We start from the raw sequence: 72,089 nt of genomic DNA on the forward strand, positions 1-72,089 counted from the left end.
TTGTTTAAATGATCATATGATGCCTCCTTGCTGCTTTGTCGTCTACAGCCTTTCTCAAACTTCTTTGACCTGAGGCCCATTCAAGGCATACTTTGGGGTCATAGGGCCCCCCTACATGAACCCACCCCCTCCTCCCACCCCCTATTAAATTATCATAATGATATCACAATTATTATTATTTTTATACTATATTGCTATATGCACTTCAAAACAGTCAATGTTTAAAGTGCTAAGATTGTTCACAAAAGTTTGTGAAAACGTGCACATCAGAGTACTGCTTTACTAATGTAAAATATAATTAGGCCTACAATAGTTTTATTGTTTTTGCATTGTTGCATGATGCTTGCATGAGAAATACTTCTCAAAACAACAGCAGTTATATGGGTGCCGTTGTTTTGGGATGTTTCCCTCATGCAAGCATCATACACTGATAGAATATTTATATGTTATTTAATTACATTTAATTTGAATGCCTGAATGTAAGGATTCAGGAGACACAATACCAGCTTGTGTGAATGGTAAATGGCGGATCAGATCATGCGTAAATCACTGATCTGGAGATCTTTAATATCTTTAACTAAGACTAATTAATAGCTTTTGGCTGACTTTAATACTTAATGCCAGGGCTTTGAACCGCTTTGAACCGATTTTTTTTCCCAATCGGTTCGTTCCGAACAGAAACGGAATTATAACTTTTCCGGTTATGAGTTCCACCAATAAATTGACGTTCCTGAACCGGTTAGAACAAAAAAATACTGTTCCCGGAACGGTTCATTTCGTTCCTGTCAGCTGTTTAATGCTATAGAATTATGTCACATCTTTCTCATCCAGCTTAAACCAAATGTAATAATATTACAACCATTATTAAATAATAAGAATTATATTATTAATAATAATAATAATAATAATAATAAAATAGGCCTACAATTATTTCAAATGTGTAGTTCGTTCCTTGAACCGGTTCAAAGCCCTGCTTAATGCCAAACAGTGTTTTATATAGTTTGTGCTCTGTTTTGTATGGAAGTTGCATAAATCCACGTCGTTCTATTAAATGTCGTTTCATTATTAGCCTTCCAATAGGTTGAAGCTTAGCTTTGCTACCAACGTGCACACGCATGCATTGAATAAACGCTCATACCACGACTTAATTCTATGCCTCTATGTTTGATGACACCAAATTAACAAGTATTTCCTACTAATTGCAGAAATGTTTGTTTTCTTTTTCTGTCCGAGGCTCCTTGACCAATTGCGTAGCAAATTATCAGACGATGGCCCGGGAATAATTTCACTCTGCAGACCATTGTCCACATTGTGGACCGCGACCCATAGTTTGACAAATGGTGACCTGCATGCTGCCATATTAAGGCCTTTTTACGGTGTGTTTTAGCCGGGTTTTCACGTGGAAGGCTCTGTAGAAATCTGGCTCCCTATTCAACGAAGTTAAACTGAAAGAGCGTGCCGTTCAGACACCAGAATGAACGAGTTCACAGTAACGTTCATCAGGCAGTAGTAGCCTACGTTCAATTCACGTTCGCTCAAAATACATATGAACGAGTGACTTTCGTTCAATGAACGCGTTCAGGCACAACACTGGGGAGGGGGGTAGCTGAAAGTTGACATCTGCCCTGACTGAATACTGATGAATAATGAAGCCGAGGCCCACTTGCGGCGCTGCAGTGAGTTCGTGGGCTACCGTTGCATTGTGGGGAATGGAATGGACTATTGATGCGCAAAACAGCACCCGGCGGCTGTGGCCTGCGGGCCAGTTCTAATACTAATCAAATATCATTCCGGGGGCCGTAGATCATTCATTCGCGGGCCGGATCCGGCCCGTGGGCCTTGACTTTGACATGTCTGGTTTAGTTCGTCTGTGTGCCACCTACAAACTATACAAACGCTACAGATCGCCTAACACTCTGTAAGCGCCATGAGACATGTGTAATGTTTTGGTGCTCTAGAAGTGAAATTAAAGTGAAATTGAAAAGTACACTATTTACATGCCGCTCGGGACGATGCTCAGCAAGACACAAGGCCAAGCCGGAGGGCAGATGGGTAGCCCGGGTGGGTCCGCAAGACGTGAACCATACCTGTCAACATTCCCGTTTTTCCTGGGTTCTCCCGTATTTCAAGGTCATCTCCTGGCACCCTCCCATTTTGTTATTTCTCCCGGAAAACTCCCGTAATTTGCATGGCCCTCAAACTTCATTTTAAAATCATTGATCCATGCATTTTTTCTATTAGTCTGACATTTCCCAGGTTGCCAGATTGTGTATGAAATACATTCTACACATACACGATCACTTAGTTTCAATTTCAACCGTTTTGTCAGGCAACCCAAATAAGGAAGCGGGTGCCGACTGCGCAGCCTGAGTCTCGTCGTAAGCAAGCGGGCTGGTTGAATGGCCTACTCCAGAACTAGCTGTTGTGAAATTGTTGGGAATTTAATTTATTAACACATCACATAAACTGTTATTGAGTGTTGTTGATACACTGAACTTGTGTCCTCGGAACCAAGTCTGACAGCAAGCAGCTTTGGAGTTTTGGAAGTAGGCTGCAGGCAGGCAGCTGATGGATACATAAGGTAATGGTAAGGTGAAAGCAACAACCGAAATGCAGTGTTGAAACACGTGTATGAAACGTATTAAATATACAAACACTGATCCAGTATAAACACTGACACCCCCCCCCGAAAAAAAAAAAAATCCTGTTTTTGGAAAGCTATATGTTGACAGGTACTGTATGCCCTGAACACAGAACAGGGCCCCGCCTGGCGCAAGGGCCAGTACTGTGACAATGGGCCACCCAGGTTGGCCCGCAAGACGCAAAGCCAACCAAGGGAAAGGGGGGCTCCCAACTTTACTGCGGAGCCACGCCTAGCACACGCTCGGCAAAGGAGGGGCTGGCTGCCACATTCAGACGGTAGAATCTGGAGAATGTGGAGCGAGAAGACCAAGTGGCCATCGCGCAGATGGTGGAGAGAGAGGCTCCCCGCCACAAGGCCCAGGAAGCAGCCATGCCACGTGTCGAGTGCGCCCGAACCCTGGAGGGAGCAGGTGCGCCTGAAAGAGTGTAGGCCTCCTGGATGGCGTCCACAACCCAATAGGACAGCCGGGATTTCGACAGAGGCCGCCCCAAGCACCCAGGATCAAAGCAAACGAAGAGCTGGTCTGACCTCCGTAGAGTCTGAGTACGCCTCATGTACTCAGACAGAGTCCTGACCGGGCAAATTGCCAGCTGGTCTACTGCTGAGGCCGGGAGAGACTGCAGCTCCACTGACTGCGACAGATGGAAGTCAGTCAGAACCTTGGGTAGGAAGAATAGGTTGGGGCGAAGAACCACCGTCGACCCATCTGAGGAAAAGGCACAACAGTCGCCATGAACAGACAGCGCATGGAGCTCACTAATCCTCTTTGCAGAAGTAATGGCCAAGAGGAATGCCGTCTTAAGAGAGAGCCAGTTCAGGCTGGTGTGAGTGAGGGGCTCAAAAGGCGGAAACGTCAGTGCCTCAAGGACGAGGTCCAAATCCCATGGTGGGACAAGAGGGCCAGCACTGCGCACTGTGAGCCTCCGTGCTCCTCTGAGGAAACGGGAGATCAGGGAACAGCCGTCCTCACCGATGGCAAACTCCCCAATGCGGACAGCCTTGATAGCTGCCACCATGCCCCTCAGAGTGACTGCTGATTTGCCTGCCTCTAGCTGTGACTGCAGAAAGAGCAGGATGTCTCGGGGTGAGGCCGAAAACGGGTCCTTCTGGCGTGTCTGGCACCATGCTGTGAAGACCCGCCAGCGATAGGTGTAAGCAGCCCTCGTCGATGGTGCTCGAGTCTCCTGCATGGTGCGCACCACCGCCTCTGGCAACCCTAGAGGCCAAAAGCCTGTCCCTCTCAGGGGCCAGGCCACCAGACGGAGCCCTGCCGGGAAGGGATGGAACAGTTTGCCGTCTGCCTGGGATAGGAGGTCCCTCCAGAGAGGAAGCTCCCATGGCTGACCGTCCAGCAGGGTGGGTATCACTGAGAACCACGCCATGTGGGGCCAGTGTGGTGCCACCAAGACAAGCCTCACCCATAGTTCGAATTACAGGGGGTACTGGGGGGTACTATACCCCCCAATGAAGACCCAGTACCCCCCAAAGAGACAGAAATATCAGTTTTGGGGGGGTTAGATAATTTTTCTGATATTGTGAAAAAATATCTTTACAGTTGGCTACAATACAAGTCAACTACTATTTTCACTAGGAAAAATTGAATGTAAAGCGATGTCAGACACCCCTATTATGGACCGTACCGTATAAGCAACGGAGATAGAGAACGACTTCAACTTCTCAAGCGCGTTGAATGACAAAACACTAGGTAGATTCCTCCAGTAGCCTAAATTCGGTTTGCTGCTGACGTGCATGGGTAAATGTAAGTTGCTAGCAGACGTCTAGCTTGTTGAAAATGTGCTATTTTACAACCTTCATGTATTAACGTGTTTTGTTCTTTCATAGCTCATGACTGAGTCATAGTCATGTCTTCATACATTTAATTACCGGCTACCTGCTACTTACCCACTGAGGCTAGTAAAGTGGACCTTGGTTAGTTAGCAAGATAATTCTCTATTTAAATAATTTATTATTATTATTTTACATTGTGGTGAGGTAAAATCGATTGTCATTTCCAAGGAGATGAACTCCAGTCTATAGCCTAGGTGTCCATTCTCCATTTTGTCTTGAATAAATTATTGTGCCCTTTTGAAATTAGTTTGGCACAGATCCTGTGTTTTTTTATATTATGCACAAGAGGGTCTGATGTAGCTAAGCCTACATAACATCAGTGAAACCTGTGAAAAACATAAAAAGAGCCAAGTAGCCTAGGCTAAATAGTAGGCTACATGCTAGTATTTGAATTTGTTTTTAATGTTAGTATTGTTTTTACATTCTGGTTATCGGATTCTTGTAGGTTACCGCTCTGTAGTTCTTCTGTGGTAGTATGTTTTTTCATAGTATGCTCCTTATTAATCACATTAAAGATTTCACATATCTCTAGGCAAGGCTTTGAACCGGTTCATGGAACGAAAACGAAAACCAGAAACTTTTGCCATTTTGCTAGGAACAGAAACAAAACCAGAAACTTTATGATTATTTTATGTTCCGGAACAGAAACGATTTTTTAAAATAGTGGTAACCGGTTAATACCGGTTCTTTTTTTGTTCCTGGGAAAGTTTTGTGTCTTCAGTGAAATGGTGAGGGTCACCACCTGTCAATGAATGCATGGAGAGTGCAGACAGACAGAGCTTGCCACTAGCAGGCAATCAAAAGGCCTATGAAGTCTCCAAATCTGAATGATTTCATTTCACCTGTTTTCTTTTTTTACTAGGCCGTGACAAACATTGTTGGAAAAACCTAGCATTAACATTAAGGCTACAGCTTTAATTTATTTGGATAAACATAATAGTCCTCATTTTGACATTTAGACAATGGGAAGGCATCCAAGAATCCAATATTACAGTACCCACCAAAAATATACTTTTTTTGTTTGACCAGGAAACTATTTAGGGCCAATCTCAATTCTCTGTTTTACCCCTTCCCCTTCCCCTATCCCTTCATCTTACCCCTAGCCCTTGTCCCTCGAAACCGAGTGGCAAGACATAGGGGTGAAGAATATTCCCCTTGGAAATGAGATACCACTAGCCAACCATAAGGGAGAGCTGGATGATTGAAACACTTGAATTAACGTAATTAGGCTAAAGGCTATATGAAGACACTGGTGCAGCTTGTATAAAGCAGAGGCCTAGTGTTTGTTTGCTGTAGGATAGAGTCTAAAAGACAATATTGTGACTATTAATAGCCGTTTTGAAAGCACACGTATATTTTTTTCCGACAGCTGAACGTTATTAACCGGTTCTGGAACAATATTTTTTTGTTCTAAGGGACCGTTCGTTATTTATAATCGGGGTCACCGGAGGGATTTTGAGTGCTTCAATCAAAAATTGCATGACCCTCCAAAGCCTGCAAAAAATTTTTCAACAACCCTCCAGCAGTGTTTCCAAAAAAGACATGACCCTCCCCTGCCAATTGTCGATACCTTCCGATCACGTTATATAGCGCTATAACACATCGACGTATGCTATCGTTCTAAACTCACCCTCTGCTTTCTGATCACATCACATCACACATCACACTTCACCAAGATGGTGGCCATTTCAGTAGATTTATTCACTAACATTGTTGTGGAAACACAATAAGCATGGAAACTAAATGCACACTTCCTGCAACTGCATTAGCCTAGGCTACTTGAAATAAGTTACTCTAGTAAGTATTCACATGAAATAAAACATTGAGACCATTTAACAAAGCACACTGGGTAATAACAAATTCAACACATGAACTTGTTGCTATGGACTCGTCTCTAGGCTTCCTCAGTCATTGTAAAGCTGCGAAGCTGAACATTATCCAAAACTCTCAGGCGAGCCGTCAATTTGGGAGCATGCTACACTCCTTACTTCTCAAATGACTTGAAAAGGCCGTTTGCACAATTTCATTTTGCCTATTTGCCTATCATTTTAACTTTTCCCCGCTGTCTTGCCGTTTTAATATTTTCCCGTAGAATATCCCATATTAGGCCTACTGTAATACTCTCATAACATTAGTCCTGCATTCTGGCCTGTCTCTGTGTTGTCCTGTTGTTACCCCTTGCCCTTCCAGAGAAACAGATGTATTCAAATCATCGTTTTGCTTGCTTGAATGCGAACTCAGAGTGATGTTAACCTACAGTAGGCCTATTTAAGTTAATGACGGGGTTGTCGTGAAAGCACGATTCATTCGATTCATAGCTGGAACGAAAGAGAACCCCCTGGGATGCCTGAAGCCGCTGCCTGAGATCAGTCGGCCCCCAAGACGGATGCCCCAAGGTAGGTGTTGGCTGAGGCGTGAATGCCCTAGGGCGCCTGCCAAGAGACCCTGACACCTCTTCTGCACAGCGGTGGCTGTCACGCGCCTGCTGCAACAGGGTGGTTGCCTGTGGGCAGAACATGGACCCAGGCTCCACCGGCACTCTCAAAAGACGCTCTCTGTCTGCCTGCTGGAGCTGAGATTGAGACAGCTAGAGATGGCGTCTAGCTACCCAGAAGTGAGCCAAGGAGCGGCCCGATGCCACTACCTGCTCCTTAGACACTGCAGCAAGGCACACAGAGGCTGACCGGAGCTCTCTCAAAAGAGTGGGATCACCGGCACTGCTTTGCAAGAGACCTGAGAGGTGTCGAACAGAATGCCCGCTATGTTAGCCAGGTGGGCTTGCATCGCTATGGGCCTATGCAGCTTACCCAGCAGAGCCTCCATAGTCCTGCCATTGGCACTGCATAATAAAACCATTCATGCACGACTGGGGGGCGTCCCTCGCCAAGAAAGCATGTTGGTGGCCCAGAAACAACACACACTTATCATGGCCATCTTCCATAGGCATAGAAATGCCACAACCAATGCCTTTGTGGCCCTGATGGCGCTCCATAGTGGAGGCGGGGCCAGCAGAACAACGCTCTGTTTACAGCCACAGACGACATGAATGAGGAAGAGGCCAAAGAGGCCTGTAAAAAACTCGCACAAGAAAGTTTCACCTGTTCACTACCACACGGTCGCAACAGTGGAGATCAAACAATCAGTGATTACACGCCAACACAGGTGTTTTATAGGTTCAGGTTGGGCGTGTCCGGGCGAGCCGGTGTGCCTTAAAGCCTATCCACGGTCCTTAGCAGGTGGGGGGTCATTCCCTGTACATATGGAATATGTAACGGAGTGGAGAGATGGTCTTGAGACTACAGAGAACTCAGGGCTAAGTGCCCTACTCAAGGGCACAATGGTGGCAGTAGGGCATTGAACCCTCAACTTTTCAGGCTGCTGCATGGTAACCCAGCTCCTTAACCACTGTGCTACCAGTGCTATGCAATGCTACCCTCAAAACTCATTTGGGGTTCTCAAGCCTACCATGTGATTACCGAGATGACAGAGTGGAGAGAGATTGGTCGTGAGATGTGTAGCCAGGAGCACACAGCGGTCAGGTGGAGATGGGAGAGGTGGAGGGGTAGCGTCTTCAGCACCAGCTCAAGTTTACAGTAATATGTGGTGGCTAACATGATTACTACAGTTCTTTTCATTGTAACAGAACTGAGTACACACACACACACACCATGCACTCTTAAAAGGAATGTGTTAAAAACAAGACAACTTGTGTTGTTTTTTAACACATCTCTGTGTCCAGATAGGGACAACACATTCATTTTAAGAGTGTGAAAAGTGCTACTATATGTATCTCGATGGCAAAGCATTCAACATTTCATGCATCAAGCTTGATGCTAAATTTAGCATGAAGCTCATAAGTAATTAAGATGCGCAAAAAATGAAGTTATTATGACTGCCGCGCAGCGAAGCAGCGGTCATATAGGTTTAGTCAGATTTTTTTTTCTTCCTGATTTTCTTAATTGATTTTGTGTCAAGGATTCCCGGAACACTGATTGTTCAGTGCAACCCATCCCATATCCTCTCATTTGTTGTGTAGCACCAATAAGTTAAAAAGCAAAAACGAGGCATTGTAATCGCAGGTTCAAAGCTGCACAGAATTTGTGTAGGATCATAATGTGACCCTCTGAATGCATGCCAATTTTCGTGGAATTCCGTTCATGGGGGACTATACAATAAATTAATATATGTGTACATTTACAGTTTTTCTCAGTCGCTTTGGTGCTTTTCTCAGATCAGAATGAAAATTCTCATAACTATTAGTTCAACCTCCACAACATTTAGTTATTTGTGCACATCATAGTAGCAATTTCTCCTTCCTCTGAACAAATTGCAAATGCTTTTGGACATGTTTCAGTTGCTTTGTCATGTCAGTCAAAATGAACTATACTTATAGATGCTGAATAGTCGTTCCCAATAAAACTGATAGTCTTCATTTCATTGCTTGAGTCATTACATACAAAATTGGTGAACTAGTTATCAAATTCTGTCACAATGCTGTAGAATTGCAAAGAGCACAGTAAAAATGTGAAACGTACATATTCAGTGTCTTGTACTCACTCTCCTAACTACAGCTATTTCTAACTTTACTGTAGTTTTCAAATGGCTGTACAAGTAGGCTACTGTATAGTGCTGTCTTGAGCATGTTCAGGTAGTGTCACCAAGTTCTGACCTTTTTGGATGGGAAAACACAGAGAATAAACTGCCATAATGAAAACATGACAAAGTAATTTGCCTATCTTGTTCATAAACAATGGTGTCAAGACTTCTCATTTTGATGACACTGCCAGTTTCATTGACATAAATAATACTTTCGTTTTGAGGAATGGACTATCCATTTTGAGCAAGTGACGTGCTTTTGCAGGTTATCCACTAGGTTTTGCAGTTTGCACTAATTGTTTTGAGAAATGCACTAACTGCTGTGCAAATGTTAATAGTGATGTGAGAAAAGCACCAAAGCGACTGAGAAAAACTGTAGTGACTGTACACTATGCATGCACACACATGCAGGCACACACACACACACACACATAATCACACAGGTATGCACACACTCATACACACGCACGCATGCACGTACACACACTCACACACACATAAACACACACAAACACGCACACACACATAAAAACACACGTATGTAGGCAAGCAGGCACATGCACACACACACACATATAAACACACACACACACACACCCCATTACCCCCACATACCCACTCACAAGCAAGCAAACACACACACACACACGCACACACAAACACATAAAACACACAAACACATGCAGGCAAGCAGACATAGACACACACACGCACACACACACACACACACACACACACTCACAAGTGAAAATACACACACAGAGAAGCACACATATACACAAAAGCAAACACACACATGCACAATCTAATTTACATACACAAAAGTTGCAAGAGTAGGGGATGGAGGAGATGGAGACAAATTGACATGCAAGATTTATTTTTGCGGAGAAACTGTGCAGGACTGGGCGGCGGTCATATTTTGTACCGCTCTACAGTACATCTAGTTAGAGGAAGGTATGGTATGGGCGTTGTGTTATGGTTCAGACTCTAAAGTGTAACATTTAACATGTAAGACGCCCATGTGCTCCTCTCCTCTCTTCTCGTGCAGGACTATTACACCATTTGGTATCATGGTATATTGTGTGTTCTTCTCACCTGTGTGCTCTACAGTCAGCATGGGTGCAGGTGAAGGTGAGGGCAGACAAACCTGTGTGGAACTGGAATGAGAAAGACGTTGTCCTGAACTCTGACCCTCATCCTGATGATCCAGGTGCAGGCATCGGGGCAGCAACGGCTGGGGCCTGACATAAGATGCAGAACACAAATACACACACCACACACACAATAGTCAACGCTAAACAACACAAAGCCCAAGATGCCTGTATAGAATTTATGTAGCATGTTGAACTGACAAACATTTTGCCATCTTGGTCTCGTTTAGAAGGACCACCATTAACAAGGGGCAAGGTTATGTATAAAACAAATTTTATCTGTTTAATTAAACCAGAGTTCAATTCAAGTCAAGTCAACTTTATTTATATAGTGCATTTCATACACAGAGGTCATTCAATGTGCTTTACATAAACACAATCAAACAGGAATAGCAGAGGTAAAAGTTCAGTGGGGTGACAGTTTCAATTATGAAACATTTTCTAAAAAAAAACCCTCCCTAATTAAGCATACTGATTTGTGCATTTAGGCCAAAGTATACCAGGCTTCATCTGAGTGACATGACAGAGCCAGAGGCTGAACCGAAACAAGATCTCAGCTATCTGCACTTCTGCTTGCTCTGTCTCTTTGTGTTCACTACAGTACTAATCATACAGATTTTATTGTTAATATGAATGTTTTGACCCATAACATTTCCACGTAGGTTCTTGATTAATTCCAATCCAATTCAAATTCTGATTAATTCCTTAGGCCACCAAGACTGCAGACGTCAAAAAATGCCCTCTCTCACAATGTTGAAGAAAATTAAAAATAATTCCTGGAATAGCCCTTTGATCCTGATCAGCGTAATATTTTAATGACATCTTCAATTCATGAGACACTTTCAATTTTTTTTAAAAATTGGACAGGTAGTTTTTGTGTAATCTAACTGTCAAACAACGTAGGCTACCTTTAACATAGATGGGGCTTTTAGTTAAGTTAAATTGGATATTGAGTTTTAACCAAAGATTCTAGAACAGAGCTCCGCTCTAGAATCTTTGGTTTTAACAGGAAGTAGACAGCATAAATTGTTCTGTGGATGTTTTTGCTCCCTCGTCTGCTTGTTCAAAACCCTACATGCATCACAAAATCACAAAAATAAGTAATTGTGATAAAAAGGATGACAAATAAAGCCTATTATCTAACAGACATTCAAAGGCCCTCTGTCATGTAAAGAGATAGGTGGTCACTTGCAAGTATGTGACTACTAAGAAGGCAATTGCTATGAGCTCCATGAAAGAGGATGTGAGAGTTGGATGTTGAGTATTTATATGTTATGATGTCGAGCGGAGTATGGTGATTGGATTAGTTATGGGCCTATATTCATACGGCAGTATTCACAGCTATATAAGGGCACAAACTCCTGCAGTAAAGTGTATTCGTAAAGGATGACGGGCATATATACACCATTATTCTTGTGCATTACTTCAATTCTTCTGACTTCAGGTAAGATGTTTGAGTCTTTTTTCTGCACAGCTAGGATTCATTAGCTGTGTCATTGGAGATGTGTGCTTTGTTAAAGTATTATGAGAGTATCGCCATAGAACATCGGTCGCCATCATTCACTCAAACTGGAAATTAATAATTTTGGATAATGAAATGATACAGGGAAAGTAGATGTTTTAGCAGTGTCTTGAGAGTAAGGCTTCTCAATGAAGTATAAATCTATAAATAAAGTTGACTTGACTTGATTTCTTAACTAATTTTGTTCACAGTTTGGACAAGTCATGAAGCTGGTTTTGAGGAGCAACGCGTGAAGGTGACACTTCATTAAGATCAGACATTATTTCTCATGCAAAATATAACTATTATCTTATCAGATTGTTTACACAACAATTGTGATTCTGGGACAGGGAGTATTATTTATTTTTGGTAAGAGCAAACCCAAACAATCATACAACATTTATGTAAAGGGAATAATACATGATTGACTTTTCATGTTGACAGACTGGGTCAGGAACAGAGGCATTTCCAGGGGCTTGCAAGGCTTGTAAATGGATTGTAAAGAAGATGAGGAAAGCACTCCCTGACGAGGCTGGTGAGGTGAGAGTCTACAACATACACAGAATCCAACCATGACAGAGGACTCCATGACTAAGATCTCATTAATGACCATGAATAACATACTGTACCTCTTGAATGGCCTTTGCTGTTGGAGATTCTAATATGATACCATTGTTTCATAGGACATAATCAGAGAGCAGCTGAAAAGTGTGTGCAATAAAACTTTCATCCTGAAATCTGCATGCCGATGGCTTGTGAGAAAGTACACTGACCAGTTGACGGCAGAACTTTCCACATCAGATGATGTGAGGACCATCTGTGTCCATCTGAAGGCCTGCAGGTGGGTGTCTTGAAGATTTCTGTTAATAAACTGTTCGTTGATCATATTGCCTTTACATTGCTCCTAGCTAATGATCTAAATAGCTATATTGTAAGGAGAGAAGTCACTGGAGCACATGGATGTTCAAAAGTACCTGTTTAATTAATAAGGTGCAAAAAGACTGACCAATGTTTTGATGTGTTAATCTGATGTGTTGATCTTCAGACTTGATAGGGACAAAGGCCTCTATTTTAGCGATCAGACTTACTGCTAAATAAAAATTTTGATTTTTTAAAAATATAATTTGGTAAGAAACATGTTACATGTAATTATGCTTGATTGAACCTCTCTAAACAGCATTTGAACCTCTTCAAAACGGTGAAGTTTGAAAAAAAAGATGAATTTCAAAGAGCTTTAATTTTGGATTGTTCAATGTCATACATACACCACTTATTGAGATCAATCTGGATTGTTTATCACTTTGCAAAGGATCAATGAAACATTTAAAAAAAAAAAACCCTCCCTAATTAAGCATACTGATTTGTGCATTTAGGCCAAAGTCTCTACCAGGCTTCATCTGAGTGACATGACAGAGCCAGAGGCTGAACCGAGACAAGAGCTCAGCTATCTGCACTTCCGCTTGCTCTGTGCTACACTTCACTGTCGAGCATCAGGCTTCATGAAATATGTGGTTATCTCATCTTGTACATCTGATCATATTTTGCACCACGGTCAAGGAGAAAATAAAGCATCATGATAAAAACCAAAAACTGTGTGTGTGTTCTTTAATAGTGCCAGCTCTGATGGACCTTTTACACTACACACTACATGTGCAACTGTGACTTGCAGCTCCTAGAGTGGAACATTTTGGTGAGAACCAGAAACCACAGTATGAGTCAGCCATGAGGGGCTTGACATGCCCATGAACACGCACAGATGAATAGATCTCTGTATCTTTGAGTTCACTGCAGACTATGTGATATCATGTGCAATAGTGTGTGTGTGGGTAAGTGGGTGTATCTATCTATTGATCATGAACTGTCTACATTGGTGCAGTTTTTTAGAATAGGGCAGTGTGCAATATAAATTACAGGTCTCTATTGTAATATCATGTGCAATATTACAATAGTGTTATGATGCAGTGTTAGTTTAGAATAGGGCAGTGTGTAATGCAGACTATGCAGTATCATGTGCAATATTAACTGTGGGTTGTAAGAGTATGGGTGGCGGGCTGGCTGTGTGTGTATGTGGGCGGGTACAAGTATGGGTGGGTGTGAGTGTGTGTGTGTGTGAGGGTGGGGTGGGGGGTTTGGCTATGTCTGTGTTGATGTGAAGTTAGCCTGTATGTTATGTTCATTCAATGTCTCAGTTTGGTGTTAATGTATGTGTTTTTCTAATTTGTGTAAGCACACTGTCTCGATTGCCCAAGACAAATTTCTCTCCCTAAGAGACATTAAAGGCTCATCTTACCTTAATCATACAGATTTGATTGTTAAGTTTTGAACCATAATATTTCCATAACAGTTCCTGATCAATTTCAATCTTATTCCAATTCAGATTAATTCCTTAGCACAGATCTCTTCAATCTCTTCGAGGCTGACTTTTCACAAGAGGCACAGACATTTTGACTCTCCACTGTGCTATAGTTTGCTGGGAAGTGAGGAAATGTATGTCGGGGGAATCTTTATGATTGCACAAAGATGAGTTGGAGCAAGAGGTGAGAATAGCTCAGGTCATACATGTGAAGCAAGACCTGACATCTTGTTTTCACTTTAGGTACCCACACCCAGCCATAAAAAAGAACATTTCAGACAGGAAAATATCAGAATTAATAATCAAGATTTTATTAATGTACTGTAAGTACAAGGTAGTATGCTTGGTCGTGGCGGCCTAGATCTGCTTATGATGCTGCTGCGAAAACTGAGAAGCAGCAAAATTGAAGCTGCAGAAGAAATACAAGATGCACTGAAAATTGCTGCCGCGAGAATTAAGAGACAGGCTGAAATGAAACAAACCCCCCCCCTTATCCTAAGCAGATCTAGACAGGTGGAGTTGGGGAGGAGGAGAGAGTACTAAAGGCGCAGGAGCGGAGTGAGTCTGCCCACAGACCACAAGAATTTAAAATAGCGCTGCGTTTTGAGAGCAAGAGCTGATTGGTTTACGTCGCGACCAATTAACAGCGTCACTCAAGAGTGAGTCAGGGGGTACAGGGGGTTGTGTGAACTGTGCAGTTGCAGTGTGATATAAAAATCGGAGGGAGTCATCACCTTGAAAGACACCGGTTACACCTTATGCTATGTTCTTATGCTCGGGTGAAAAATGTTTGTTTATAGGGAAGATGGTGGAGACCGGAAGAAGAATGCACTGAGTGCACAAACAGTCCTTTTACACTCATTCTTCACACTTTCAAATACTTTGCTTTGTTTGCAGGGCCCCGCTCCACAGTAGTGTACAATTTAGATTTTGCCTAGTTAGTGGTTTAAAATAGAGATTTAGTTTAATGTCGCAGATTGCCCTGCTATATGCTATTTAGTTGTAAATGAACACTCCAGTCTAGCCTGGGTGTTCCCATGCTGCCTTGTGCGCGATTTGATTCACGCTGCTAAGGCAGCCTTGAGACCTTGGAGCAAATTTTCGCCTGAGATAGGGAACCAATCACAGAACAGGGGGGAAAGCAAGACGATGATGAGCTATGCACAGACGCATTTGATAGACATCCGTGGCACCCAATAAACGGATCTGGGCATTTTTCTTGGTTCCCAGACCACGTCTCATTGAGAAGTGGTGGCGCTAGCCAGGCTAACTCCAGTCCTACTCCAGATTACTACGATTAATGTTGTTCTTCTTTAAAACAAATGTACATTCAATATCATCCCAAAATAGAGGCTTTTTAAAAACTGGATTTTCCCTTTAAGATTGTCCCTTTTTAATCCAATTTCATTTATTTTCATTTTCACATATACAGTAGTCCCTTTTAAAAGAACCGAACTCAGTCCACTAAAAGGGAACCAGAAAGAGGACCAAAACAAAAGGGACTCAGTTAATTATGTATACACATTGTGAGATCGTTTGAAAGAGGACTCAGATCTCTTTGTGGTGCACTTCATCTCTGATGGGGCCTCAGTTTTCTTCATATTCAAACTATACCTTCTCTGCGGGTCTCAGACCTGCTTTGGATTATGGGCAATGTAGGCCTAGTTGCTCTGGGTTAGTTATTTTCATCATCATTCTCTATCAGGTTGAAATAATTATTATAACTCATAATTGGTGTGGTGGTTTTGTTTTTGTCATTTTTTTAAAAATATAAATATTATAATATTTTCAGAATATATTCTGATCTAAAGTTATTGCAAAGATCCTCCTGTCAGTCATTTAGTAGTAAAGCCCCCACCTAGTTGTTGCTATGTCCAACTTTAGCTCACACCCAAAATGGGTAACTCGGCGGACAGTCACTGAACCCAACAACGCTACAGTATGTTGGGAAAGTGTATTTGAGATGTGTGGATTTAAGAACAGATCACAGATTATTTGTCTACCTCCTTGTACATGCTTAAGGTTATTGCAATTATTCTGTATTCTGATTTTTTTTTTTAATTTAGTCTATTATATTTGTGTTTTTGTCGCTTTGGACAAAAGTGTCTGCTAAGAACCATAAAAATAAGCATGTAGATAGATAGATAGATAGATAGATACTTTATTGATCCCTAGGAGAAATTCAAGGTCACAGTAGCATATAGACAACATACACACACACACATTCACTAACAGCAGAAAAAGTAATTAAAAGTATATAATATAAAAAAACACAACTAAGCAATAAGGACTGTAGAAGATAAAGAATATACTAAATATACTAAAATATAAATTATACTAAATAAAACTTAATCTAAATCAATTCTAAAAAACAGTATCCACATAGTGGGTAATTAATCATTCAGGTGCACTTGCAATGACTGAAGCAGGGACTGAGCCTGTGGTCCTCTGTGCATAAGGTAAGGTAAGGTGCTCTGTGTGAATGATGATGGTGCAAATGAGTAAGTCCAACAGTGCAACAGTGCAAGAAGTCTATATATCTATATATAAATAACTATATTAAGAAAGGTATAAGTGTGGTCACAGCTCGGCTGTGGCATGGAGGGAGGGGTTGTGTATTTTGCATTTTTCTATGCATTAGTTTGATTTATCTTACTCAGAAGTTGAGCTGGCAATAAGTCGAAGAATGTCATCACTAGTATTGATGTGATCATCTTTATCATGTAGGCTATGTATGTGACAATAAACTTAAACATGAGATGCCTGCAGAGGGCACCTGACAACAAAGTTGGAGAAGCATGTGTCACTTGTGTTATTTTGGCATGCTATAGGTAGGCTACTCTCCCCGTTTCAGTGATTAGAAGTGGAAACCACTAAAGATGTCATTCCCAGAGGCATAACACAAATGGCATCAGTTAGCACAGTGGTTCTCAAAGTGTGGGGTGGGCCCCACTAGTGGTGAATGACAGGTGGGGCGCAAGGAACAGGAGGAAATAATAATAAAACGAATAGAGTACTAAAGTGTGACATCACGTTTACATAGCAACCAATTTCTGTTCTACACAAACCAAATTAACAACGTGAAATACTATGCCAGACCAAACTTTTACAGAAAAGGGACGTGTTTTTTTTTTTGCAAATTGATAAGCAGTTTGCCAGTGATTAAAGCAATTATTGAGAATAGATAGTCTTCATTTAAAAAAAAAAAAAAACAACATGGTGTAAACCGCTGTCAACATGCTGCAATACTTCCTGAATGCAATCATCAGTCAGTCTCATAGCCTACTTGCCGATTTTTTTTCAGGTTTGCAAATAAGTTCCAAAGAAAAGCCACCCTGGTTGACAGTAATAATGTTATGTAATCAGAACAGATTAGGCAAATTTACCGTTACGTTATAAACTTTATCTTTCATACTAGCGCAAACTTTTTCTTTTAATACCCTGGAAAAATACATAAAAGCCTCGAGGTGTTTCGATCTAGTGATTTTCACCTCTTAAAATAGATTTATTCTCGTTTTAATAGAAAGAACACAGCGAAGCAATGGAAAATGCCTATCTTTAAAGGAACACCAGGCAAGCCTGATGCTTTTTCTCTCTGAAGCTCCCCCTAGCGTCTGTACGTGCGAGCCCTCGCTCGGTCTGAAGCTCTTTTCCTTTTCTTTGCATCTTCCGTCAAGGGTTTTCGCTGCTTCTTTGACGGCTCTGCCATTATACACACATTTGCAACAATCGCTAGCATTTCGTTAGCCTGCCTCTGTGCTGGGGATGCAGGATGTAAACTGATCCTGCTTTTCGCGATGTCTGAGTCTTTGTGAGACTGAAGGTCGGCGGGTCGGATACACCGAACTTGCAAGCAGGCGAGAGAGTCTTCATTCGCCCTGTAATGAATCATTTAACCATATACCAACTTACAAAGATGATTAATTAACACAAAACCGTTGCCTGGTGTCCCTTTAATAATGCCTTTCTTTTTTGACAAAGAAGATCATAGATTCAGAACAAAACAGCCACACACAAACATATGAGTCATAAACAGACCAACATATGAATTAAAATATCATCTGATCCAGCGGGCCGATAAGGGAAATGTAACTTGGAACCAAAATGCAAAAACAGTTTATTGGGAATAAACCGAATATGCGTGTGTCTTGTAAACACCTTATTCTGATTAACATAAACCAAAAAAGGCCATATTCGGTTTACTAATAAACCGTTTGCCCACCCTAGCATATGCCTGTTTTAAACGGAATACTGGGTCATGAAAACACCTTAAAAGGAATATGCTCCCAGAAGGAAGAGTGTTGCTCATGCTCAATTCCCACAGAATTAGGATAAAATGAACCAATTGTCTCTCACACAGTTTCCTAATCATGATGAAACAACGCGCACACTTTTGGAAAGATGAGGAGACAAACTTATGTCTTGTAATCATGCAAATGTCATGGAGTTCACCGACGGGAGAAAATGTCATAATAACGACGTTTTTAAAACTGTCTGATGCACCTGAGGGGGTTTCCATCGTAGCACAATCATCTTTTTAGCAGCTGTCAGGCCAGCTAACACAATGCCCTTATTTAATTTCTTAATATTAAGTCCTGACAGATCATTCAGTATCAAAACTGCCACATTAAGGATGTACACTGATTTCTGAAGTGTCATTCTGACATATATCCTGACATATTTGTTCTCTTTATTGTGATTCAATAATTATATTCATATTTATTCCTTCTGGAGTTAACAATGAACTTAGATTAAAGGTTGTATCAGCAATGGTGGGGTAACATCACTTCTGTTGACATTCAAACAAAATAGAGAGCTAGCTCGCTCCTCCCTCCCCCTCCCTCCCGTGCAATTGAAACTCTCCTGAACGCGCATCTCGTCGGTTATTGGTTGGAACACGGATCAGCGGAACAGCGGATCGTTAGGAAAGATTAGATGAATGTGATCATTTATGTTTGCAATCGCTGACACAACCTTTAATGTAGGAACTGAATAGTGATTCACCCAGTGCGCCAATCCCAAAGTGAGCCCTGAGGACTAAGGACAAAAGACTCACAGACTTAATTAATCTCAGGTGCTAAGAAAGTGAGTGTGTGAGGCCACATGGGCTCAGATAGGTATAAATGGGTTTGGGACAGCACTTCACGAGATCATATGTTACATTGGCGACACTTAACAAGAAATATGTTGCTGATACTTGCTGGTTTGGGAATTTTCATTTTAAGGTTGTTGCTTTTCACACGGCCAAGGCACAGGAGACAACTGCCTGATTCCACATCTTTTCAAACTCTTGTTTTACAAGCTGGTCGTGTGTCGTGCTGTTGTTTACCTTTGTAATTTTTGGATTTCCTTGTCGTCTCTGCGGTAGAGGTCACAACGCTTTGAACTGTGGGTAAATCCTTTGGTGAAGTCTGTACCGATGCAGACTCACAGAAAGGGCTCGTAAGTGTGTACTCAAACCCTCACACCCTTTGAAATTCGACATTGAGACAGCCCTAAGCCCTTACGAATTTTGTGAGAACGCGCACCAGAGTCTGTGAGTCCGGACTTTGGGATTGGCCCAGTGATACCCTTGGTACCTAGCCTGGTAAACCAGACCCTGGAATCTTTCATATTAAGGGTCTGGCCACGAGTAATGAAAATGGCCCAATTCGAGGGACGGCACCAAGCATGCATTTGAAACTCTCACTGCACGCAGTTGGATAACGCTACGACCAATCACAACAATTCATCAGTGTCAGTCATCAGTGTAGCTCGCCTTTGTCCCGCCTACACCGATTTGATTGGTCCCTCTCGCTCGAGAGATAGAAGAAATTTGGATCATTGCTCGTGGCCAGAGTATCTTGCGGGCACAATTCAAATTGTGCTCTCGCGAGAACTCTGGATTTCCAGGGTACTTGGTACCATCAAATGGTAGCCCATAGTGATGTGTTCAGGATACACACCGGTATACTGTGGTTTGCCTTATTGGTGACCATGCCATCATGGACTGCCTGATTACAGAATTTATAGTTTACCCACCTCTTTTTTTACCACTACACCCCTGGTTGTCATGTGCGAGATGCTATGCAATTCCAGCACCCAGTTGAACTGACTAATTTACTGACTGCAATGTGTGAACTGTATAGGTGTGTATATCCTTTGTGGTTGTCAAACCACTCGACCCCGATCATTTCCTTTCACTGGGTGTTGACAGATTAGGGGAAGAGTAGGCCTATTCTTCTAACCTGTAGTCATAGAGTCTTGACAATAATCTCTTATGTGAGGTAAGTAGGGCCTATTCAAATTGTAGTCATCAATTGTAGATTGAGCTTGCTGAACAACATCAGTGACACCGGGCCTTACTGTCATTTAATGCCTTTGTTCAAAAACACAAAAGCTAGCTTCTGCTTTCTGTTTGAGAACGTTTGTTTTACGCATGTTTACTAAAAACTAAAACAATACTAAAAACAATACCAAATCGTTTTTTTGATCTTAATATAAGATTATTAACACTTGGTTAGATTTCATTTTTTGCAGTGAATTCAGATTAATTCCTTAGCACAGATCTCTTCAATCTCTTCGAGGCTGACCTTTCACAAGAAGCACAGACATTTTGACTCTCCATCTGTGCTATAGGTTGCCGGGAAGTGAGGACATGTATGTCGGGGGAATCTTTACGATTGCACAAAGATGAGTTGGAGCAAAGAGGTGAGAATAGCTCAGGTCATACATGTGAAGCAAGACCTGACATCTTGTTTTCACTTGAGGTAGGTAACCCACACCAAAGTAACATTTTGGTCAGGGGGTTGTGTGAACTGTGTGGTTACAGTGAGGTATAAAAGTCAGGGGGAGTCATCACCTTCAAAGACCGCTGCGCCTGTCTATCAAAATGAAAATCACCTCTGTCATTCTGGGTTCTGTCTTCATATGTTCAGGTGAGTAAACCAAGAAATATTTGTTTACAGGTCAGAAATAGGAAGGACCAATATGGGTTAAATTGGGATTTGTTATGTGTGGGGGCTCCCTTGGTGGGGTCCTGATTTAAAAAAAAAAAAAAAAAAAAAAAAACATTAAATGGCACTTTCTGGAGAGTTTTGTGCAAAGAAATGGACCTCCACCTCACAAAGACCTTGTGGAAAGGTTGCTTGGTAGCTTGAAGTAGGTCTAGCAAGTCTGATATTTCTGTAATTGACTGTTCTGTAACTGACTGAATAGATTCCTAGTTTATTTTGAGCAGCTAGCAGTTCTCATGGCAGTTTGCTGATAATGCGGTGTCTGAAGTAAAAAGCTCACAACATCTACTGAAAAAACAAATGAGATTCAGTCTTATTTTCCTTAGCCTTCCTTTTCATTCAAGGCCAGGGCAATTTATGTACGACCAACGTTGTGCTCTCAGATGAACTTGACAAAGTTGATCCGCTGCAGCAGTGGCGGCCCGCAGCTCGTGAGATTTCTTTTTTTTTTTTTTTCAAGGCAGTAGGTCTTCTCAAACTTTCGCGCTTCCACATCACGCGCAACTAAGGATCTCCCAGGAACATTCATCAAAAAATATAGCATAAAACAAATATTGTCATTATGCGAAGCTGACGATCATAATTCATGGCATTGTATTCGGGCCAGCAGTTGTTTGCAGATGCACTCTAAAGTGTAGGGAAAATGTCCCTGCAATAGGTCTGTGAAATCAGGCTAATTAAAATAAATGGCCCCAGTAGGCCTACAAACTAGTCTAAAATCGCTTTAATATTTTAGCAATTCATTCGAGGGGATACATTAATTGGATCAGGATTCTGTCGTTCTGGTTGCACTTGCGTATGGAATGCATGCGCGAGCGGTTGACGATGGTCGATTGACAACAAGATTATAGCTGAACAAGAATACGGCCTTGTTCCCATTGTTCTCATCTCAGCTCCGCGAGACAAAATAGACATGCCATTTCAAAAGTCTTTCATTTATTGTCAGAAATATAATGTTTTAAAAAGCATCACTTTCATCAAATTTGATGTGACATATTTCCAGCAGCCAGTATATTGTGAAGTATATTGGAAGTTAACATGAACACAAATTCTTCTTTTGAAATAGTTGTGGCATATGACTGGGAGGGTCTTGACTATGAGGACAACAGCTTTGAAGTGGTGAGATATCCATCATTACATTTATTTATTTAGGAGACGTTTTTATACAAAGTGACTTGCAGTATATTACAAGGGCCATTGCCACAGTAGCAACTCAGGGTTAAGTGCCTGTTTGCTTGTCAAAACAGAATGCATGGATTCATATGTTTTAGCATGTTAACCCCCCAACGTCTGCATGCTTCAGGTCAAGGGTGAGGAAAAGGCACAGTTACCTGGTATGTGCTGGGGATGCAAGTGGATCTTAAACAAGGTCAAGAAATCCATCTCTAACGGCACCACACAGGTGAGAATTCATCTACTGTACAGTAGCGGAAGCTACATGTTAAACTTTGAGGTCAATCCACATCAATTCAACCAGGGCCCACCCACTTAGGTCTCAAAAAAATCTATGTTACCCAGGAGACACTGTAAAATTACTCAGTGGTGCATTTTGCCCATGTTCAGGGTGGGACAAATTGCATAAGACAAGTAAAATTTGTGTTTTTAAAAAGGGATCATGGAGAATAAAGAAATAAATATAAATCTTTGTACATTCCCACAAGGTGTTAGGGTGCTCTGAAAATGAGATCCAAAATTATTTTTCAGACTTGTGAGGTCTGCAAAACACTGGTAGAGTTTCCTTTCTGTTTATTGCATTTTTTGAGTGTGTTTACTTATCTCAATAAGGGAAAAAATCAAATGCCTATGTTGGGTACAAATATGTGTTCTGAAGGCCTAAACAGAGCTCAGCCAAAAAACTTCAATACAATTTTGAGCAACTTTGAGGGACTGCTATGGCCATGCAGGATCATCCAGACCCAACATGACAATTTTGCTACATACTATTCCTATTTATGTACCAGCATGCAAAATTTGAGCCTGCTACATGGTTTAGTTCTTAAGCTATGGGCCTGTGAACTTTGAAAAAAAAAAAAGGAGGCCAAACATTTTTTTTACAGTGTCTCCTAAGTAACATAGGTACACATGGTATTATTTTCAGAATTTGAAGTGCGTGTGCCCTGGTTGAATTAATGTGGAATAACCCTATGTGAACTTTTGCTAATGATGACACTTCCACAGGATGAGATTCAAAGGAAACTAAAGGCTGCTTGTGACAAAATAGGGTTCCTCAAGTCTGCCTGTAAGGGTTTTGTTAAAAAATACAGGACTCTGCTGATAGAGGAGCTCTCCACCACCGATGACGTGAGGACCATCTGTGTCAATGTCAAGGCCTGCAAGTGAGTTCCAGTAAAGCTGCACACTCTTATTATGACCAGAAGAGGTTGAGGCAAGTTTAATACAAATCCTGTCTGTCTTTTCCCCGCAGGCCAAAGGAACTCATCTACATGTGAGACACAAAAGGGAGGACAACTTGGGAACCCCGGAAGACTCCATTTCAATTGTTAACAATTATTGTCCAGTGTATTTCATTATCTGCAGTTGTTAAGGACATCATCAGCATTTTAAAAACAAGTTGGATTCAAATAAACTTTGTTTGCTTATATTTATATATTAAATTAAGCTATAATGTGGTACAATGACTTTACAGAGATTATGAGAAATGTTACATTAAATAAATGGCCTATATTTCGGAATAAAAAAAGCCTACCTCATCAATCTCCCAGCAGCACAGTGAGGCCCTTAGTGTAGCACATAAGCAGACTAGTCAAGGTCAGAACTGTGGTGACAGATACATGCATCTGTATAGTGATTCTTATTTCAACATCAAAGTCATAGAAATGTGCACGTCAGAATTATACTGTATGTAGTGAAACTAATTGTGGTTTCCTGAGATCGCCTCCTCTTGAAAATTAAAATAGTTTCTGGCTCTTACCGGTACATAGTTTTGTGACTGAATGAGCTTTTATGGTGATGTCAAACCATAATTGTCATGGATGACTGCAGAAAATCTGTTGTCTCCACTATTGTTTTATCATATATAACAAAAATATGAATGACATAAAACTATTATATTGGTTTTCCCAACTGAGCTTTGAATTAGGGCTGCACAATACAATTACCTAATAGCAAAAGCTACAAATAATCTTGCAATTCATTTTGTCACATTTCTGACATTTATATCATTATTTCATCCTCCTTGACTATGCCACTTCTGGTTGGTGGGTGTGCGCATGTGACTTGGTTAGTGTAAACTAAAAAGATTGTAAACCAAACATTGGACCTCAAGGGCCATGTTTGAAAACAGTGATCCTAGGACTCTCAGTACTAGTACTTTGAATCTATGCTATGTACTAGAAACCTGTACAGTATGAGCCTTTGAATCTATGCTATGTACTATAAACCTGACCAGTATGAGCCTTTGTGAAGCTCCCAGTGTTTACCCCATTTACAACAAAAAGGTACCCAGCTAATCATGACACTTGATAAAGTTTAATAGCATTTCTTCTTAAACATTCAAAACCACTTAAATACAACATATCCAAAAACACAATGACGTGTAATAGTGTGTCTAATTAAACATTGTATTACACAAGAGGAATACTTTACATTTATACAGTAATAAAAGGGGAGGGGCTTTGTTCCAACCTGGAAACTATTAGGAAAGCACTGGAAGGTCATGTTTTGCTTCTGGTGGTGTTCATATGGGTCCGGTCGTGCTCATCATGCACTTGGACTGACGGAGAAGCGTTCGGCCACTCCCCTGCAAATGCCAGCTCTGCTGCAAGGCCTGCTGGTCCAGCTTGTTGAGCCTCTGGGAGCAAAGAGACAAGTCCCGGACGTATTTGGCAAGGTCATCCAAGCAAATAGTATTCCAGGGACCAGCAACCTGACACCCTATTTGAAAGTGAGGGAAGAGACACACATAGACAGAGAGGTGGAGGGAAGGATGGAGAGAGAAAGATTGTGAAGTGACTTTAAGAATGTGCTCTATGTGCTATGAGTGAGTAGAGATGTGCCTCAGAGGAGCAGGTAAGAGGTCAGTGTTCTGTACCCTGGAGGTTGAGCTGGACCAGGGGCCGCCGGGCCTCCCGCAGAGCCATCAGAAGACTGTGAAGACCAGCGGACGTCACGTCCGGGTTGGCCGACAGGTCCAAGGACACCAGTGAGGGACAGACAGGCAAGCATCTGAGCAGAACAATGCAAAAAAGGCAAGACAGCCAACCTTAGGCTCATCGTAGATTACACATCAACAACAAGAGGCCCCAATAACAGTAATAACCCAAAATAGACCTACGATTCACACCACATCCTGTCAATGCAGGCAGCTTGCAGCAGCACATTCAAGTAACATGATGCATGCAAACTAGACACACCAAAGATCACAGACAGCCAGAATGATACAAGTAATTACACGATAAATGACCACATGTGGAGCAGTGGCCAGTAGTGATTAGACAGACCTGGCCAGGGAGGCAACACTGTGGTCAGACAATCCATTGCTGGCCAGACTGAGGTGGGCAAGTGAGCAGTCGTTCTATGGAAGAAACACAGAGGAAGACAACCAATTCAACAAATTTGAGCAGATATAAGGTATTGAAACGCTATTTAATTATCAGACTTGACTTCTGAAAAGGTCTGACAAAGGTTCCTACACTTGATAGATGAAAAGTAGATGACAAGTAGATGAAAACGGCTTAGGTCAATTACTACAAGGGCCAGTCCAGAGTAACTCAGGGCTAAGTGCTCTGCTCAAGGGCACAATGGTTGCAGTAGGGCATTGAACCCTCAACTTTTCAGGCTGCTACATGCTAGGGAGCTCCCTAGCCACTGTGCTACCAGTGCAATGCAAGCCACTATGCTACCCTCAAAACTAATTTGGGGTTCTCAAGCCTGCCATGTGATTAGCGAGATGACGGAGGTGGTTAGAGGTACCTGAGCGAGATGCGTGGCAAGGAGCTCCAGAGCTGGCTGGTCAGCTGGCCCGCGGCACACAGCGGTCAGGTGGAGATGGGAGAGGAGGTGGAGGGGTAGCGTCTTCAACACCAGCTCAAAGCCCGTGGAGCCCAGGGAGTTATGGGATAGCGTCATAGTCCTCAGGTGCCCAGTGCCTGCATCAGGAGAGCCCCATTACTAACACAGACCCGCTGATCAGGATGCCACTGACTGGCCAACACTAATGGTACCAAAACGGTTCTTTGTGGGGACATACAGAGTATTAAGGCAGTGGCAAGGGGTGTAAATCACAAGTTTCATCACGATTCTATACAATATGGATTCTTTAAGCCAACGATTCGATTCTTTTCAATACTTTTGTAGCGATTCGATGCAATATTGGGGTCTGTTGTCGATAAGAAATTATAGATTTTGGTTCACAGAACAAGCTCACAGAAAAAGAAGGGTTCGCTGGCCTGCCCATAGGGCCTGCCAGAGTAACCTTCTTCTTCAGTGAGTTTTTTTTTTTGGGCAGTTTGCAAACAGAGCGCATTACCACCATCTGCTGGACTGAAGTGTGATGGCAAGTGTACCCTGTAGCCTCGTTGCCGCCGGGTGAATAAGGCAAATTAGGTTGATGCATCGTGTTACAACCCCCTGTGTCCCCTTCAGGCCTGGCGTGGCCTTTGCATGGGCAAAACAGGCATAGCTTGTATTAGCTAATAGCTTGGCATAGCTTGTATTGTAATTAGCTAATCACGCACACCTGGTAAAGGTATGTGGGTATTCAAGGGGTTGTTCTCTCTTGATTTGGGCACTTTTCTGTTAGGCACATTCTGTTGCAGGCACCTTTGGGTTGTCCGTTGTCCGTTGGGTTGGCCGTTGTCTACGCATATCCCACCCCTTCCTCAGCAAAACGTCGACATACATTGAGCCAATCATGTGGTGTGATGTGAATACATTGAGCCAATCATATGGTGTGTTGTGAAGACATCATGCCAATTATGTGTTGTGAACTTGCCGCTGGAGCAAGGTGAAGCCTTGCGCATGAGCATTTCTGCTGAATAGGATGCCCGATGAGTGCCCAAAAAGCGTTGCAATATGGCTGCCAAGTGGAGGGACTTGCCTAAAAGGACTTTGCTTTTACTTTCCCCTAGACATCTTTTGGTAATGGTTATTTATTGCTTTTGGTTACTTTTAAATAAATACTTTATTGGTTAAAGTTATCTCTGTTGTCCCGACTCCCTCTTTATGTTGCGGCTTAGAGCCGGGTTGTAACAATCGGGTTGATTCATATCGATGCATTGTTTCAGCCCTAGGCAAACATGACACATAGCTAGTACTCGCAACAAAGTAAAGTCTAACATGTAAACATAAGGACATAAACACATTGATGAGAGTAGAAAAGGATGCGTAGGAATGAGAGCTGTGTTACCGGTCAGGGCGCTGGCCAGCAAGAGGCGGTGTTGCTGCAGGAAGCGTGCGGTGAGGCTGCAGCCCTGCAAGGACAGAGTGGCCAGCAGGGGGCATGCTGACAGTAGGCAGGCCAGAGCCTGGGTGTGTCCATCGCCCAGTGGGTTCATACTGAGGTTCAGCTCCTCCAGGCACTACGACAAGAAAGGGGGTACCTTTCAGTGCATCTGTGGTTCTAACACGTGCACTGAGATTACACTTGCTTGGCTTGCTAGGAAGAGGGGAAGAGGGTTTATTGATGCTTCAAATATGTTTGAGAGTTGGTGTTTAAAGCGACCTACATACTCGCCACTCCCGACCTGTAGCGGGACAATGTGACGTCACGGGAGCGCCGTAACCATTTATACTCGCACGTGGTGGTCGCGACACTTGTTGCAATATTCTCCTGAATTGGCATTGGCCTCAATGGCAGTAAAAACTACCCTCTGTGATGATACTTCAGACTTTGGTTGCTGCTATTCACAACTACCATCATTCCCATCTAGTTTCCAAGGTGTGTGCAGCTAGATAGATAGATAGATAGATACTTTATTCATCCAGAGGGAAATTTTAGCTAGCTGGCTGGTGCTGAGAGATGAGTTTGTGTAATTTCCTGAGGTGGAAAGAGGTCTTCGATATCCTTTGGTTAAAAATAAATATCTTTGTTACCTTTTGCTGGATTATTGGCATGTCCCTGGGTCCTAGGTCTTTCATCTTAATTTCCTCTCTCTGGTAGCTTCTTTAACTTCCAGCAGACTATTTAAAATCCAGCAGACTATTTAAAAATCACAAACTCTCGCTGGTAACCTAGGTTAATTTCCCTCTCTTCTCAAACTGACTATTCAAACATGTTTATTTAAGATGTGGGCTAGGCTATATGAAATGCCTGAATGTGGTTGATGTCTGTATAGAGGCACGCATGCTCCCTGATCTTGGCTTCAAGCTCATTCTGCTTGTCGCGCGCATCTGTGCACAACCTGCCTGCACGAGGCTGAAATTTCTCGTGCGACAGAGGAAATGACGCAATTTTGACGTCACATTGTCGCATTACCGGTCGTGTGCGGCGAGTATGTAGTACGCTTAAGTGTTCTCTCTCTCTGTCTCTCTCTTTCTCTCGGTCTCTCTCTTTCTTTCTCTCTGTGCCTTTCTGTCCCTCTCTTGATTATGGTTGGTGGTATTATTGTTGAAATTCAATTCAACTTAATATTTCAGGCCATCAGTCTGAAGTGTGCAAGCAAGTGATATATTTAAGATATGTGGTGTCTTATCTGATGTGGTTGGAGAGGAGTTCTGAAGGCTCAGGATATCCCTCATTAACAGGATGTATTTGTACCTCCTGGGCCAGGTACATAAACCACTGTCTAGACAATCAAGACTATATTTGATTTTATATGTTGCAGTCAAACACAGACACAAATGGGACCTTTAAATTAGTGTAATGTATTTCTTGAGGTAAAGAGGCTTTTTACAGATATGTGTAAACAACTGCTAACATCTGACCTTATATGCCAAACAACAAATCAGTGATCCAAATCCCATTTAATAAGAAAAAGATCATCCAAACCCTTCTGTAAAGCCAGTGAATGAGCCCTGCTGGCCACCCACTGGATACTCACTGGGAAGGTGGGCTGACTCTTCCCATCCAGCGAATTAGCAGCCTTCTTGAGCCCTTCTCCGGTGATCAGATTGGCCGACACATCCAGCAGGCGGAGCCTGGGCATAGTGGCCACGGCGGCCACCAGCTCAGGGAGGAGGCCGTCACCGAGGCGATTGGCGGCGAGCCGCAGCTCCGTCAGACTGGCCTGGAGCTTGAGGGCGCGCAGCAGGGGGGCCAGGGCCGTCGAGGCCAGGCTGAGTCCACACACGCTCACCGAGGAGCTGCCGTCCTGCGCCTCGCACAGACGCAACACACGCACACTCTCGTCTGGAATGTGCACACACAAACACATGCACACAAACACACACCCACACATAGAAATGAATTAAATACAAGAACTTTTTTTCTGTCTAGATTCTTGAAGATATATATGTTACATAATGTACAAACACTGAATGTGCCACACATTTCCATTTGCCAACAACTGCTTCAAGGAGGCATTGACAAAAATGCCCATCAACACTGAACCAGTTAAAAGAAACGTCCATCTTTGTGTGATAAGAGTTGACATGCCAAATTGATATCTGACACCTCTGTGGTCAGTGCAATGCATGAACGTTCATTTTTTCAGTGGACACATCCATTTGCTATGAATGAATATTTAACTTGCACATCCTTCAAACTGGTGCAAGAAACATGAAACAAAGAGAACCGGAACTGTTTTGACAAATTCAAACAAATTGTGAACTGTACTTTGAGCAAGCTCTTGTGTGAACAACTCGATGTGGCAGGTACAGTGCAAGTAAAGTGTGAGGAGCTCAGCTGCGTGTGTGCCTTGTGCAAGGCGTGAAGGAAGTTAATATTAGTGTTCACACCTTATGTTAAACGAAACCGAATTCTTAGCCTTGGGGGATTTTGATCATGTTCACATGCCATCTGTAGGTGTGATGTGTGAGACAGAATTCTCTGAAGCCTTGCTCTGCATTATACACTCTATGTCTCTCTCTGTCTGTAGTAGACATATACCCCTAACCTAAGTTTTAGAGAAACTTGTCCCAGCACAAAACTAACAAACATAAAATGAAAGCTATTATATAGAGTCACATTGATCAAAAAATATTTGTGTGAGTGTCACAAAAAAACTGCTCATCAGAGCACAGAGAAGGTGCTATAATGAGGGGCTGAAGAGTGACTGGTTTCCCATGGTGACTCACCCACAGCCAGGCTGCGGCAGGCCTTCTGGTAGCGCTCAGGCAGAGGGGGCAGGTCCCAGGAACACACTTTGGCAACAACCTTCACACCATTCAGCACAACACACACACACACACACAAAAACAGGAACACGTTGTCTCTCCAATATAGTCACACAGAATCCAACCACAAGAAAGGCACACTAGACACAAGTTACAACTCGACTAGTAGTAGTCATAGTGGTAGCAGCAGCAGTTACAATAGGGAGGGAAAGGGAAAACCAGTGACCCAAATGGTTGTGTTCCTATCGAAGAAAAGCTCCAATGTTAAGTCCCATACACGGGTTTCCCGTTTACCAACAAAACTAAATGCGCACGCAGCCGTGGGGCAGAAGACGCTTGGTGGCCGTCCACAACGTTATAAACTTAACCTAAATAGTCGGCTGCTGTAAGCTACAATCGGAATTTTTTGTATACCCTGTTGTCTCAATCATAATAACATCTCATTTCAGACTATATTTCAGAGTTTGCCGTTCATTTGCATTAAGGAAGGACTAAGTTAAGGACTAAGTTCGGAATGGCACCCAGGCTAGGACAGCACTGCTCTATGCTGTTCTGTGGTGCTTTCTGCCACTTAGTTGCGCACGCATGTTTTCGTGATGTAGCATAGAAATCCATGTATAGACCTATTCTTAAAAAAATATTGTGAAGCCAAATCAGCGAAGTTATCCACCAAAAATATTTTTCAGTGTGTATACAGTAATAATCTACTAACTGTGAAAATGTCTGGCCCTATTTTGCCTTCTTTAAAAAAATTAAATTGCTCGTTTGGTTTCATAAACGGACTACAAAAGAAGTTACGTGACATTACCCTTCCACGTTACTCACGGTAGAATGGTTTGTTTATTAGCCTCGTTAGCATTGACACTTAACAATTACTGTCATCTCTTCCTGTGAGTAGGAGCAAAACACAAGGTATCCTGACATAAAGGTAATCACCATGCGGTTTACATCACGCTCCGTTATTACAAAAATATGTTACTCCAGTCAAGCAAATTTCCCATTTTGATCAGTTAGAGATGAAGCGTCCAAACCTGTGACGTCGCATGCAACTGTAGTTTGTCATCACCATGTTACATAAAAAACTCAAAACAATTCAACGGATCCTAAAAATAAGGTATGACCACTAGAAGCAATAGAGGTGACCCCAGTGCATAGCAAATGGGAGGTATTAAATCAATTTTTTTCTAAAAAAAAATCCCATCCACTCCGCTAAACTAGGAATGCAACCAGTAGGTGGCGATGAGATTACTTTCCCTCCCTATAGTGGCAATTTAGATATAGAGGCATTTTAGATTATTTTACTTTCATATTACCAATATATTGTGCATAATGTAGTTCTAAGTTTCTTTCTTTGATTATTTTCTACTGCCCTGCCATGCCCTCTTACCTCCTCGTTGGTGTGCAGGACAGCCAGGAGGGGATCCTGCGGTGCGAGCAGAGCGCCCTCTTTCTGCAGCGAGAGGCGTGGCAGGAGGCCACAGGTCTGGTAGTAGCGTTGGGCTGCCTGCTCGCACAGCCAAGACACGGTGCAGGAGTCGGCCGTGCTGTAGAGAGGAGAGCCTCTGGTGAACACATGCAAACTATAGTTCAGTTCATCCTGACAGAACTGAGAGCGAACGCACGCACGCACGCACACACACGCACGCACACACACACACGCACACACACACACACGCACACACGCGTTGAGGAGTACTATATCTTGGTAAAAAAGCACTCAACAAATTTCACACATTATGGGCATTGTGTTACAGCTCACAACTCACACTCACAGACTCTAAAGTGTAACTTTTAACATGTAAGACGCCCATGTGCTCCTCTCCTCTCGTGCAGGACTATTACACCATTTGGCATCATGGTGTATTGTGTGTTCTTCTCTCCTGTGTGCTCTACAGTCAGCATGGGTGCAGGTGAAGGTGAGGGCAGACAAACCTGTGTGGAACTGGAATGAGAAAGACGTTGTCCTGAACTCTGACCCTCATCCTGATAGGTGCAGGCATCGGGGCAGCAACGGCTGGGGCCTGACATAAGATAGAACGCAGAACAGAAGGGGAAATATAGACAGAAAGACAGATAGACATACAGACAGACAGACAGACAAAATGGTAAACACCAGACAAAAACTATGAACGCTTCCAGCGTATTAGGCCATCATGACACCTGATAGAAATGAATTAAAATAAATGGGCATCTAAATGCTAATGGTTTTGAATGTGCATTTTTCCTCAGAGGGAATGCATGACTCCAACAGCAGCAAAGCCAAAGATGCTCATATACCATCTTGAATATAAAGCTCATACAACTACATCACTGCTGTTTCAAGCCATGTCTAGTGCCAAATATGCTATTGATATTAATAAGACATTGATGACAAAATTCACACTCAAAGATGGATATAGCATATAACAAGCCTCAAGACAACTAATGGAAGATAGGCCATCATCAGTTCCTCACCCTTACAGGCACACTGTGCTGGTGCATAGCCGTGAACTGCATGGGGTCGTCGTCCTGGGTGATGGTGGGGCTGGGTGACCTACTGACCTCTCTGCGGCCCAGCATCACCATGCCAGAGAGCTGGGTCATCTTCACCTGCCTCGCCTTAGCCTGGCCCTTCTTCATCGAGAGACCCCTATTGGAGGAGGTGCGTACTGCAGACACAGAGGGGGGGGGTACATAATTAGGGCTACCGAACGGGTAGAGAAAGAGGTTGAATAACATTAAGAATGGAAGGCAACATTCTGTGAGAAAAGTTGTGCTAATTGAGCATGTATAGCCGTCACAAGCGGTCTATGCTCACCCGATATTTAAATCAACCGCAATTCGTAACGCGAATATTAACCGATCTACGACCGACTTTTGGTTAGTGTAGCCTTACATGCAGTGTATCCTTATTGAGCTGTGTAAAACCTTTACATAAACAGGAACAGAATGCCCTTAATCAGCGGTGCCTGCAGGTGTACGGCCGTAAGCACTGTGCGTACCATCAGGCTACAAGGAGTGAGAGAATTCTCCTCTGGGTCACTCCAAGTTGGCCTACCATAATTTCCAGACTGTTCACTGCACCGTAGCCTATATTAACTGCATGTCAATAGGTCATATGTGTAAAACAAACTAATTTATTTGTTGAATTTTATGCAGTAGAACTACACACAACTAGCATGCAGGAGAGAGAATGTTTGCGCAGGAGAGAGAGCGCACGCACACAGCAGTTAAAATACCGGTAGGCTGACGAAAGGTATCAGCATTATTTTACTGAGCTAAGCTACTTGTCATTAGGTCTTGTGCCTAGCTTTAAAAAAAAAAATCATTGTGTCATGAAGCAATATATATTGCTTGAGGTCTGGGAATTGCACTTGAAGTTAGCCTACTCAGTTATGCTGGGAGGGCAATGCTGTATTTGTGACAAGCCATCTTGGTCGTGTCTGTCATACTTTTAAGAAATATTCCAAATACTTCCAATACTTCGCTTTTCCCGGAGGAGTGTATATATTATTATGACCGCCGCGCAGCGAAGTGGCGGTCATATAGGTTTAGTCAGATTTTTTTTTTTTTTTTTTCTTCTTTTTCGCATGCCCAAATTTCCGTCAATGATTCCCGGGACACTGAAAGACCGGGTACCTAAACTTGTGGGCATGTAACCCCACATGGATAGCATGGAACAGTCATTCTTCGTTTTGATCTGTAGCCCCAGCTGGACTGGACCCCGAAGGAGGGAGGGGCAGACACAGTTCTCTGTGAATATCTTGAGAACTGTAGGGCCTAGGGATGACCAATTTTTTCCGTATGTTTGCCTCGGGGGTCATGTTAACCCATTCCATGTGCACACATGTGCACAAACAGATACACACGCACACACATACATTTACAGTAATCATGCATTATGACACATACTCACACAGTAGACATATGTGCGCATGCATGCACATGCACAAACACACATACGCAGGCAAACACACAAGCACATACACACACACACACACACACACACACACACATAAACATAAATTTGTACACGCGCACACATGCACACAATTCAAGAATTTTTCCGTCATCTACTCCCTGAATTTTTGGTCATTGATACCGGGACACGAACCACCGGGGTACATGAAATTTGGTGGGTATGTAGCCCCACTAGACTTTTACGGAAAATTTCATTTTAGGTCCCGGGGACCACCACCAATCACTCTTTGGCCTGTAAATGGCGGTGCACACATATACACATGCACACACACAGGCACCCACATACTATCGGTATTAGAGCGGCCGATACATAATTACAAATTCAGTAGGATTAAAAAAAGCCAAAATAAATATTCATCATCATCATCATCATGGCTGCATTTTCAGTATTGGCTAGAAGTAGTCGTTTGTCCACTAGATAGCGCATCGTTGCAGTGAGACGTAATTTTGTTGGAAGTTAAAAGTGGGTTGGAAAAAACAATGGGCGCTTCATACAAGGACTGTAATTTACGCAGTGAACATCTAATAAGGATAGGGCCGATGTTCACATGAAGTGTAATTCCCATTTCTTCTTGAAGCCGAAATAAATCTGAGGATGTTTATCGGACATGCTTGGTTTTACTGCAATGCGTTAATCTTGTAATATCAATAAGGACCTAGGTAATGTTACCGTTAAGCGTTGGTTGAGTGATGGAGGCATTTGATTTATTGCATTTGTAGAAAACTATAAATGCGGTTATACCAAGCAAATGTATAGCAGCACTGTTTGTATCTTTCGACTGTCATTTATTGCACGTGCTACAAAATCATTCTGTGCAATGGAAGATTTACCAACGTTACACCGGTCTGATACAGTTTTGCCTATACATGCGTGAGACTGAGGCGCCTGTTTATTTTGTTTTTTGCGTGCAGGGTGTGAGAGGGGAATCGATGTGCTTTGATTACAGCTTGGTAGTTGTAGTCTGTGAAATTAAAAAGCACGTATTAGTGTGAAGTATCCTAACAATGACACCTTCATTTCATTATGGCTGCTTTAGCAAAACACCTTAAGCTACTGTGTAGTGGGTCCCATTTAGAAGTGGCTACTTCATTGGCTTTCCTTGACTCATGGAGCTGCGTGAATGTTATTACAACTTTTCGCCACGATATGACAGTTTAAGTCCGCTTGATACTGTAAGGCGTAAGCCATTGGTTTCCAAAGGAGATTTTATTTGTGTCGCCAGCATAGCCTATTGACAATTTATGTTGTAAATAGGCCTACCTTATAATCCTACCTGTAGCTTAGGGAAGCTAACAGCTTTCTATTAGGATCTAGTTTGTTAGTTACCATTTTGTCATAACTCCCTGATGCATTTTGCATTTAGAATAGCCAGAGCGTGTATATCTCAATCGGAAAATTAAACAATATCGGGTGCCTATGGACTAGGCTGGGTGAACCCAGCCTGATCTGCCCGCTATTTATTTTTAGCCATGGACCTCAGTTAAACAATGCAAGGGAACATGAATCAGCCTATATTTGCACTAACAATAACGGACAAAAGCTCTTCAACTTTGGCCCGTTAAAATGTGTATGAACAGTCTAGCGACGCATTTCATCAAGGCCCATTTGGACATGTCAGTTATTTGCACCACTGGTTAGATGTAAAACAGCATTTCGTTTTAGACTAGGCTACTGTTACTTAATTTGTGCATTAACAATAACGTTTCAGACTACTGTTACTTAATTTGTGCATTGACAATAAAGTATTACATGAACTAAAGATGACTAAAATCTTATGTAGAAGAAGAAACATTCACAAAAAATCCATCCATCCAAAAATGACCTTTGTTTGTGATAGCTGTTGAAAACGGCATGGAACTGACAGATATGTTTTTGTTTAAAAATACATAAAAAATAAATAAATAAATAAATAAATAACATTATGCTGATACCTTTTGCTTTTCCCAAATACAATGTAGCCTACAGGTGTAAGTGACCTTTCATCAATCCAGTTGCAATGGATGAACTGTGATGAACTGCCCTACTTGTGATTGTTTAGAGATTTTAAAGGTTTTATAACAATGCTACATCTTCTTTGGCTATTCTACAATCTATTCGCCTTTTCAGCACCAGTAGGCTACTTTCTGTGCAGCCGCACACACACACTCAGGCATGCCAAACAAGCATACACAAAAGTTTCAAGAGTGGGGGATGGAGTAAAATATGGAGACAAATTGAAGTGTGATTTATTTTCGCGGAACGGATGTACAGGACTGAGCGGCGGTCATATTTTGTACCGCTATGCGGTACATCTAGTTTTAAATTATAGTGTCTCCAGTTTCATCCTTCTATCACACAGATAGCCTGCCTATGTGGCAAGTTCATGCTGCATCGATTCATTTAGACAATGATATCTCTAAAAAGCTATTATGAGTTAAATATTGATGTTTGCCTTCTCATTATATTATATATATCAATATATATTAAATTAATTTTAACTGACCCGCCCGAAAATGACCCGATAACTATTTTTTTATGACTCGAAACCGCGGGCGCCCGCTCAATTTAGATCAACCCGCGCAACACTGATAGCTGTGTAGTTTCTGTGTGAGCGTGTGTGGGTCAATGTCCAAGTGTGGACTATGGGGGTATGGTATATGGTATATGACCAGGATTAGAGATGCACCTTGAGATCTGTCACCTTTTGCATATATGCCCAACACCTGAAGGTAGAGATGGTGAATTATATTAATATAAGTATATATACCTTTTTGATCCCGTGAGGGAAATTTGGTCTCTGCATTTAACCCAATCAGTGAATTAGTGAAACACAAACAGCACACAGTGAACACACAGTGAGGTGAAGCACACACTAATCCCGGTGTAGTGAGCTGCCTGCTACAATGGCGGCGCTCGGGGAGCAGTGAGGGGTTAGGTGCCTTGCTCAAGGGCACTTCAGCCGCAGCCCACTGGTCGGGGCTCGAACCGGCAACCCTCCGGTTACAAGTCCAGAGTGCTAACCAGTGGGCCACGGCTGCCCCCCAATTAATAAGAAAACGTCCCTCAATAGGGCTACAAACAAGGCTGTTCTCAGCTTCAACAAAGTTTCACATCTCTCTGCGGCTGAGTGGGTGTCTATGTGTACGTGTGTATGTGTGGGAAACTGTGTGAACATGGTCTAACAAGAACACTGCAGTGAGTGGGAGTGTGAGTGTGAGTGTGAGTGTGAGTGTGAGTGTGAGTGTGAGTTTGTATTTGAGTTTGCGAACAGTACAAAAACTGAAAGTCAGCGCTGCGTACCCCTGGATGAGGATGTCTCAGATGAGGCCGAGGCGAAGGCTGAGTAAGAGGCTGTGTGGGAGACAGAGGCCGAGGCCGAAGTACGGCTTAGAGGCTCGCCGTTCTCTCTCCTGCCCTCCAGCTCAGACGCCATCTTCCTCTTCTTCTTGGGCTGCATCTCGCCCAGGTCGTCCTCCAGCCAGTCGTCGGCCAAGTACTCCTCCTCGGGGACCAGGGCTGTCCGGTCGCTGGCCGGCGTGCTGCTGAACGCGGGCTCGGACAGGCTCTGGGAGAAGAGGCGGGTGGTGGCACTGCCCAGGCTCTTCATGGCCAGCCGGTACTCCTCTGTCCTAGATGGGGCAGTGGACGCGGATGTGGACATGGCCGCCGCCGTCAGCTCCCTGGACATGTGCGCTGACACAGCCTCCTGTTGAGGAGGAGTGTCTGGGGCCGACGGGGCTGCTGGGAAACGTAGTCTGGGTCGGATGGGCCGCAGGGGGCTGATGGGGTCATCGGAGTCACTCTGATCCGAGCAACTGCTCTCCAACTGGAAAAAAAAAATCACACACACACAGAAAAGAGACACTCAAATAGCTCATTTTAGACCAGTGGAAACCTCCAAGCTCCCCAAGCAGTTCTTCTCACACATACTCCTGATCAATATAGCCTCTAAATCAGCTACATGTGGGCACTGGCTTAGCAGCAAACCACTCATCCAAAGAGAGATTTTCTGCTTTCCTCTTTCCTGGAAGCATAGGGCCTGTGGTTGTATGCAGCCAAATTATTCCCGCTTGCCCTTTAAAACCAGAAGCGCTGCTAAAACAGTCCACTCTGCTCTCCATGGTGTGCTGTGATGGTTCTAGGAGTTACACAAAGCCGGGCAGAGTAAAACTGCCCTGTTTGTAAATGACCAAGGGTCTAAAAAGTGGCCCAGACATGTTAGCTTCTGAAAGTAGTTTTTTGAATGATACAGATACTTGGAGTGCCAGAACAGTCTAAGGCTATTAGTACTCTGGAGAATCATAAAAAACTGTACAGTCACAAGTAACTCCATATCAAAAACCTTTTATGAAATGAAATGGGATAAAACACACACTCACTGAAAACCATTGTGGTTAAAAAAAAAACATTCCGCTGTTTTCCATCAGTAAGTCATAAGCAAAAGTAAAGAAAATAGTGGACTCAATTGCCATGGACCTCTTCTACTCTAAGTGAATAAAGAAGGGTTTTTCTTCTTAGGCTTAATGAAAATGTAAGGACTGAGAATAACTGACAATGGTCAGTGAAAGTGAGATCAGGCTTCAGTACCCCGAACAGGATGGCGTCCTCCGTCCCTCGGTGGCGGCGGCCCGTGCTGGCCGGTGGTCTCCGCTGGGTACTGTGCGGGGCAGCAGGGCTCTCCTGAGAGCTGACGGGCCGGGGCGGGGACCGCTGGGAGGACATGAGCGGCTCAGAGTTCTCAGCATCAAACAGCTGACTGTTCAACAGAGGAGCCTGGGGCTTTGGAGTGACTGCAGCAGTCGGAACTGGACGGTGCGAGCAGGAAGGATACAGAGAGGGAGAGGGGGAGGGAGAGAGAGAGAGAGAGAGAGAGAGAGAGAGAGCATAAGATACTGTTCCATTTTTTAGTAATACTCGTTTGTTTTGTTTGTATGAAACATTTCTGTAACATACAGTGTAATTGGAGCTCCCCCTGTTGAGGTATACCTGTTTTGTTAGGTATGAACATCTGTAGTTAAGCACAGCTGTGTTTGTGGGTGGGCCACACACGCTGAAGAAGGGCATCTGGCCCAAACTCTTAAAAAAGGTGAATAGGGAGAGCCGTCCTATCCTTTCTATTCCAGTTATATACCCAAAACATGGCATAAATTAACACAGAACTAATAAATGTATTGAACTCATAGCCTCATGAGTTAAACTCATACTTGACACACAAATGTACTTTTAGGGTGAGAACTAAAGTGGAGGTGTGTGTCGTGGTGTTGTGGTGACAGAGCGACCCACACCCTCACCTCCTCCTGCCATGGCTCTCCTCAGCAGTTTCTCAGTAACAGCACACTCCTGCCTGGCGTCAGAGTCCAGCTCCCGACTGTACGTCTTAAACCACTGACGAAGGCTGTCCAGCGCTGTGTCCCCCTGAACACAAACACATCCATTTTTGATAACTACAGATTCTTCTTTTTACAATAAACCAATCAGTCTTTATTTATATAGCCTATAGTTATACAAGGTTTTGCAACTTCTCATCTTCCTTATTTTTTCGGTTTACTCATTAGGTCAAGATTAATAAATAATCAATAAAAAGACAAGCTATTATAAGAGCCTTTTCCCCTTCTTCTTCAGAAGCAAATGAAAGAATGTATGAAAGTGTGTGTGTGTCTGTCTGTCTGTCTGTGTGTAAGTCTACATGGCTAAAGAATTGTGTGCATTTGGGCAAAAATGAACATACTAACATAGCCTGATATTAGCAAGACAAAGACTTATGGATGGACCCATTGCCATGGTCTGATGGGAGTCTTAAGCAACCTAAAGCAATGACCCAGGGTGAGTGGTGAGATGACCCACGCTTTCAGGGGACATTATGTATGTTTAGGTCACGCTCAGAGCAACAAAGTTGGATGCTTATAACAACAGGCACGCCCTGAAATGTGTGGCTATACACTTAAGATGTGTTTAGCATGTACTTGTTACAGCTCTGTTGAATTATATGAACTTCCATCAAGAATGTGTTAAGAATTGTGTGTTTTATCACACCTCATTTAGCACCATGTTTTTTCAGCTGGTCTGTGTTATAACCAGAGAAAAAAAGCAGAGTGCAGATCTGCATACTGTGTGATAGCCAACCTTGGCATTGCGCATGTTCACGGAGGCCCCTCTCTCCACCAGCAGACGGGCCACAGCGAAGTGCCCGCAGCTCAGGGCATCGTGCAGCGGGGTGACCCCGTCACACATGGGGCCGCCGGGGTCGTTGATGTTGGCCCCACGCTCCAGCATCACAGCCACGATCTCTGGGAGAGGATGGACACAAGAGAAGGCTTCAGTGGTCTAGTGTCTATGTGCTAACTAAACTTTAAACTTTTGAGTGGGGGGCACTGGGTCACTGGAAGAGCCCACGGGGAGCTGGGTTTGATTCCGACCAACGGTACTTACCCCATCCTACTCCCATTTCCTGTCAACTTCTCCTGTCCTATAGCAATTAACAGCAAAAGCCCAAAAAAACTAAATAGAATAGACCATTTTGTTTTTCTTGGCTCTACCTTCATGGCCATGGTTGGCAGCCTCATGAAGAGGAGTCCATCCGCAGTAGTCTCTGGGATTGACAGGGTGCCCCTAAGAGAAATGAAAAAGCCATGGGATAAAAAGGACATACAAATCAAGTGGACATGTTAAGGAACAGCTCATCCCCTTTTCTCCAAACACTTTTTACTAAGAATACAAGCATAAGTTGCCTAAAACTACATGTGTAAAAGGCCGTTCAGACCAAGAGCGATAACGATTACGATAACGGAAATACCCGACGATATCGTTGTTTGTGTCGTTATCGTTTATGTGTGGACAGACGTCGACACATTAACTATAGCCATACTTTTTTGTCGTTATCGTATAGCAATCGTCATAGCTATCGTTCTTGGTTTGAAAGGCCCTTAAGGGAATACTACCACAATTACACACACTCTACCATAGCACCTTACCATGATCAATGCATCACATGGTCAGTCCATACCCGACCTTTGTTAAATTTTTACATTTCTGTGATTTTTATGTATGTGAGATCTATGTGTGTTTGTTGTGTTATGGTTGTATAAGCTACTGGATGCCTACAATTTTCCTAAAGTATCTATCTATCTAGCATAAGAGGTGAGACCACTCACAGCATCTTCTGACCCCCACTAGCCCACTCACCTGTTCTAGCAGGAGCTGCACCTGTCGTAGATTCCCGTCAATGCAGGCCCTGTGCAGACACGTCTCCCCCTTCTCATTCCGCCGGTTCCACTGTGAGGACACACAGAGAGAGAGAGGGGCTGCATCAGAGCCGGCCATCTACTGCTCCCTTCACATACCCACCCATGCTACTGCAGTCTACTGTGATGTTTCTCAATGGTGTCTGCAAAAGGGCCTTGTGCATTTGCTCCTATATCTATTTCATTGCATGTACCTATATCTATTTCAGTGCATCTTGACTATGGTCAGGCTAGATCTCACCAGCGCCATTGATCCTACACCTTTGTGCAAGTGAAATGAAACGAGAAGGAGACAGGGTCCATTTCAACAAAAATGCAAGAGAAATTGTAGTCTTAAGTGGAAAGCACTGCCCAGCAATAATGCATCTTTACTCCAGGGTGGCAAAAGCCATTCTCATAAGACAGTGACACACACACAAGAACATGGAGAAAGGAAGAGAGATCAGTTTTTACAGCATTTTCACAGGTGCAAATTTGTTTTCAATTATTTTGCACCAGGGTGCACCCCTAACTCCCCACCCCAACCCCATTCAACTGTGGTCAATTTTGAGGTTTCTCAACGGTGGAGATTGAGCATGCTACAAACCAGCCTCATGCTCAGACTCATGATAGCAGTATGTGTTAACCAAAGAGAGAATGGACACCCAGAAGAGTCTGAGAATGAGACGGTGCTCTTACCCGGCCAAGCTTCCTCCGCCCAGACAACATTTTGTCATATTCTTCATCATCTGAAAGAACACACCGAAATATGTAAGTAAAGTAAAGATGTGAAGGTCAGTTATGTAAATTATTATTTCAAATGAAATGTACAAGTCGATAAAAGACATTGTAAGACATCCACATCAATGAACTGACAAGCGGAATCCGCAACATTCATTCAACATTCATTCATCATTGTTCCACACATATGAGAGCATAGATCACAACATGATAAGCTATGAGTTGATATGTTGTTTGTTATTTGCACAGTTTTGCCATTTGTAGTTTGTTTCCTGAGATGTTTGTTAAATTTTGTCGGGAAAGGCCTACCGGCAACACAATGGTGTATTTAACATCACGACACACATAACATGCTACATCTAAATGTGTTTACTGTATTGGTTATGTGCATAAGTTGTAAGCTAGTAATCCTCACAATAGAAGGGTAGCCAACCCGAGGATGGGGTTCATGCAGTCCCACTGTCAAACAGGAAGTGGTGGAACTGCTCCCCTATTTCAGGTAGTGGGGTACAGTCAGTTTCCATTGCGTAAGAGAGCCACAGGGGGAAACACACACACACACACACACACACACACACACACACTCTCTCTCTTTGACGTAAACACAAACACACACACACACACACACTCTCTCTTTGACGTAAATTGACCATGCTGACAGTCAACCAGGACAAATCCCATTTTTAAAGAACAGCTATCCACAGTGGAGCCAAGGACAGGGCTATGTTCACACCAGAGTCTGAGAACTGGATGTCACTGTCCTCCAGAGGCTCGCTGTTCTCCTCGCCCTCCTCCTCTTCCTCCTCTCCGTCGCTGGCATCAGGGTTCAGTCCTGTGGCGGCGCAGAGATCATCCAGCCTTCGGCGCGTGTCACTGGAGTGCTGCGAGCCGAAGCGTTGTTGGACAGCTAGCCACTGGCGCAGTACACGTTTCTGATGGGGGACCGAGAGACCAGACACCTTTACAATATTGTCCAGCTATACGAACGCTTGGAGATACTAAGGCCGGGATCAGCAAAGTTAATTGATCAATTTGCACAGTGCAGAAACTAGTGTCTGATCCATGTCCATTTTATTATAACCATAAAACTAGTCTGCTTAAAATATAGCATCTGAATGATTATTATTATAGGAAGTGAAGTTCTGTCAGCTGTGCAACCTCAATGGCCCAGGGTGTGGTCACTCACCTGTAGTGACCCCAAAGACATCCCTTCTTTCTCAGCGCAGCGCAGAGCAGACGCGTAGCTGATGTCCAGCTCATCCACAGCCGCCTCTGCCTCCTCCTGACACCCCGCTATGTTCAACCATGTCTTACACTCCTAATGCATGGGGATATTAACCAAAATATGCCATTGCAAAGGTCAACAGTTAGAGCATGAATTACAGATTACAGATTATGAGTGCCACAACACAATCACAGAAAAAAAAGGTAAAGCATATTAGATAAAGAACTGAGACAATGTTCCATCATTAGGTGATGGGGGACCCTCACCTCTTTGGGGTTGCCCTGTCTCAGTGCCAGCTCCTGCCTGTAGTGCTCGATGGCCTTGTGGTGCTGCCGCAGATCCGTGTAGGTAACAGCCAGAGAGACGTGAATCACCGCCAGCTCCCGAGGAGATTTACCCAGAGTCTTACCACAGGAAAGCTGAGAGGAGGACAAATGCAGATGAAAAGCTAGATAGTCTATCAGTATAAAAATATTGCCAATCAGAAACATAAAGTAGCATGAGGCTTATGATGCGCTTGCTTACCTGCGTGAGGTAGGAGTCCAGCGCTTTGTTAAAGCAACCCAGTTTGGAGTACAAATCTCCCAGTTGTTCAGCCAGCCCCATGGCCTCATGGGTCTGCCCGTCCTTCATCTCAGCTACGGCCTCCTCCAGGTGGACACCTCGAATGGCTGCAAAGGGAACCAAAACTGGTCAGTTGCAGCAAAACACACTTAATAATTAGAAGTGAGGACCTGAGGAATTTGGAAGCAACACCAACACATTGCATTTATGCAGCACTTATCAAGGCATCCAAAGTGATTTACAGTGAAAGGGAACTCGCTAACCACCACCAATGTGATGCACGGGGGCCATAATGTGCCAGAACAGTCACAACACACCAGCCTGAAGTGGAGAGGGAATGAACGAATTGGCTGATTACATCATATTGAATGAACCAGGTTGGGAATTGGGAACAGAGGAACCGCCACTCTTTGTAATAAGTGTCCCTGTGCCCACTGTACTGGAGCATTGGGATCTGAGCAGCAAGCAGCAACTTACTTTTCCCAGGAAGTCTCCCATCAAAGTACTAACTAAGCTCACACCTGCTAAGCTTCTGTAATTCAGCAGAGAGTCCATTGGCCTGGCTGCTGGCCAAGCCTTTTGCAGCTCTGTGGCTTTGTTGTGTTAAAGTTTCTTAGCAGTGGCGAAATTATACTTGCTCCGGTTAGTAGTACTGCGCCGAAAAAAGTAAACAGAGGGATACCTAGTAGTACCCTTAGTAATATCAGTCCGCCGCTGCATTGCTTAAATGCCTACTACCAACTTCAGGGAACAAAGTATAACTATTGGAACGCGATGCAAGGGTAGTTGTATTTCTAACACTATTCGATCAACACAGATATTTACATCGATTGTCTGGAATTTGCCTCGGGTGTACTTTGGAGTGGGTAAGACTGTTTTTAGTGGCAGGCTAACACATACTGATGACTTGTGCTTGCCTAGTACCTGCGAACTCTGCAATTAGAAGGACTGGATGAAACATGTTGAAAGCGGTCTCCACTGATAAATATTACACTTGCTAACTTGGAAATGAGGTCCTATGTCCAAAATCCTGAACAACCCCTTTAAGTCCCATAGAGCTCACCCTGTTTTAGAGCCTTCTTTACAGCTTCCCGATCAGCAGCATGTTGTGACCCCAAGGTAAAGGCCTTTTTCAGCGAGCGGCGAGCAGCCACAAAGTCCCCTAAAGAAAGTTGGATCTGGATAGAGAAAGAAACCATGACTCAGCACATGAAGTTGAGATGCAGAATCAAATCTATTGTCTGGCATTTTACCAGTATCCACTAGTAGAAAGTGACACACATAAGACAGAACAAAGCTAAAAATCAAGCACTATCAATGTCAGCTATGGGTATAAACTCATTTTCTTTACACTATTGTGAGGTCCATTGAGGGGACATTAGGAAATGTGTTGAGTGGTTTCATCCAATTATGAAATACTGACATCTCTTTGAGCTGCTCTACAGAGAGGTATGCTTAATACCCCTTAAAGTAAATTTAGATTCAAACTATAATGTCCTTTTCCAGAGGTCCTATTCATTGTGTGCATTAAATGGATAAACGGACAAAGATCAAGATAGAAGGATGGGTCAAAGAGGACTACCTCTGCAATACTACAGAAACACTCGCTCTCTCCAAACTTGTCCTTCATCTTGCGCGCACATTCCTTGGCCTGCTCCAGACAGCGCATGGCACGGGAGTGCTGGCTATTGCGAAAATGGATCCTTCCCATCAGGGAGTTTGCTCTCTGCAGATCCTCCAAGAAATTGTTCTTCCTACACAATAAAATATCAAGAACTCAGATCAATGACACAACTGAAGACCTCAGACCTCTAATGAAGGCCTTGCAGATAACTGCTTCTGCTGCTCTGTACAGTAAACAATCTTTACATCTTCAGAGTAGTTCCACAATACACAGCACAGAGCATTACAGGCTAAATAAGGGGTTTCTTTCTTGGCTCTGGCTCACAGGTTGGCTGGTGGTCAGACACTCACTCTGCGATGAAGACGCTGCGGCGGATGTACTCGCTGCAGCGCTGCGGATCCTTCAGGTGGTCGTAAACGCAGCCCAGGTTGTGGAAGAGACGCGCCTTCATTTCACTCAGCTCCCGTGCTGGCAACACACCTAAAGGGGCCACACACACATACACACCACAGAGGTTACATTGAAACTTAACATGAGTGTACAGTACTTGTGACAGACCAAAGTGCCTTTAAGGCTGAGCAAAACTGTGATATGATTACTATAACAAGCCAAGAGAATATAATCTTCACTTCGCAATTCTCAATCTATACTTTACATTTACATTTATTCATTTGGCAGACGCTTTCATCCACAGCAACTTACAGCAATAGAATAACATTTAAGCTGTACAGTGCAGTGCAGAGGAGACCTTAGGGAGGGGTCACTGTTCTCTCCCTAAGCTACATATGGTGTCAGAAGTTGGACGGCTTGTCATGAGGCCATCGGAGCCATGCTCAATGTGTGAGCTGTATGAGGGGACCCCCAGGATAGGACCCCTGTGTGAGGTGACGCACTAGTGTGTGGGGCACCATTGAATTTGATACGGGCGGCTTAAAATAGTCAGTGGAGCTCCCAATCCCACTCACATCCACATGAAACATCTAGAACATTTTCCACTAAAGTCAGGCTCTTCTTAAATGCTTGACTAACCTTCTAGGCGATCGTCTACTATGGTCAGACTCTTTCTGAATGCCTCTTCCGCTTGGCCCAAGCTGTCCTGTGATTGGTCCGATTCGTAACGAAAGAGGTAGGTCCGGCCAATGGTGGCCAGGGCTCTCTGTTCCTCTACTGCATCATTGACAGAGCATGCCAGTTTCAGGTGCCGCCTTTGATGCTGCAACAAGTGCAGAGTCTCAGAATTACATGAATAAGACATATTACTGTCTGGTCTGTTCTGTGTCAAATTGGTGGGTTATTCACTCACCTTGAGAGCCAAATCAGTGTTTCCCATCTCAGCAAAACATTCTCCAATCTTCCGATTAGCCACTGCTGAGCCAATAACGTCTCCCAGAGCCTCAGAGAGGGCCAGCTCTCGTCTATGTTCCTCAATAGCAGTTTTGTAATCTCCTGTTAAAAACAGTTATCCGTGCCAACTTGAATAAGCCAAATCTAACCAGCATACTCATTAATGCAAGATAGTGAAAATACTAAGTGCAACACAGCACACTCACCATTTCTGGCCAATAATTCTCCAAGCTGATTGCAAAGACTGGCCTCTTCCCTCAAATTGTGGTTACTCTGCGCTTTGTTTTTGGCCTTCTGTAAATCTTTACAGGAAAAGATGTACAAATACTGATATATTTAACCAGCCAAATAGATTCATTTGTTAGACAGGTATGACCTTTTCGATGATGAATCACTGTGTAACTTGTATGAAAATATCGGAGGTCACGCAACATCTGTATTACAACATTTGTATTGCAAAGTAACGTTGGGCATGTCAGACAAGGCAGGTAAGAAAGGCAGACGTATAAACGCTAGTAACGCTAACGTTGGTGTTACCACGTAACAAACTGTTGCAGTGATCATGAAATAACTGCTATGATAACAAAATAATTATACACGTATTGTTGTCAGCTCAACAAGAATTAGTTTCTTACGTTTGATCTCCCGTGAAAAAGTCATTTTAACCAACCACAGACCAGTTGACGTTAGCCAGATATCTTTAGCTAATAGCCGAAATTAGATAACTTCGATGGATCATCACACATTGAGTTGCAGACCCACAGAACTGTTATGTTATTGTTATCGTAAGCATGCCGTAAGGTTAAACACAAATAAAAGCGTTAACAATTGCTCGATCAATGTTTTACAGACTCGCGTATATTCATTGTTTTCAGCATCACGTTATTTTGTTGCTGACTGACTTCCTTTGCAGGTCGCGCCAAGGAAGGCTTGCTTACCGATTGGCTTGCATTACATTACCCACAATGCACCAGACTGTCGACGCAGGACACCAGGCAAAGTACCCCTGGCTGCAGCTTGCAGATCAGGGCTGGGCTCAATGTGGGGCGGAGCGCAACGTTGAGCTCAGCTCTAAACCAGCTCGTCATTACCCTTTAACCTCACTGTTTCCGTCTATTTACCCGGACTCGGGGTTCAATTTTTCTCAAGGAAGAATGCTTAACTCTATAAAAGCGTATCCTCCTTGAACTACTGCCCACGTTAATCATGTCCCGTTAATCATGTACGTTAATCATGTCCACATTGGGCCCAGCCGATCTGCAAGGTGCAGCCAGGGGCTTCTCACACCAGGTGCATTCATACCGGTTCATACGGTTCATACTCATGGGACAAACATCTCACCCAGTGAAAACGTCGGAGTGGCAATTTACGAACGCACCTATTGTGTGTGTGTGTGTGTGTGTGTGTGTTGCTACAGGGAAAACAGGCGCTTCTACCATTTGCGAATCACTCCCTGTCCCACAACATATTTTCAAGCTCCACTCTTAGTGAGGATATTCTCACGTTAAAGGGAAACTTGGCAGGATTTCCCCCTCTGCTGGAGAAATTGCACATTATGCTATTTCAAACTGTGTGAAAAGGTAATGATAAAGCACATGGATTTGTTTACAAGCAGGCGAACTGTTAGCATAAGTTTGGCAGAACTATGTGGATGTTACAAGGTAAGAAACACGATTTAAAACGAGTTTCTTGTTTCTCACTTCTCTTTCCGGGACGGTAGTCTTAATGTTGCAAGGTTGGTTTTCCGCCTGGGGACGCTAGGCGCAGCGGGGAAAGTCACCATTTTCACCGGAACAGGTCATTTAACCATCCAAATGATTTCTAAACGGGTTTATTAAGTTGAAATAGTTGCCAAGTTCCCCTTTAACCACCAATGCGCGCCTTGAAGTTTTCCCAACAAGATCAAAGCTGGCTACGTGGTGGGCTACCTATCCAACCACACAGGCTTCTAAACAAACTACCTTACTTCTCCAACGTGATAATGTCTCATGTTTATTGCAAACTCGTGATGTAGGCTTATATAGCCATGCTATGCTCAGGGCAACACAGAATCTCGAAGGTTGAATGAATTCATGTATGTTTTATTGTGAGTAGGCTATAGCATAGGTCTGTTGTATTTTTTAGTATTATGACCTCTGCTTCGCTGCTTAGGTTTAGTCTTTTTTTTTTCTTCCGGATTTTTTTTCTTCTTCAGTAATTCTTGTCAACGATTCTGGGACACTGAAAGACGGGTGCAAGAAACTTGGTGGGCATGTAGCCCCGCAAGGATGATCGGACTGGACCCCCGAAGAGGGCGGGCGGACACAGTTTTCTGTGAATATCTCGAGAACCATAGGGCCTATTATGACCAACTTTTTCATATATTGGTCTCAAGGGGCCGTGTCAATCTATCCCATATCCACTCATTTGAGGGGTAGACTGAGTACAGTTGAGACACTTTTTGCCCACACAAAATCAAACAAAAAATAGATACTGAAAATAAGTGATTTTCCACACAATATTCCACATGCCTTAGCTTGTAGACTAAAATATTATAAATCAATAATACCCATAAGTAGTTTATATTTTTCACAATTAGCTCATAAACATAAGGTGCATTTTTTGTCTTGACTGTGTCTCAACTGTACCCTATAGAGTACAGTTGAGACACCTACCTGGTACAGTTGAGACACCCATCTTTAATGATGTATAGTTAACTAACCGTTTGTTGGAAAGTTGAATACATAAAAACATAGCAATTGCAAAGTGTTTGTAGTTCAAATTCATTCATTTCATTTAAATTAGCGTTGGTTAAAAGGAATACATCATGAACAAAATCTGACAGGAACAGATAGCGAACAGTAGCCTACAAATGGAATGTTCAAGTAACCTAACACAATCCAATGTGTGTCTCAATTGTCCCCCGCTGACCACCTCACACATGTCTCTAGATTTTGCAACGTCCTTACATGGCACAATGCCATAAAATATGCCAGTTTTTAGGACACAGAATAATGTTTGTAATGATACCAGTTACGTTTAACAGTAACATAAGTGTAATGAGCTATTCATTGTCGAAGGTGCATGGTGAAATGAAATTCTTACTTTGGGAAAAAAACACTTGCCGATATCCTTAAATGGGAGATACTTGTGTCGTTCAAATTTTCCATGATCAAAGAGGGCACTAATATGCATGTGCATAGCAAAAATCACAACTTGGGCTTGCTGTGCAAGCAAGATATTTAAGGTGTCTCAACTGTACACATGTCTCAACTGTACTCAGTCTACCTATAGCGCCACCTAGTTAAAAATGAACAAGTAAAAACGAGGCTTTGTCATCGCAGATATCTTTGGCTGACATGTTCAAAACTGCACGACATTTGAAGAGTATGATCATTATGACACCCACTGAATGCATGCCAAGTTTTGTGGAATTCCCTTCATGGGGGGCATATCAGCTACGCACACACACAAACACGCAGCACACGTACGCTCACGCACACACATTCACGCACGCACACACACTCAGGTACGCGCACATGCACGTACGCACACATACCAGTACATACACACATACTCACGCACATGCACACACACAGGCACGCACATAAAATCTGTCTTCTTTAACTACCATTTCAAACTGGTTTATGCTTTCAATGCAATGGACCAAACTGCTATCCTTATTTAGGATGAACAGTCAACACATAAGAAAGAATAACTTTACCAGGTTTCTCAGCTAACCACTAAATATAGGCTATGGTGGATCAGTATGTAGACTAGGCCTACAGGTTGTTGACTGAGTGACAATGAAACTGTTTGTGGTGACCAGATCTGAATGACGCATTAATAAGTCTGCAGAGGTGCGACTTGTTAGTTTAAAATTACTCTTTTCCAGTTCCAGATTCTGGAAATGGGGCTAAAAAAAGATGCCTCTTTAATCCAGACTATATGTAACAGAATCTGAAGAAATGATCCAGTCCATATGCTACAATGGAATGCAGGAGCCTATATGTCCTATGTGACCCTATTAACGTTTTTCATGTGACGTATTCTAGGTTCTATAGCTTTGTTTACATCCACCTGGTTGGCAAGGGACAAGTTGAACCCATTGAACATCGTTGTCTGCAGCTGCCTCTCAGTAGGCTACATCTCTGTATTTCAGCAATAAAGGAATTAACTAGCATAGCAATGTATTCTTTCCCCCTCATTCTCCACCTCTCTTAGTACAAATGACCCTGTTTTGCCAAGCTTGTAGGCCTATTCATAATAGTGGATAAGTGTTACGTCTGCATGTGTTTTGGGTTTCTGTCAGCTTGCTCTCTTTGTGTCTTGTGCTCTGTTAATTTCAGACGGTCCGGTGGGCAAACTACTCCTAATTGTCATGCACTGTGATTGGGTTTCTGCCCTTTAAAAGGGGGCCTCCAACGTAACAGGAAGGGCGTTCTTGGATTTGGGGTTGGCCGCTACTACGCCACGCTACACCGCTCCGCTGCGCAAGCCACGCGCTCTGGTTCCCCGAGTGAGAGTCGAGGAAAAGGCTGGGGATTACCTGGGCCTACTTTTGAGGCCTTTCGCTTGGGCAGCCTTATTTTTCGTTTGTCCATTTTTCTTAGTGTTATTTTTGTAAATAAATATTTTTGAATTATACTTCCATTTTTGGCTGTCTCCTATCATTTGCTCATGTCCCATAGAACCCCTAGACTGGGACGTGACATAAGGAACAGGCCACTGAAATACTGTAAGTATGCCAATGTCCATTCCACTTACTATAGCTGGCCAAGCATATAGTGCCACCAGATTACATGTTGTTTTGTCTATTCAACAAGGTTGTATGATCATTGAATATTAAGGAATACGGTATTATAGGCCTACTGTTTCCTCACCACAATTCATCTTCACCAGTGATCTAATTTTTGTGAAATTGTCTGGCGGTTTCCTGTTGTGACAATGTTCTCTCAAAGTTATTGCTTCAATCGTGGTATCTGTCTTCTTTAACTACCATTGCAAACTGTGGTTTATATGCATTGAGATGGACCAAGTTGCTGTCCTTTTTTGGAAATGTATGAATAGTTGACATATGAGAAAGAATAACTTCACACTTTCTCAGCTAAGTCGCTATGTAGGCTAGGTGGTGGATCAATGTGTGCAAGTTTTTGAATGAGTGAGAATGAAACTATTTGTGGTAACCAGTTCTGAATGACACATTAATAAGTCGGCAGAGGTGCAACTTAGTATTTGTTATTTGTTTAAAATGTATCTTACCCTTTTTTAATTTTCACTAAATTAAAAAAATATACAAAAAACAAAAACAAATTTCAGCCTGAAACTTTATGGCCTTGGTTCATTTTAAGTGAAAAACATGTTACAGTTTTTGCCCATTGCTTGAACACTATAGACACATGCTTAGACCAAAGTAATAAAACCTGAAGCTTCTGTTACTATACCTATACACAGTGTAACCATAACTTAAACAAAAGTGCTGCTTTGCACTTTAGTTGCAATTCTGCAACACATTTGCTCCTGCACACTAGACACTATTTCATACATAAGACGCTTCGTTCATAAATTAAACTAAATTATGGGTATCATTGGGACAACACATCTATTCAAAATACAAAACACATTGGGTGATTGAAAATACTTAGACACACACTTGAAAATACTTACTTACAACACTAAACACCAATCAGCCAGCCACAAATAGGCCTCAGTTGAGCCATTTTGAGAACTTTGCAAGCATGAGGCAGGGAGAGCAAGAGGTAGAGGAAAAGGAAGACAAAGAGAGAGGAGTAGGAGGTGGTTGAAGAGAGGCTTTGCACCAAACAATATTTCAGATGACATTAGAGAAACTTCGGTGGATCATGTGATAAATCATGACCTGACAATGAGGGAAACGGGGCAGAGTCCACCACATCTAAGCCTAAAAAAACAAAAAAAAACAGGTGTTTCAAGTGTTTATCAAAAAAAGCTAGATGTACCGCAGAGCGGTACAAAATATGACCGCCGCCCAGTCCTGCACATTCTCTCCCCAAAAAATAAATCACGTTTGTCAATTTGTCTCCATCTCCGACTCCATCCCCTACTCTTGCAACTTTTGTGTATGTAAATGAGTATGTGCATGTGTGTTTTTACTTTTGTGTATATGTGTGCTTCTGTGTGTGTGTGTGTGTGTTCGCTTGTGAGTGTGTGTGGGGTGTGTGTGTGTGTGTGTGTATGTGTGTGTCCATGCTTATATGGGTGTGCATACCTGTGTGTGTGTGTGTGTGTTTATGTGTGTGTGTGTCTTTATGTGTGTGTGTGGGTGTGGGTGTGTGCGTGGGTGTGTCTATGTGTGTGTGTTTGTGCGTGTGGATGTGTTTATGTTTGTGTGTTTGGGTGTGTATGGTACATGTGTGTGCATGTGAATGTGTGGGAGTGCCTGTGTGTGTCTATGTGTGTGTGTTTGTGCGTGTGGATGTGTTTATGTTTGTGTGCGTGCATGCGCATGCGTGTATATGTTTGTGTGTTTGTGCGTGCCTGTATGTGTACATGTGTGTGCATGTGAATGTGTGGGAGTGCCTGTGTGTGTACATGTGTGTGTGTGTGCGTGTGTCTTTATGTGTGTGTCTGCATGCATGTGTGTGCGTGTGTCTTTATGTGTGTGTGTTTATGTGTGTATGTGCATGCCTGTGTGTGTATGCATACTTGTGTTTGTATGTGTGTGTGTATGCATGCTTGCGTGTGTGCGTTTCTGTGTGTGTTTCTGTGCTTGTGTGTGTTTATGTGTGTTATGATGTCAGTTAGCTGCCTTAATTATGCGAGCGCATAAAGAAAGAAATCAAGCGCAGATTCAGGAATTGAGAGCGTAAATTCAGAAACTGAGTTCATAACCTTATTTTTCACCCCTCAGTTTCTGTATTTAATCAATTCCCGAATCTGCGCTCGTTTTCATTTTTGATGCGCTCGCATAATTAAGGCAGCTAACTGACGCTGTGTGTGTGTTGTGTGTTACTGTCTGCGTGTGTGTGTGCATGGGTGTGTGTGTTCACGTGTGTCTTTATGTGTGTGTGTATGCGTGCATGTGAGTGTGTGCGTGCTTGTGTGTGTGTGTGTGTGTGTGTGTGTGTGTGTGTGTGTGTGTGTGTGTGCGTGCTTGTGTGTGTGTGTGTGTGTGTGCATGCTTGTGTGTGTGTGTATGGATGCGTGTATGTGTGTGCGTGTCTTTATGTGTGTGTGTGTTCGTGTTTATGTGAATCTGTGCACGTACATTTGTGTGCATGCGTGCGTGCGTGCGTGCGTTCGTGCGTGTGTGTGTGTGTGTGTGTGTTTTGTTAAAATGTACGCACAATTTACAGGGTATATACACCAAAAAAATATCTTGCAATGACCCTTCCAGGGTTCTGTTACAATGCAACCAAAGTAGGAACCACACTGATGCCATGCAATTCAACATGGAATTGTCATCATGATACCATGTTTCATCATCTGTAGACAGCAGATCAAAATATTGACCTTGTTTGGGTGTAGGTCTGACTCCACTGTCTTCCCTCAATTGAGGAACAGAAAGAGGGTGTTAACCTGATGTGTAAAAGGCTGAGGATGTGCTATGGTGGGGCTGTATGTCGTCAATACAATACTTTACTATACATTACAGTTATACATTTAGCTTGTTTTTTTGTCATGAGCATTTCATATACAGAGGTCATTTAATGTGCTTTACATAAAAAGCATACATAATATGAAATAAAAGCATTAAAGGGCAATAGTCAAAGAATAGTTTAAAAAGTAAATAACATAATAAAAAGAAAACATAAAAGACACAATGTAAAATAATTAAAAGACAGATTCAGAATTTGAATCTCAGTGGTAACAGGAAGTAGCAGAAGGCATCTGAGAATATATTGGTCTTAAAGGTGCTATAAGCGATGTAACACAGTTTTTAAGCTAAAACATTTTTTGTCACATACAACTAACATCACCTCACCATCCGCTAGCTGCCTATGCCCCAAATACACTGTAAAAAAAACACGGTCCTCGTGGACAGCCTAGGCTCCAAAAACGGCCACATACTGTAAACATCTTAGGCAACCTTGCCCAAAAAAACATAACAAACTGTTCCAGCAAATCACTGACGAGATGCGCGTTTGGGAGAGTTTTAATTGCACTGGAGGGAGGGAGAGGGAGTAGCGAGCTAGCTCTCTGAAAGTCAACAGAAGTGATATTACCCTGCATCGCTTATAGCACCTTTAAGTCTTTTAAGTCTTTAAAACGGGATACAGTTGGGGCCTTTTTGATGTCATCCAAAAGTTGGTTCCAGAGCTGAACTGCACATTAGCTAAAATCTGCTTCACCATGTTTAGTTCTAACAGCAGATTGTACTTACAAGTTTTTCTCATGAGACCTGAGTGGTCTAGAAGGTGTGTACTGCTGAAGCATGTCTGATAGGTAATAAGGTCCTGATCCATTTAGTGATTTATAAACAAGCAATAGTGCTTTAAGTAAGTACCTACCTCCTCCTAAATCCTCAAATTGTGGCCGGGGTCTTTTTTTACTTAGGCTGTGCAAAGCACAAGTCTTTATTTGGGGCAGGCTTGTATTCGAGGCAGGCCTTTATTTTTTCTACTCTTAAAGTGGGCCAACACTGTTCAACACTTCCTGTAACTGGCATACCGGTAGGCTATCAAAAGCAAAAGATTTTCGGTTTGGTTTGGGATTTAATTTACTTTTGGACTGTTGATTATATTATATTGCTAAATGTTGGGACTGATGGCCACTGAAATCTGGGGGGTATTTGATGGTTCACTATTAAGTTTCATGTAGCTGAAAGAGTGTCAGGATTTCCACCCGCTGTTTATTGCGAGACAAGGCAGCCACTTTCATTCATTCATAGAACGTGCGCTGTGCTGTATGGAAACCTTCTTGCGTAGCTTATTTGTGGGGCAGCCGTGGCCTACTGGTTAGCGCTTTGGACTTGTTACCGGAGGGTTGCCGGTTCGAACCCCGACCAGTAGGCACGGCTGAAGTGCCCTTGAGCAAGGAACCTAACCCCTCACTGCTCCCCGAGCGCCGCCGTTGCAGGCAGCTCACTGCGCCGGGATTAGTGTGTGCTTCACCTCACTGTGTGTTCACTGTGTGCTGAGTGTGTTTCACTAATTCACGGATTGGGATAAATGCAGAGACCAAATTTCCCTCACGTGATCAAAAGAGTATATATACTTATACTTATACTATACTTAGCCAAGGACCCTAAATTGAGGTTTTTTTGTAATTATGCATGATTTACTTTTTATTACATTTGTAGGCTGGAATGCCTCGCGGCAACAATTGTGTTTAAATGTAGGCTAGGACTGCTTCAGCCTCTGGCAAGCTCAGAAGGGGGTGGCAAGCAACTGGTAGCTTGAGAGCGACGTGTTGGACACCCAGTGTAGGACAACGACTTTTCATTGGCAACATTATTAAACCAACCAACAATATAAAATATTAAGAAGAGCTCTTTTATTTCATTGCGTTAAATCAAAACAATGTCTTCTAGTGCTTGTAGACTGATAGCCCTACTGGTATGCAATTATTACCCCGGCTTGTATTTGGGGGCCGGCCTTTATTTGTCCGAATCGACCCGCAGCCAGCCTTTTATCCAAGGCCCGACTATAAATAGAATCCCGGCCATAATTTGAGTATTTACAGTATGTGTATAATGATGTTGTGACCGCATCTGCTATCATTTCCTGCATTAGTGTCTTTCAAAAACCAGACCCTCGTCACCATTTCGTGAAAACTAAGCTTTAGAACCCAACTATGTTTATTTTCCAGTTTACAAATACTTCTCATAGCTATTACACTGGTCATAACATTGTCATTCTTCATATACCAGTTGTATTATTATGTAAGAGAAACAAAAACAATCTAGGAACATAAAATGTGAGCCATCAGATGGAAGCAAAACAAGTGTATGTCACATAACGCCCTACTCTACCCAGTTCTCATTTTTTATAAGTTCCCTCTAACCACAGACCCATGTGATTTCACACATTTATTTGAATCCAAAACAGTATAAATTGATGGTATCCAGAGTAAAACATAGGCACTGTTCAAAAATGGGGAAACTCTTTCTGACTGTCTGCCTCCTTGCCTGTTTTGGTGAGTCAACGATCATATAACTACTTTTATGCACAAACTCACTCTAATTAGATTGAACTGAATATGATGTCCCTTTCTTTATATTAGTGTACAGCATCCAGGTCAAAGGATTTGATCGTGGACAACATACCCTGAAACAGCCCAATGGTAAGGATATTTTTTCCATCCATATGTATTATGTACTCTCTCATACAGGCTAATTACAGTTAGACTTAGACACTTTGGTCCAAAATAATTTACAAGTAGAACATATATGCATTTAAATATTGATTACACAAACTTCCCTCATACAACATGTGACTATACATGAGGAAGTGTTGTTTCGTCGTATCTCTGTTATAAAGCACATTCCCTGTCAGGGATAAATAAATGACACCCCTGCCTGCTCACTGAGATCCTCCTCAGCAGGCCCTAGTGTGAACCTCAGTACCCTGGGAGAGAGGGCTTTCAGCTACATCGCCCCAAAGCTGTGGAATTCACTGCCAGACTACAGTACATCAGACACTGTGACTCAATTACTGACTTTAAAAACAGACTTAAAACATATCTCTTCAAGATGGCTTATGGACTGACTGACTTTTACTTTTACTTTTATTTTTATTATCTTTTTTGAGATGACTATAATTTTAACAACCTTTTTGTTTTTGTTTCTTTGTGAAGTGACCTTGGGTGACATGAAAGGCGCTCTTCTTCTTCTTCTTCTTCTTCTTCTTCTTCTTCTTATTATTATTATTATTATTATTATATCACATCCTATCCCATCTTATCCTAGGTGAAAACGAAATAGAACTTCTTTTGGAAAATGAACTGAAGGATGTCCGTATGGAGTTACAGGTACATATCTGTGTTCCCCACTATGAGAGCTGGAGAAAATGACACTGTGCAGTGATGTCACCCTTGTGCTCTTTGTCCTCTCCATGAATCATATGAATCATGTCTGTATTGTATTGCAGAGACTCAACATCACTCATAAAATACCTGGTGTCTGCAGTGTCTGCAAATGGGTGTTGGGCAAGATCATCCCTGAAGTGCCAGCCCATGAGACAAAGGTATGGGACGTTCTGTAATCTTATGCCACACAGACAGGGATGGATTACTGAACAGGCCTACCGGGCCCAGGCCCAAGGGCCCAAGGGCTCAGGGGGCCCTGAAGCTCAAGCCTCTGTGTGAAGTCACTATGTTCTCCACCCCTGATATCTGAACAGGCCCCCACAGGTCACACTATGTGTGATAATCATGCTTTGTAATAGGCATCTTTTTTTCACAGCAAGATGCCTTAAATCTGTTGATCAGTCCCTCCAGAATTCCGCTGGCCTTTTTTGAGATTGTTTCAGCCTAAAATGCCTGATTTTGCGGCAACATTTCTAAAAAATTGTGATTGAAGTCGCATTGTTTTTAAGCGTTTCTGGTAAATAATTTACAAGAGGAAGTGAAAATTGCAAAAAAAGTTGCGAGTATTTATTTATTTATTTTTAAATTGAGGGCAACTAAGGGTAATAAGACCAATCTTTATTCTAATTAAAAATAATACGAAAAGTAAAGGATTACAAAAATCTTTTTTCTGTTTGCTCTCAAACAGCGGCACCTAAAGAACCTGATGAATCAAGCCTGTGGGAGTTATATTTTATTCTCATGGATCTGCAGGAAGTTTGTGAATAGCTACTTGGATATCATTTATGGTGATGTTGTGACTAACCATATGAATGTCCCAGGGAAAATATGCAAAGCCATGCACCTCTGCTGGTGGCCTGCACACGAGAAAAAGCACAAACAAATAGAGTAATGCTGAATGCCATTCATCTGCTTTAACCCTCAATACTGAGTTAGTACGTAACCAAAGTTAATAAACCTTTTGTTAATACGTAATAGATTACTGTTTGCCTATAGTGATTTGACATATGAGAGGCTGCATTCATTAAGTAAATTATAACTGAATGCAATAGGCCTATTATGAATGTAACTGAATGTAATATTAATTTACATATGCTGCTTTGCTTTAGTTTCATGCAATTCAAAAATGCATCTTGCATGTATTATTATGTTGTACTGACATTGTAGCCTAAATGCGACTGCATTTGTTTGGAATACCTTGCCATCCATTGGTTTGAATAAATATTGCTTGTGAGATGCAACCATGCATGTATGTCTTTTTTTCCATTTCCATTATTCAGCATGGTGCTCTATGTTCGTCTCACTGTAAAAAATAGAACTTGCCGTTTGTTCTGCCAAATACGGTTTGTAAGTAAATATAACTCAAATAATAGGAAAGGTGATGTTCTTTTTTTTTCCTGCTGACAGCACAGTGATCATCTCAACCTAAACCAACAAATTTTCTTTGGGAAACACTGTAACCGATACAATCTCAGGTAAATTGTGTCAAATATTGTCATTCTTTCTTTAGCCTATATTCGATTAGTGTATAGCTCATTTGCATATTCAAATTAATTTTCAAAGAAACTTGTAATACAAACATTTTTACTTTTCATGGGTACTTTCATTGTGTAAAGTTTTGTTTTTGATAGGAGTAAAGGAAAGAAATAGCCCCATTGGGGTGTATTGTTGTCTGGCCTTATTGGCACACATCTCGGATTGATGAGAATTTAACATATTTCCTCAACTAGGATTTCTTAGGACTTTTAGTTTTAGTAGTTATTCTGGGCACCTCATAGAAATGATCTAATCTATTACAATTATGCTATCGTAAATGTTTGTGTTTTTGTTTTTGTTTTTTAAATGGACTTTTTACTTATATTTATTTATATTGTATTGACCTTAAAGGAGCACTTAAAGGAGTAGTATCTATAAAAGTAGACAATAATTTTGTACAGTGTGGATTCTGCATGTGACTTACTTCCATCAATTTTGCACTTAGAATAGGGACACTGCAGAGTGGTTTTATTATTGACATGTTCTATCAGTCCTAGAAAACCATCCCATGTGAACAAATGTTTGTCTGGATTCTGGGTTTTATTATTATCACAAGTCAAGTCAACTTTATTTATATGGCGCATTTTTAAGCACAGAGGTCATTCAATGTGCTTTAGCCTACAAAAACACTAATAAAAGCATAGAAGGCCAATAGTCAAATAATAGTTTAAAAAGTAAAGAATAAAACAAGAAAACATTTGGGGCAGCCTACTGGTTAGCGCTTCGGACTTGTAACCGTAGGGTTGCCGGTTCGAACCCCAACCAGTAGGCACGGCTGAAGTGCCCTTGAGCAAGGCACTTAACCCCTCACTGCTCCCCGAGTGCTGTTGTTGTTGCAGGCAAAGCTCACTGTGTGTTTACTGTGTGCTGAGTGTGTTTCACTAATTCACGGATTGGGGTAAATGCAGAGACCAAATTTCCCTCACAGGATCAAAAGAGTATATATACTTATACTCTACATACTATAAAAAACACAAGGTAATAGTACATAAAGCACCCATTGAACAGCAGCACTCTATGGAGATTCTTGAAGTAGTCCCAAACTGTACGCGCACACATATATTTCCTTTCAGGACCAAAATGCCCGACCACAGGGCTCAATAGTCCCCCTCGTGGAGTGTTAAAGAAGCACTATGCAGGTCTGGTTATTCCTTCGCTGTTTCTGGGTTTTCACCAGAGTTGGGCTCGCATTTTCACTATTCAGCTCCCCCTGCAGCTTCGGTAGCAAGTGACTGCAACGCTAAACCCCCACTAGCTAGCGAGCTAGCCATCAAGAAACCAAGCTAAACACATACAGGGCTCACAATAAAACGGTCACACCAGCACATTGTTCAAGAAACTATCAAACCACAATACAAAAGACAAAGTTCACCCAAGGGTAGGCTACTTACAATTTCCACAGCAACAAAGCCAAGTCGGCGTCCGTTTTGCAGTCTTTTTCGAAACTACAATCTGACTACATTTTCGAGGCGCGATTGGATACTTCCGCTGAGTCACATCCGGATTTACCCGGACCGAGTCCAGAAAGTTGCATATTTGTTTTTTCCGCGGAGAAGCAATAGGGGGAGACGAAGCACCCACCAAACAACCCAGAAAGTGTTGTAGAACCATCTGAACGACTCTCAAACTGCATAATTAAGGTAATTTTTGCTAAAATTGTTGCATAGTGCTTCTTTAACACCCAAATAGTTAACACTCAGAGTTTCAGAGAAACCCGGTAGAGCTGCAATTGTTGAGCCGTAAAGAACGAGCCGCTACACTCTGACTATGCCCAATCTGTCTATTCTGTTAGAATGACAGGACAACTACTTCACAGAATCCCCCTTTGCCCAACCAAGGACAGCAATAGTACTACAAGGAACAATAGTACTCACCCCGAAGAGTGCTCTGTGAACTGAGTAATGAGGATGTTACCACAAACCTTTAACAGACAATCACAAAGCAGTACAAATTCACATCCAGGATGACGTGACATACATACATGGAGATTCTTAGTCCCGAACTGTGGGCGCACACGTCTCCTTCCATGGCCAAAATGCCCGACCACAGGGCTCGATAGTCCCCCTCATGGAGTATTAACACCCAAATAGTTAACACTCAGAGTTTCAGAGAAACCCGGTAGAGCTGTAACTCTCGAGCCGTAAAGAACGAGCTGTGACACTCTGACGATGGCAAACAAACAAACTCCTTTCTTGTAGATATGATTTGACCTGAATTGATGACTATACCTGAAAGTCCAACCCAGTGCTCTAGTCTGTGTAGGAATATGTTGTGATCAAGCACCCATTGAACAGCAGCGCTCTATGGAGATTCTTGAAGTAGTCTCAAGAAGTCCCAAGTATATCCTTTCAGGACCAAAATGCCCGACCACAGGGCTCGATAGTCCCCTGCCAATAATGCCAACAGCACTGAGAAAGACCTTGCAGAGAGTGGTGCGCTCAGCCGAGCGCATCTCTAGGACTTCTCTACCCTCCCTGCATGATATATACATCAGCCGTTGCAAGAACAGAGCAACTAAAATCGTAAAGGACTCCACCCATCCCAGTAACTGTCTGTTCAGTTTGTTGAAGTCAGGCAAGCGCTTCTGCAGTTTGAAGGCCAAAACTGAGAGACTAAGGAAAAACTATTTTCCTCAGGCCATTAGACTCCTCAACATGGACATGCCAACTCTTATGAACACCATGGACTCCATCCCATTTTAATAACATTATTATTATGACGCCCAAGAGCTAAGGTTTAGTCAGATTTTTTTTTTTTTTCTTTTTTTTTTTTTTCTTTTTCGCATGCCCAAATTTCCGTCAATGAGTCCCGGGACACTGAAAGACCGGGGTACAAGAAACTTGGTGGGCATGTAACCCCACATGGATAGCATGGAACCATCGTTTTTCGTTTTGATCTGTAGCCCCCCGCTGGACTGGACCCCGAAGGAGGGTGGGGCAGACACAGTTTTCTGTGAATATCTCGAAAACCGTAGGGTTTAGGAGGACCTTTTTTTTTTTTGTATGTTGATCTCAAGGGGGCCATGTCAACCCATTCCATAACCACTCATTTCATGTATAGCGCCACCTAGTTAATGACAAAAAAGTAAAATGAGGTGTTGTAATTGAAGGTATCTGTGACCTAACATAGTCAAAACTGCACGAAATTGGAAGTGTAGGATCATTATGACACCCTCTGTATGCACGCCAAGTTTTGTGGAATTCCGTTCATGGGGGCCACACAATAAATTCATTTATGTTACTATACACCAACTGGCCTGTAGGTGGCGGAGACAGTTTTCTGTGAATATCTCGAGAACCGTAGGGCCTAGGGAGGTCCACCTTTTTATGTATGTTGGTCTTAAGGGGGCATGTCAACCCATCCCATTACCACTTATTTCATGTATAGCGCCACCTAGTTAAAATTAAAAAGCAAAAAATTAGGTGTTTTCATCACAATATCTCTGGTTGACAAGGTCAAAACTGCACAAAATTAAAAGTGTAGGATCATTATGACACCCTCGAATGCATGCCAAGTTTTGTGTACTTTCGTTCATGGGGGCCTTACAATAAAATAATTTATGTGTACATTTAGTGGCGTACACCAACAAGGATTCCGGGACACTGAAAGACCGGGTACACAAAACTTGGTGGGCATGTACCCCCACATGGATAGCATGGAACCGTCATTCTTCGTTTTGATCTGTAGCCCCCCCCGCTGGACTGGACCCCCGAAGGAGGGTAGGGCAGACACAGTTCTCTGTGAATATCTTAAGAACTGTAGGGCCTAGGATGACCAATTTTTTCCGTATGTTTGCCTCCAGGGGTCATGTTAACCCATTCCATGTGCACACATGTGCATAAACAGATACACACGCACACACATACATTTACAGTAATCATACGTATGACACATACTCACACAGTAGACATATGTACGCATGCATGCACATGCACAAACACACATACGCAGGCAAACACACACACACACCCACACACATAAACACAAATTTGTACACGCACACATGCACACAATTCAAGAATTTTTCCCGTCATCTACTCCCTGAATTTTTGGTCATTGATACCCGGGACACCGAACCACCGGGGTACATGAAATTTGGTGGGTATGTAGCCCCACTAGACTTTTACGGAAAATTTTCATTTCGTCATCATCATCATCATCATGGCTGCATTTTCAGTATTGGCGAGAAGTAGTCGTTTGTCCACTAGATGGCGCATCGTTGCAGTGAGACGTAATTATGACCGCCCAAGAGCAGCGGCGGTCATATAGGTTTAGTCATATTTTTTTTTTTTTTTTTTTTTTTTTTCGCATGTCCAAATTTCCGTCAATGATTCCCGGGACACTGAAAGACCGGGGTAGACAAAACTTGGTGGGCATGTAACCCCATATGGATAGCATGGAACCATCGTTTTTCGTTTTGATCTGTAGCCCCACGCTGGACTGCACCCCGAAAGGAGGGTAGGGCAGACACAGTTTTCTGAATATCTCGAGAACCGTAAGGTTTAGGAGGACCACCTTTTTTTGTATGTTGATCTCAAGGGGCCATGTCAACCCATTCCATAACCACTAATTTCATGTATAGCGCCACCTAGTTAAACACAAAAAAAGTAAAAAATGAGGTGTTGTAATTGTAGGTATCTGTGACCTAACATAGTCAAAACTGCACGAAATTGGAAGTGTAGGATCATTATGACACCCTCTGTATGCACGCCAAGTTTTGTGGAATTCCGTTCATGGGGGGCCACACAATAAATTAATTTATGTTACTATACACCAACTGGCCTGTAGGTGGCCGGAGACAGTTTTCTGTGAATATCTCGAGAACCGTAGGGCCTAGGAGGTCCACCTTTTTTTTTGCATGTTGGTCTTAGGGGGCATGTCAACCCATCCCATTACCACTTATTTCATGTATAGCGCCACCTAGTTAAAAATTAAAAGCAAAAATTAGGTGTTTTCATCACAATATCTCTGGCTGACAAGGTCAAAACTGCACGAAATTAAAAGTGTAGGATCATTATGACACCCTCCGAATGCATGCCAAGTTTTGTGTACTTTGGGTCAATGGGGCCCTACAATAAAATAACGTATGTGTACATTTAGTGACGATACACCAACAAGGATTCCCGGGACACTGAAAGACCGGGTACACAAAACTTGGTGGGCATGTACCCCACATGGATAGCATGGAACCGTCGTTTTTTTCGTTTTGATCTGCAGCCCCCCCCCGCTGGACTGGACCCCCGAAAGGAGTGTAGGGCAGACACAGTTCTCTGTGGGCAGACACAGTTCTCTTTTATGGTATGTTGGTCTCAAGGGCCCACATAAACCTGGCTCATAATCACTCATTTGTGTTTGCACCCCCCCCGGTAAAAAATGAAAATGCAATATTATTCTGCTTTAATCGCCCCTATCTTCAGTTAAGATGTTCAGAACTGCACCAAATTTTATGTGTATGATTGACCTGGCATTCTCTTGGGGTCTGGGGGTATGCCAAGTTTCGTAGAATTTCATCCATGGGGGGGTCTAAAAAAATTAGGTTATGTGTACATTTAGTGACTGTACACTCATTGGCCTGTAAATGGCGGTGCACACATATAAACATGCACACACACACAGGCACCCACATACTATCGGTATTAGAACGGCCGATACATAATTACAAATTCAGTAGGATCAAAAGAAGGCCAAAATAAATATTCATCATCATCATCATGGCTGCATTTTCAGTATTGGCGATAAGTAGTCGTTTGTCCACTAGATGGCGCATCGTTGCAGTGAGACGTAATTTTGTTGGAAGTTAAAAGTGGGTTGGGGGAAAACAATGGACACTTCCTACAAGGACTGTAATTTACCGCAGCGAACATCTAATAAGGACAGGACGATGTTCACATGAAGTTTAATTCCCATTTCTTCTTGAAGCCGAAATAAATCTGAGGATGTTTATCGGACATGCTTGGTTTTTACTGCAGGAATGCGTTAATCTTGTAATATCAATAAGGACCTAGGTAATGTTACCGTTAGCGTTGGTTGAGTGGTAGAGGCCCATTTGATTGATTGCATTTGTAGAAAACTATAAATGCGGTTATACCAAGCAAATTGATAGCAGCACTGTTTGTATCTTTCGACTGTCATTTATTGCACGTGCTACAAAATCATTCTGTGCAATGGAAGATTTACCAACGTTACACCGGTCTGATACAGTTTTGCCTATACATGCGTGAGACTGAGACGCCTGTTTATTTAGTTTTAAGTGCGTGCAGGGTGTGAGAGGGGAATCGATGTGCTTTGATTACAGCTTGGTAGTTGTAGTCTGTGAAATTAAAAGCACGTGTGTGTGAAGTATCCAAACAATGACACCTTCATTTCATTATGGCTGCTTTTAGCAACACACCTTTAAGCTATGTGTAGTGGGTCCCATTTAGAAGTGGCTACTTCATTCGGCTTTCCTTGACTCATGGAGCTGCGTGAATGTTATTACAACTTTAAGCCACGATATGGCAGTTTAAGTCCGCTTGATACTGTAAGTCGTAAGCCATTGGTTTCCAAAGGAGATTTTATTTGTGTCGCCAGCATAGCCTATTGACAATTTATGTTGTAAATAGGCCTACCTTATAATCCTACCTGTAGCTTAGGGAAGCTAACAGCTTTCTATTAGGATCTAGTTTGTTAGTTACAGTTTTGTCATAACTCCCTAATGCATTTTTGCATTTAGAATAGCCAGAGTGTATATCTCAATCTGAAAATTAAACAATATCGGGTGCCTATGGACTAGGCTGGGTGAACCCAGCCTGATCTGCCCGCTATTTATTTTTTTGATTTCTAAAAGATTGAGCTTGGTCTGATGAAAGCCAGACTAGCCATGGACCTCAGTTACACAATGCAAGGGAACATGAATCAGCCTATATTTACCCGCGAACAATAACGGACAAAAAAGCTCTTCAACTTTGGCCCGTTAAAATGTGTATGAACAGTCTAGCGACGCATTTCATCAAGGCCCATTTGGACATGTCAGTTATTTGCACCACTGGTTAGATGTAAAACAGCATTTCGTTTCAGACTACTGTTACTTAATTTGTGCATTAACAATAACGTTTCAGACTACTGTTACTTAATTTTTGCATTGACAATAAAGTATTACATGAACTAAAGATGACTAAAATCTTATGTAGAAGAAGAAATATTCACAAAAAATCCATCCATCCATCCAAAAAAATGACCTTTGTTTTGATAGCTGTTGAAAACGGCATGGAACTGACAGAGATGTTTTTGTTTATAAATACATAAAAAAAAAAAAAAAAAAAAAAAAAATAACATTATGCTGATACCTTTTGCTTTTCCCAAATACAATGTAGCCTACAGGTGTAAGTGACCTTTCATCAATCCAGTTGCAATGGATGAACTGTGATGAACTGCCCTACTTGTGATTGTTTAGAGATTTTAAAGGTTTTATAACAATGTTACATCTTCTTTGGCTATTCTACAATCTATTCACCTTTTCAGCACCAGTAGGCTACTTTCTGTGCAGCCGCACACACACACTCAGGCATGCCAAACAAGCATACACAAAAGTTTCAAGAGTGGAGGATGGAGTAAAATATGGAGACAAATTGAAGTGTGATTTATTTTCGCGGATCGGATGTACAGGACTGAGCGGCGGTCATATTTTGTACCGCTATGCGGTACATCTAGTTTTGTTGGAAGTTAAAAGTGTGTTGGATAAAACAATGGACGCTTCCTACAAGGACTGTAATTAACCGCAGCGAACATCTAATAAGGATAGGACGATGTTCACATGAAGTGTAATTCCCATTTCTTCTTGAAGCCGAAATAAATCTGAGGATGTTTATCGGACATGCTTGGTTTTACTGCGAATACGTTAATCTTGTCATATCAATAAGGACCTAGGTAATGTTACCCGTTAGCGTTGGTTGAGTGAAGGAGGCATTTGATTGATTGCATTTGTAGAAAACTATAAATGCGGTTATACCAAGCAAATGTATAGCAGCACTGTTTGTATCTTTTCGACTGTCATTTATTGCACGTGCTACAAAATCATTCTGTGCAATGGAAGATTTACCAACGTTACACTACAACCGGTCTGATACAGTTTTGCCTATACATGCGTGAGACTGAGACGCCTGTTTATTTTGTTTTTAAGCGTGCAGGGTGTGAGAGGGAATCGATGTGCTTTGATTACAGCTTGGTAGTTGTAGTCTGTGAAATTAAAAAGCACGTGTGTGTGTGAAGTATCCAAACAATGACACCTTCATTTCATTATGGCTGCTTTAGCAAAACACCTTAAGCTACTGTGTAGTGGGTCCCATTTAGAAGTGGCTACTTCATTCGCTTTCCTTGACTCATGGAGCTGCGTGAATGTTATTACAATTTTCAGCCCACGATATGACAGTTTAAGTCCGCTTGATACTGTAAGGCGAAGCCATTGGTTTTCAAAGGAGATTTTATTTGTGTAAGCCAGCATAGCCTATTGACAATTTATGTTGTAAATAGGCCTACCTTATAATCCTACCTGTAGCTTAGGGAAGCTAACAGCTTTCTATTAGGATCTAGTTTGTTAGTTACCGTTTTGTCATAACTCCCTGATGCATTTTTGCATTTAGAATAGCCAGAGCGTGTATATCTCAATCGGAAAATTAAACAATATCGGGTGCCTATGGACTAGGCTGGGTGAACCTGATCTGCCCGCTATTTATTTTTTGATTTCTTAAAAGATTGAGCTTGGTCTGATGAAAGCCAGACTAGCCATGTACCTCAGTTAAACAATGCAAGGGAACATGAATCAGCCTATATTTGCACGAACAATAACGGACAAAAGCTCTTCAACTTTGGCCCGTTACAATGTGTATGAACAGTCTAGCGACGCATTTCATCAAGGCCCATTTGGACATGTCAGTTATTTGCACCACTGGTTAGATGTAAAACAGCGTTTCGTTTCAGACTAGGCTACTGTTACTTAATTTGTGCATTAACAATAACGTTTCAGACTACTGTTACTTAATTTGTGCATTGACAATAAAGTATTACATGAACTAAAGATGACTAAAATCTTATGTAGAAGAAGAAACATTCACAAAAAATCCATCCATCCAAAAAATGACCTTTGTTTTTGATAGCTGTTGAAAACGGCATGGAACTGACAGAGATGTTTTTGTTTATAAATACATAAAAAATAAATAAATAAATAAATAAATAACATTATGCTGATACCTTTTGCTTTTCCCAAATACAATGTAGCCTACAGGTGTAAGTGACCTTTCATCAATCCAGTTGCAATGGATGAACTGTGATGAACTGCCCTACTTGTGATTGTTTAGATATTTTAAAGGTTTTATAACAATGCTACATCTTCTTTGGCTATTCTACAATCTATTCACCTTTTCAGCACCAGTAGGCTACTTTCTGTGCAGCCCGACACACACACTCAGGCATGCCAAACAAGCATACACAAAAGTTTCAAGAGTGGGGGATGGAGTAAAATATGGAGACACATTGAAGTGTGATTTATTTTCGCGGAACGGATGTACAGGACTGAGCGGCGGTCATATTTTGTACCGCTATGCGGTACATGTAGTTATTATGACCGCCGCGCAGCGAAGCGGCGGTCATATAGGTTTAGTCAGATTTTTTTTTTTTTTTTTTTTTTTCTTTTTAGCATGCCCAAATTTCCGTCCAATGATTCCGGGACACTGAAAGACCGGGGTACACGAAACTTGGTGGGCATGTAACCCCACATGGATAGCATGGAACCATCGTTTTTCGTTTTGATCTGTAGCCCCTCCGCTGGACTGGACCCCCGAAAGGAGGGTGGGGCAGACACAGTTTTCTGTGAATATCTCGAAAACCGTGGGGTTTAGGACCATTTTTTTTCCGTATGTTGATCTCAAGGGGCCATGTCAACCCATTCCATAACCACTCATTTCATGTATAGCGCCACCTAGTTAAACACAAAAAAGTAAAAATGAGGTGTTGTAATTGAAGGTATCTGTGACCTAACATAGTCAAAACTGCACGAAATTGAAAGTGTAGGATCATTATGACACCCTCTGTATGCACGGCAAGTTTTGTGGAATTCCGTTCATGGGGGGCCACACAATAAATTAATTTATGTTTCTATACACCAACTGGCCTGTAGGTGGCCGGAGACAGTTTTCTGTGAATATCTCGAGAACCGTAGGGCCTAGGAGGTCCACCTTTTTTATGTATGTTGGTCTTAAGGGGGCATGTCAACCCATCCCATTACCACTTATTTCATGTATAGCGCCACCTAGTTAAAAATGTAAAAGCAAAAAATTAGGTGTTTTCATCACAATATCTCTGGCCGACAAGGTCAAAACTGCACGAAATTAAAAGTGTAGGATCATTATGACACCCTCCGAATGCATGCCACTTGTATGCATGTACTTTCGTTCATGGGGGGCCTTACAATAAAATAATTTATGTGTACATTTAGTGACGTACACCAACAAGGATTCCCGGGACACTGAAAGACCGGGGTACACGAAACTTGGTGGGCATGTACCAAGCACATGGATAGCATGGAACCGTCATTTTTCGTTTTGATCTGTAGCCCCCCCACTGGACTGGACCCCCCGAAAGGAGGGTAGGGCAGACACAGTTCTCTGTGAATATCTTGAGAACTGTAGGGCCTAGGATGACCATTTTATTCCGTATGTTTGCCTCCAGGGGTCATGTTAACCCATTTCATGTGCACAAACAGATACACGCACACACACACATATATTCACAGTAATCAGACGTATGACACATACTCACACAGTAGACATATGTACGCTTGCATGCACAGGCACATACGCAGGCACACACACAAGCACACACACACACACACACAAACACACACTCACACACACACACACACACACACATAACATAAACATAACACAAACAATCAAGAATTTCTCAGAATTATGAACAGGCAAGATGGAGGTGGGGTTGTATAAAATGAATTTTACATGTGAAATCTATGAACTAATCATGTTTTGGTACTTGTTGTCTAGCAGATACCAGTGAGAATTGAGTGTGGATAATGCAATTTAGTGAGACAGTTAGAATCATATAGGCCTTTCAGCGTGATTTCTTTTTGTGGAAAAAATGTGCTGGACTGGGCGGCGGTCATATTTTGTACCGCTCTGCGGTACATCTAGTTTCTACTTTACACAATCATGAAGCTAACCAGACTTACATTTCACTGCTTGTTATATACTAATATTCGAGATCGAGATAATTATTTGTAGAGCCACGAGACAGGATTGTGTGAAGATACAGATCTGGGGGAAGGATACAAGAACATTTCTGCAGTATTGAAAGTGCCCAAGATCATGGTAGCCTTGATCATTCTCAAATCTAAAAGCAACACATTTTTATCTCTCAGATCTAATCTTTCCAACAATTCAAGTGTGATATCACTTTTTTTCATAGGGGCCAGGTTGAATCTCATGAAAATATTATAATTGAGCTGACCGTCCCACTGTCCATGTGTGGTTTCACACTCTGGGGTGTGAACTGAATCTAGTAGGCTACAGTATTTATACACCACATCAGAGGCAACAATTGGCACAAATACAATCTGAAAATGGGGAAACTGTTTATGATAGGAGGCCTTCTTCTCTGTGTCAGTGAGTAAAATATCATACTTGCTAACCATTTACCTAATTTAATTTACCAAGCAATTTAATGAAGGTGAATTTTTTTCCTGTTTGCGTAGTGTATGGCAGCCATGCTGAGGGGTATGGACGTGCACAGCACCTTCTGAAACAGCCCAACGGTAAGCAGATCCACATTTTTCCCATCCACATGGACATAATGCTTGAGTAATGTTTTGCTCTTCTTGTTATTTGTATGTAGACGCAAAAGAAATAGAAGATTGGTTGGAAGATGAACTTAAGGACCTTCGTATGGAACTGGAGGTAGGCCTACAGTGCTGTGTGTGCCAGTGAGAGTGCTGGCTGAAATGAAACAGCACAATGATGAATGAATAGGCTATAGCCTACTGCTGTGTCACTTGCATCTCTTTGAATCTTGAATTCTATTGAACTGACTGAATTCTATTGAATCTTTTGAAATTTTATTGCAGAGACTTAATGTTACCCACCAGATACCTGGTGTCTGCAGTGTGTGTAAATGGGTGCTTGGCAAGGTCATTGCCTCAATACCTGAAAACGATTCGAAGGTAGTCCTCACACCATTTAGCCCCATTGGCTAATTTAGCTCAGGTGTTTTAATAGCATGGCTATGTTGCAATTGATGATGATTTTAATTGATTCCTTACTTTTCACTTTTTTATTTCTCCCTTTTGCTTTTCATTGTCTTTTTTCTCTCTCTCTCACTCTTTTGCCCTCTCTCTGTCCTACCCTCAGAAGCATGTCAAAACTGCTTTGTTAGCATCCTGCAATGCTTACCGTCTGTTCGCATGGATTTGCAAGAAATTTGTGAACGGCTATGTGGGTAAAATCTTCATAGAGGTTATCCATGATCATGTTAGAGACCCCCGCACAGTCTGCAAAGCTCTGCATCTCTGTTGGTGGCCAGCAACTGAAAATGATTTCTACATA

At 42.4% G+C, this 72,089-nt stretch overlaps 3 protein-coding genes across 4 annotated transcripts; 2 read left to right on the forward strand and 1 right to left on the reverse strand.

The window, feature by feature from the left end:
- Positions 1 to 11,593: 11,593 nt before the first annotated feature.
- On the forward strand, positions 11,594 to 13,304 carry LOC125284662 (antimicrobial peptide NK-lysin-like). Its single transcript, XM_048228713.1, has 5 exons — positions 11,594 to 11,683; positions 11,953 to 11,996; positions 12,185 to 12,280; positions 12,424 to 12,581; positions 13,114 to 13,304. The coding sequence occupies exons 1-5, from the start codon at positions 11,626 to 11,628 to the stop codon at positions 13,139 to 13,141; spliced, it is 384 nt and encodes a 127-aa protein (XP_048084670.1). The 5' UTR covers positions 11,594 to 11,625; the 3' UTR covers positions 13,142 to 13,304.
- Positions 13,305 to 20,964: 7,660 nt separating this feature from the next.
- On the forward strand, positions 20,965 to 23,755 carry LOC125284663 (antimicrobial peptide NK-lysin-like). Its single transcript, XM_048228714.1, has 5 exons — positions 20,965 to 21,010; positions 22,155 to 22,207; positions 22,392 to 22,490; positions 23,267 to 23,424; positions 23,514 to 23,755. The coding sequence occupies exons 1-5, from the start codon at positions 20,965 to 20,967 to the stop codon at positions 23,536 to 23,538; spliced, it is 381 nt and encodes a 126-aa protein (XP_048084671.1). The 3' UTR covers positions 23,539 to 23,755.
- An 806-nt stretch (positions 23,756 to 24,561) lies between these two features.
- tonsl (tonsoku-like, DNA repair protein) lies at positions 24,562 to 47,924 on the reverse strand. 2 transcript variants are annotated; one of them, XM_048228711.1, is made up of 28 exons: positions 47,616 to 47,924; positions 47,187 to 47,282; positions 46,940 to 47,082; positions 46,666 to 46,849; positions 45,987 to 46,116; positions 45,595 to 45,766; positions 45,076 to 45,190; positions 43,974 to 44,119; positions 43,715 to 43,867; positions 43,410 to 43,541; positions 42,957 to 43,155; positions 42,182 to 42,231; positions 41,445 to 41,534; positions 40,799 to 40,871; positions 40,386 to 40,549; positions 39,554 to 39,677; positions 38,850 to 39,067; positions 37,563 to 38,088; positions 32,777 to 32,970; positions 32,255 to 32,343; positions 31,710 to 31,884; positions 30,284 to 30,362; positions 29,089 to 29,396; positions 27,456 to 27,627; positions 26,021 to 26,196; positions 25,549 to 25,622; positions 25,140 to 25,273; positions 24,562 to 24,982 (listed from the first exon to the last, which is right to left on the reverse strand). In XM_048228711.1, exons 1-28 carry the CDS (start codon positions 47,638 to 47,640, stop codon positions 24,786 to 24,788), a joined length of 4,338 nt encoding a protein of 1,445 aa, XP_048084668.1. In that variant the 5' UTR covers positions 47,641 to 47,924; the 3' UTR covers positions 24,562 to 24,785. The 2 variants fall into 2 exon arrangements, with proteins under 2 accessions (XP_048084668.1, XP_048084669.1); XM_048228712.1 differs by having other exon boundaries at positions 31,710 to 31,866; positions 47,616 to 47,923.
- Between the last annotated feature and the right edge of the window lie 24,165 nt (positions 47,925 to 72,089).

Source organism: Alosa alosa, chromosome 19, assembly GCF_017589495.1.
Source record: "Alosa alosa isolate M-15738 ecotype Scorff River chromosome 19, AALO_Geno_1.1, whole genome shotgun sequence".
In the NCBI taxonomy this organism is placed as follows: domain Eukaryota; kingdom Metazoa; phylum Chordata; class Actinopteri; order Clupeiformes; family Clupeidae; genus Alosa; species Alosa alosa.

Bases quoted from the DNA above. Each gene is read 5' to 3' on its own strand.
- LOC125284663 (XM_048228714.1), top strand. From the start codon at position 20,965: ATGAAAATCACCTCTGTCATTCTGGGTTCTGTCTTCATATGTTCAG. The intron at 22,208-22,391 runs GTGAGATATCCA...TGCATGCTTCAG, and splicing joins AGGACAACAGCTTTGAAGTG to GTCAAGGGTGAGGAAAAGGC. The intron at 22,491-23,266 runs GTGAGAATTCAT...ACACTTCCACAG, and splicing joins TCTCTAACGGCACCACACAG to GATGAGATTCAAAGGAAACT.
- tonsl (XM_048228711.1), bottom strand. From the start codon at position 47,640: ATGACTTTTTCACGGGAGATCAAAC. The intron at 40,872-41,444 runs GTGAGTGGGCTA...CATTTCTCTTAG, and splicing joins TGCAGCTCCTGCTAGAACAG to GGGCACCCTGTCAATCCCAG. The intron at 31,885-32,254 runs GTTTGTCTGCCC...TGTGTTCACCAG, and splicing joins CTCATTCCAGTTCCACACAG to AGGCTCTCCTCTCTACAGCA.
- LOC125284662 (XM_048228713.1), top strand. From the start codon at position 11,626: ATGACGGGCATATATACACCATTATTCTTGTGCATTACTTCAATTCTT. The intron at 11,684-11,952 runs GTAAGATGTTTG...TTTTGTTCACAG, and splicing joins TTCAATTCTTCTGACTTCAG to TTTGGACAAGTCATGAAGCT. The intron at 11,997-12,184 runs GTGACACTTCAT...TCATGTTGACAG, and splicing joins TTGAGGAGCAACGCGTGAAG to ACTGGGTCAGGAACAGAGGC.